A 72,089-nucleotide genomic window follows, 5' to 3' on the forward strand; every position below is an offset into this window, starting at 1 on the left:
CAAGGGGGGGACGTAGGCTGGTTTGTCCGAACCTTGATAACAAATATCGTGTGTGTCTCTCTCCTTATCTCATTTAATTTCTACACTTTAAATTCAGCATGTATATGCTTATTCATTTATGGTTACAACTAATTGCATGCACACATTTATTTTAAATAAGATACATGTGTATGTCTACACATATTGCTCATTCAGTTTTACATACACGATCATAATAAAAATGGGATATGATATGTGATGAATCAACATAAATGTTTAATTTAATCAAAATATTTTTAAAACCCAATTAACCCCCCTTTTGGGATCACACTGATTCCAACACAACACATAATTCACAATAATCCCTCCCCATCAATCTCGACAATGAATTTCTCAACAATCATATAATCAGTATATCACTGTGAAATTCACAATCTCTGCATTATTTTCAGCATTTCAAGAACTCAGTATTAAAACCACAAATTTTTTCATATAATACCATAACAAATCCCACGAGTTTAATTATGTAATATAAAACAAGCCATTCTCATGTCACACTTATTTGAGTGTTAAATCAAAATATAATCGGTATGGTTTGCTGAAAATAAAGGTATGATCACCTCCATAGTTTAATGCAACTCCAAATATATGTTTTACAAGAAAAAGGAGATGATCACCCTACTCACTTTAACTTTTCCTAAATATTTGTATAATAGCAAAAATCAACCACATACTCAAGTTTAATCGGTTCAATTTCTACAAAATACTGACATAATATATTCCCTTTATCTAATACCAAAGATAGGCTTACCACGTTCTTGAAACTGAGCCTACAGCTTTCGAGAGACAGAACCCGAGTTTTCGTAAACCTGGTTGAGGAGAGAGAGACAATCGGAGAGGAGAGAGAGAGAGGATCGGGAGTGGGAGTGGAGACTTGGGAGAGCTTAGTGGGGAGAGAGAGAGAGAGAGAGAGAGAGAGAGAGAGAGAGAGAGAGTTTTAAAAAACATGAGATCCTCCCCACTTAAAGACCCTCAACCACCCAAAACTGTTGACGGTTTTCCTAAAACGTCGATGATTTGATCTCATACCAAAACAATTCTTTCCGTTTTCTTACTTATAGGCTCTCGGTTGTCTGAAACAATCGACGGTTTCCTTGAGCTCCCTGAAACCGTCGATGGTTTGATCTTGTACAAAACCAAATTATTATTATTATTATTATTATTATTATTATTATTATTATTATTATTATTATTATTATTATTATTATTTCGAGGTCCTTACAACAGGAGTGAGAGGTTCACTACCATTGAGAAAGATACTTTAAAGCTATGGACGTGGGTTTGAGAAGCTTGTTCATCCCCAAGTAGCAAACACAAACCAAAAGAGCTTGACTATCATGGATGGACAACCACCACCAATACAAGTTCAATTACAGGTGTATACCAATGGGAACTAGCAGTTGGGGTTGGGACAAGGAAGGCCAAGTGCTTTTCCTTTCTTTACTGATTACCGGTGCATCCATTCTATGTTTAAAACTATCTTGATTTTGTTCGATGGCTTCACCTCTGAGGTCTTGCCTTAGAAGTAGTTTAGAATAAATCTGTTATATATAACTCACCTCAAAGAGCATTCAAATGGCTCTCTTAGTGTTGGTAAACTCATATCTAATATGGTTGAGTTTATTTTAGTCTATAGTCTTGCTAAAGACCTTATTATAGTATTAACAATGAATTAGGTCTTATCAATAAAGAACCTGCTTTGGTGCACAATATACTAACCTAATGTTTGATACGTTATAATGGAATAATAAGAGTGTAATGGAATGAAACTTTATGTTATAGAAAAGTAAAATTATAAAGATTAATTTTATTTTACTCCATTCAATTCTTGCTATTGACATCAGGTTTTGGAGGTCCTTTTTAGTTGCCAACATTTGAGTGAGCATTTACAAATCAAAAAAGTATAGACAATCAAATCATTGATGTTTTAACTTGTCCATTTATTTTAAAAGACACAATTGGTACTTTACTTTGGTTTTGAAAAGGAAAAATAAAGGAAAACGTTTTTGAAAAGATATCAGATTTGGGAGAACATTGGTGAATAAGGAAGGTAATACTTTAAATTCATTTTTATTAGAATTTAAATAATTAGTATCCTAAAACACCCATTCCATATATAGTGTAACAACCCAAATAATAATATTATTTGAATAATTAAGAGGAAGAAAATTTTCCAGGGGCCTCATCAACGAACACAGGGGATTCGTCGACGAAGGCATAAGAGGACCTTGTCGACGAAGACAAGATTCATCGATGAGAAGATACCGAGAGGGGTTTAGGCAGTCTGAATTTCATCGACGAGGAGGTAAGGTTCGTCAACGAAATTACTAAAGGACTCGTCGATGAGGTGACGTGTCTCGTCGACGAATCTGGCCCTATAAATAGTGAAAAACTCTTATTTTTATCTAATTTCAGTGCCCCTCTCTCTCTTGTCTCTCTCTCATACGGTCTCTCCCACTTCTCTCTTCGTTTTCGGGCCCGTTTCTTGCCGGATCGAAGATCTGAGGCTACCACGATGCTCCTAGAGAAGTTCTTTGCAAGTCTGCCATAGTTGATCGTTGGAAAAGTTGGTTTAGATTTCGTCTCAATCTCAGGGTAAGACATTTTATTCAATATTTGTCTTTCCCCAGTTATGAGAAATGTTGTAGGTAAGAAAATACTGATATTTCGTTTTGGAGGATTTTGTTTTCAAGATGTTGAGTTAGGAACCCTACGGTATAAAGCCAGAATTTTATAAGGGCTTTTTAAAGTTAAGGTAAGGGAAATATGCTATGCTAGGAATTGTTATAATGTTAATAGAGATTTTTCACATATGTATATACCATCTTATTACCTAGTTTTACAAAATATGAGTTTTAAATGCTTGTGTGCCCTGAGTGGATAATTTATGTGATGAAGAACGTATAAAGTTTTTACAGTGTATCATACTATACAGAATACACATACTATACAGAATACACAGATATAGACACTATATACAGTTTATATAGTTTTTCCAATATATGGAGTTATATAGAATATATAGATATAATTTTATATTCACAGAGATTATACAGAAAGGTATACATGCATATACAGCTTTTATACGAATAGTTTCATAAAACATATATATATATATATATATATATATATATATATATATATACATATACATGTATATAGTTTTACTCAGATCAGTATATATATTACAGCTTTATACAGAACAGTATATACAGTGTTTATAGTATGCCATATTTCCTATTACCATAACATACAGAGTATACAGACAGAGTATATAGACAGAGTATACAGACAGATATACAAAGATAGCATCAAGATGCTACAAATACAGTATACAGAGATTACAGTATTTACAGTACAGAAAGATAGCATTATGGTAATTTTGGAAACATGATGAAAACAGTAAAAGAGTATATATGTATATGTATATATATATATATATATATATATATATATATATATATATAGTATCAGATCCCTGAGGAAAGAATATAGACAGATACAGATAAAGAAAGAATATAGACAGATACAGATAAAGAATACAAAGCATGGCACCGTTGCTAGATATAGATAGAGTGCAACCACATATCTTAAATAGTATGTGGGTACCATCGACCGTGCTCGAAGATTATGCAGCTCCCCAGTTCACTGGGTGGAGGGGGCCGATTTGATGAGGTAGTAGCCAGTCCCGAGCTTAGGAGTGGATGCAGTTTGGCCGGGCTGAGGTAGTGTATAATGTATTGACTTATCTGGAGGGCCGACCAGATTAAGTCCCGCCTACGAGCCACACAACCCTATCATGAGGGGTCAAATTATGACATATAGAGTTCCAGGGATAAAACACAGTTACGTATATGTATACAGCTTTATAGTATATGATGAGTATAGTATGATATTTTCAGTATGAAAAGTAGAAAACATAGATGATACAGTTATACTTTGAATTGTGAAAAGTAAGATATGCTTTACAGATTTATTATTGTATTACAGTTCAGTTGTTATTTAAAAAGTATTCTTAACTTAGTTGTTACACACTAGTAATAGCATATTTCCACTTATTGAGCGTCGACTCACCCTATGACATTAACATTTTTCAGGTGAGCCAACTGGGTGAGCAGATCAAGCTCGCGGATAGAGAGTATATTGATTACCTTAGTTTAGAGGGTAAGTTTGTATAGGCTTTTGTATTTTGGGAGAGGTATTTTGGAGAGAGATGTATTATATAGCTATGGTATAGAAATACGGATTTCTAGTATTGTATGATGTGTATGGATGTATGGATTACGTTTTCACTGCATAGGTATAATTATATATTTAGATTCACCCCAGTGCCTTCTGAGGCTCGAGTTCCATAACAGGGGGTATCAGAACAGTTAATAATAGCTAAAAAAAAATGATAAGAATTTTGAGGATGTTACATATAGTTATCGTGCTTACCTTGTGTGTGTGCATGTATGTGTATATTTCCCCTTTTTAAAAGCAATTTTCCAAAAAATTTGATTGAAACATGACAAACATTTGAAAAACAATATTGCAAACAAGCCAGTTGACCACCCGCAGAGGCTGATCGACTGCACCTTTGTAACTCCTCTTTTATTCACACGTTTTAGAAAATTACCAACCCTTAATCCATTTGAATTTTTTTTTTTTTTTTTTGTAGAATTCATACAAAGATAGTCCTACTATTTGAGAAGCTCACGGTGGGTCGGTCAACCATACGGTCAAAGGTTAGGGGGGTGGTCGATCGGGAGCTCTGGTTCAGTCAATGCTCGGTCAACCGAGCATAGTTAATTTCTCCAATTTGACTTTATTTTGACCAAAAATTTCTCCTTAAGTTCAGATTTGATATGTTACATATATTTTCACATTAACATGATTCTTAAGGATCCTTGGTGAAGTAATATTATACAATTGAAGCACGTACCAAGATTTGACAAATTAAAAGTAGATTACTTCCTAGTCGTGCAGTTACTACAATCCCTAAACTTAGAGACTAACGAAGGATCAATTAGAGGATGATTTGACTTTGAATGCACTTTTCCTTAAGTCCTACAAGATTCTCTATCATGACTAACCAATCCATTTCTCTTGCCAAGCCTCTGGCACTTCTGAGTACACAAGTAAACCAAACATGCCTTTTTCTCATATAGGATAAGCAAACATTATACATGCGTGAAGGATTATGCTTATTTATTTTAGCTTTACTCATTGAGGCATTACTGTGGGTTTGATAAACAGAACATATACCCTTTTTAAAATATTTATTTCTTTTGAACCTCAAGGGTTTAGTATGATTATTCTTTCCACATTTTACTTTGGGTGAAGCTCTAGAATAATCACTTACTTCTATCCTTAAGCAAATAATTTTCAATATCTTTTTAATTTTTCTCTTATCAAAAATAGCATGATAATCTTTTAATCCTCTCAATTGTATGGCTATCCTTTTGTTTTGATTTTTCAGAAAAGCTTTATGATATGACATTCTAACTAGAGACTTATGAATTTTAAATGACTCCTTTTCTAGTTGTCCATACAATGATATGCTTTTATCATAAAACTCACTGCATGATTCAATATAAGATTTATCTCTATAATTATCATATGAATCTATGCATACAATATCATTATCAGAGACAATTGGTGATTCATCATAAGATATATCACATTTATTACATGAACCACTGCATGCTATGTCAATAGTAATATCACAAGGAATATCAAACGAATTAGCACAATAATTTTCACATGAAGCATTGCATGCAACAACAACAACATTTTCACAAGGAACCACAAATGATTCTTCACATGATATTTTGCAGTCATCAACATAAGAATCATCAATTGCATAACAAACTGAAATAGAAGGTGAATCATGTACCTCCTTGTTGATTACTAGCTTATGATTTGCCACTACCAGATCATCTGATCTTGGAGCTTCTAGAGTGGCAATCTCCTTGTCCTAAGTCTCTCCATATTTCTTTTCCAGCTCAACCCAGATTTCCTGTGCACTACTACATGTCATAATCTCATGAAGAATATCAGTATCTAAAGCACAATATAGCATGTCCATGGCATATGAATTTGCATGCATTGAATTAATGTCATTTTCTACAGGCATACAAATTCCATTTACAATCACCTGCCAGGCCCTCCAGTTCATTGATTTTATAAAAATGCTCATTCTAATTTTCCACGTGGTGTAATCGACACCACAAAACGTAGGAGGACTGAAAGATGACTGACCCTCACCAAATGGGAATACACCAATTTGAGCCATTGCGATCTTTTTGCAAAACTGTTTAAGTCTTGTGCAATGCGGCTCTGACACCAATTGTTAGAATTGGTGTATTCCCAAGAGGGGGGTGAATTGGAAATTTAAAATTTATCTCTTAGGTTAAATGAAATATCCGTATAATATAACCTAGGGTCTTTTTATGCAATTTCAAATGCGCCAATAATATAATAAGCGGAAATTTAAATCATGCGCATCATTCACACCATAACATACTAGTGCGATAAATGTAAAGTGCAGAAATATAAACAAGGCACACGATATGTTATCGGGGTTTGGCCAACTATGCCTACGTCCCCGCCTCTAGCTCACAAGCCCGATGATTCCACTAAAGGCTCACTTAATGGGTGGAGCAGCACCGATTAAAACCAGGTCAATTATCATAGGGCCGACCTCAACCTTTACAACCAGGTTAATTAGCAGAGCTGACCTCAACCTACACCTTAACAGGATGGTGCACTTAGCTTTCCTAACTGGGTCTAAGCCAATCCGAGACTATTTACCAACGCTAGTCTCTCTTTCCAGGCCCGTGCCTGAAAATACAACAGTATGTTCACAATCAATGAAATTGGTACAGTGATTATGCTTTCAAGTAAAGTAGATATGTACCCAGTTACACGCAATCACATACACCATCAATATGATATAATAAGTAAGTTCAATGTGGTCTAATATATCAACTCTTAAATATATTTGCTATCGATGTAATCGGTGCGTGAGAGTGCAAGCATAATGCTCTTTGTATCATAAGATGTTCAATCAACACGCTCAAACAAAGATGTCAATCAAGTCTCAAATATTTCAATCAGTAGGATATCTCAATCTAGTAAATATCAGATAATGTATATGCTTGGTTTGCAAAAGATGTTTAATCTTTGCTTTCTAGCAAATAATATATGAATCAATGAATATTGCAACAAAGATTTTTATCACATAAACAAATATCTTTTCAAAGGTATGTCAAGATAAATCACACAATATATTTGAAAATGTTTTGAAAAGATTTTGCAATCCAAAAGCAAATACAAACTTCACAAGATATTGCAATTAATATGCAATACTCAGAAGTTTAATGAAGTCTTCTTAGGAGAGACTTATTAACAAAGTCTCCTAAGAATACTTAGGTTTGGTTCTCTAGAAAAATTAAATCAAACAATCACAAACCAAGTGAGAGCAACCTTTTAGAGCAAACAATCACTCAAAACAAACTTACGAAGTGTTTTGGCAATAGTAGAAGGTAAGTATGAGTGAAAGGAGCTTAGAAATCAATAGTAGGAATTTTGAGATTTGAGAGAGAATTTTTAATCAAGATGGCTAATCAAGTTACTAATCATTCCAAATGAAGGGGTATTTATAGACATCCCCTAAATTATAATCATTAGAGACATGGTTGGAATTGTTAGAAAAGATTTAATGATATTTAATTATTTGAACCCTGTTTAGCCGAGTTAATCACGGTAAAAAAATAAGTCCAACCCAAGAGCACCGGTCGACCAGGACAAGTTTGGTTGACCCAAGTTCTTGGGGTTTGGTTGACCAGACTAAAAATGAACTAGGCTCCTCGGTCGATCGGACACGTAAGTCCGAAGGAGATTTTCAATATTTGCGAGGTTCGGTCGATCAGGCTAATTTTGAACTAAGCATGTCAGTTGACCAGACCGTTGAGTTCCCACACGTGGGAACTCGGTCGACTAGGTTGTTGGTATGCAAAAGAGTCTCGGTCGACTAGGAGGTCAAAATGTTGACTTCCTAGAAGGTTCGGTCGACTGGGGCTAAATGAACTACAGGAGTTTGGTCAACCAGGCTGTGGTCAACTAGTTGACCCAGTCCAGGTTTGGTCGACCAGGGGCAAAATGAACGTGAGGTTCTGGTCGACCGTGTGTGCATATTTTGTGCATTTCGGTCCTGTTTCATCCGACAAACACCCTATTCAAAAGTATAACATATACAAGTGAGTGTGTAAGGGTCCTTGGGTCCTTTCTAAGTCTTGTTTCAGTTATATTTCGGTTTGAACTTATGTATTAGATCATGCAAGTGATGTGTGTGTGATTATTTCAAACCAAAGACCCTAATTACTATTACAAACCCTTTGCATAAATGAAATATATTACGATACATAAAAATTAGGTCTTCAATAAAAATTTGGTCTTCAATCTTCACTCTCTCTATATGCATTATGATCTGTCAATTTAAGTTCATGTACATAACCTCAAACACCCATTAGATATATGAGTATTTGTCATTATCAAAACCAGGCGTGACCTATAAGGTCAATAGAAGAGTTACGCAGATGTTCACCGTCGAGAGTTGGAATTCAAGGTAGGGGGTAAGATATTCTTGAGGATCGCTTCGATGAAGGGAGTGATGAGGTTTGGGAAGAAGGGCAAGCTGAGCCCGCTGTTTATCGGACCATTTGAGTTACTAGAGCGAGTGGGTTTGGTAGCCTATAGAATTTCACTACCTCCGGCACTCTCTAGGATCCACGATGTGTTCCACTTATCTATGTTGAGAAGATATGTGTCGGATCCATCACATATGATTAGTTAAGAACCTTTGGATATTGGGGATGCTTTGGCATATGAAGAAATACCCGTTCAGATTCTAGACTAGAAAGTTCAAAAGCTGCATACCAAGGAGATACCATTAGTGAAAGTGTTATGGGGGAATCATGTGGTTGAGAAGGCTTCTTGGGAATTAGAGACGGAGATACGCTGGAAATGTCCACAACTGTTCTGATGATTAAAGATCGTCAGAACTACACAAATGCACAGGTAAATAGTAGTTTTGTTTGCAGGATCGGTCTAGGTAGGTAGGTGATGTTTTTGTTATTTAGAGTGATGATGTGGTTAGTCTCTAGGAGAGTTTGTGGTATTGTGAGCTCCCGATAAAGTGTATATGTAACCACGGTATTCTTCTACCATAAGTGAGAGTATGATATATATTGGGACGAGGCTACTATGTGGGTGGCCGCCGGCTCTTCCTAGAGTCAAGTGTGTGTTTGGTTTTATTGTTGAGTTAACGAGTGAGAGATTGCAAATTTCGAGGACGAAATTTTTGTAAGGAGGGGAGGTTGTAAGAACCCAATCCAAGAAATGTGGATTAAACAAATAAGAAAAAGGGAAGGAATCTAAAAAGGTGAAAACAGCAGGGCTCGTCGACGAGGTTCCTTCTCTCGTTGACGATGTTCCTTATATAGCTCGACGAAAAAATTCAGAGGTTTGTCGACGAGTAAATACCGAGAGATTTTTGGAATTCTAAAATCTCAGGCTTGTCGACGAGGCCACACCGTCGTCGACAAACACCCTTCTTCTGCTCGTCGACGAGCGCTCCACTTCGTCGATGAGTTTGGCTAGGTCAACTAAGTTATAAATATTGTTGACTCTATGAGTCCAATCTGGTTTTGATAATGGAAAATCACTTGGTATTTGATCTATGCATTGAGTTTGTGAACATGAACTATATTAAGCATGCACGGAAGAATAACGAGTCATGGAAGCCTTAAAGTAAAGCATACATATCTTGGCAAAATCCATGGAACTCAAAGAGTACGAGAATCAAGATGCAAGCGGCAAAGTTTAAGAACATCTTGGGATTGGGTACTTAGATCTCATGTATGTACATTTTCATATGATTTAATTTGAGGCTCAACATAACTTAGAATGACTTTAAGATTCATGCATTTCATGTATATCATTAAGGGACTTTCATGGACTTAGAAATACTTTTAAGATCATGGACAATATGTTTTATAAAAGACCCAAGAAGGAGAGCAAAGCATAATTTTAATTAGAAAATAAAATTTCAGAAAATGGGGACTTCGGTTGCCTGAACTCAACCTCAGTCGCCTGAAGAATTTCTTCAGGAACCTGAAGATTAAGTGCAGTTGCTTGAAGATTTAATGGAAAACACATAACCTAGCCGAGGCACTTCGGTCGCCTGAACTTAGGACTTCAGGAACCTGAACTTGCCACTTCAGGAGCCTGAACTATACCTTAGGCACCTGACCTTGTATTCCAAGTTAAATTTTCAAAGCTTTAAGGGACTTCGGTGGCCTGGGCTTCGACCTCAGTCGCCTGAACTTGCGGGAAGACTTAAAAATCTTATTTTTATTAGAAGGACTCGCGAGCTATTTCTTTGATCCAACGGTTGAGATCAATTCTAAGGGTAAGACACTATATATACTGAATATTTAAACCCTAGTAGGTTAGCCAAACACAAGAAGATCAACGTAAAGTGAAGAATACATCTTGTTGAAAAGAGAACTGAGAAACTTGAGCTGTTTGATATAAGATTGCTTGCATTCTAGCTTCTACACATCGTCTTTAGGCAAATCAACTCAAAAAATAAAAAAGGATCTCGATTATACATCCTGTGTTTCAACTTGGATTGAGGTTTGATTAATACATTTTTTTTAATCTCATATCAACATCCGTTTTGAATATCCTTAGAGAAGTTTGATGTTGAGTTTTTTGCATTCATATAAAGATTGTTTTTGACAAACTCAATACTTGAGAAAGTTTTTATTTGGGCATTGATTAAAGATTGTTCACTCAAGTGTGTTCTTAGTTTAAGGCTGATATTTTGAATACATCTAAACTATTTGATTATATATCCTTAGCAGTGCATAACAATATATATAGATATATTGAAGGATAGTTTCTAAAAATCAAATATTAAGTTTGTTGTTCTTTGGTATTTTCACCATATAGATATATAGATATATACTTTAAGTCAAATATTACCAAGATCACTTTGAGATTGAAATCTTGAGAAAAATATTGTTTTTAACAAAGTGTGTTTAAAATCTTTGCAATCTTCAAAGCTTTTTGATAAGTTCACATTAGTTATTCATGATTTTTCGTAAAGTGAACTAGAACCCTAATATGCTCCAAAGCGTTTAAATATATCATTTTTGGGAGATTTGATAAAAATGAATTTGTATGTTGAAGCATATGATATACAAACGATTGTATCGTTTCATACATTCTAAGCTTCAAGTTATATCATATGTTAATGTATTAGGAATTGAAATTGTACTCACGAGCTTTTGCTTGGAAGCATTTTTGAATGTTTTTACAGATTCCATTGTATTCACGGTTCGGTGTGTGAACCGTGGTTTGAGGAGAGAGTTGTATCTCTTGTAAACAGTTGATTGTAAGGGAAACTCCATCCCAATTTAAGGAGCAGGGATTTTAGTGAAATCTTTGAATGGTTGCTTAAGGCGAGGACGTAGGCCGAGTTGGCTGAACCTCGTAAAAGCTGCGTTTGTCTTCTCTCTTCCCTTTACTCTTTACTTTCAGCACTACATTTAAATTGGTCGTATTGCATGTGTAGGTTGAATAACATTGCACATAATTAATTGGGTAATAAGAACTCATTGGTAAATTGAATTTGTTTTTGTTATAAATCCCTTAGATTGGTTTGCTAAATATACAAGTAGGGATTAAGTAGTAAATAGATTCAAAGAATTTTAAAATACCCAATTCACCCCCCTCTTGGGATTACACCTAATTCAAAAAATATCTTATTCATTGCTTCATGGTTAAGAAACTCAAATTCTCTATCTCCTCTCTCTATAACTCGAACCACTTTCTCTCTCTCTCTCTAAGGTTTCGGGCCATCTGTTGCCCGAATCAATGATCCGATGTTCCTACGTGGATCGTGTAACGCCCCGTCCTGGGTCTGCCAGGGAGCTCTGCATCTCTCCTCCTCCACTTAGACCAGACCACTAGGGAGCTGGGGATCTTATCGGACTGATGACTGGCCCCACAGATCAACACGTGTCCTTTTCAGTGTGTTTTTGTCCTCACTCACACACTTCCTGAGAAAACTTCCCAGGTGGTCACCCATCCCAAGATTGCTCCAAGCCAAGCACGCTTAACTATGGAGTTCTTATGGGAAGACTCTCAAAAAGAAAGGTGCACCTTGTTGATATGGGTAGTAACATCTAATCTTTTAAGTCTTTCATCCATGAGATATCACAAATCAGGAGGAGAATCTCTACGTTTATAGCAGATCAGATTTGCATTCTGACGATTTTTGGGTTTTGTCCTGAAATCGAGGTAAGAGTTTGAATTCGTTTTCGGTTTGGTAGATCTATAGTGGTTGGAATTATATTGAAGTATTGTTCTTCGGTTTTTAGGTTTTGGGGATATCATGTCATTGTTTTGGACCAATTAAGTTCGTGTTTCGGTTTTCAGGATAAGATAAGGGGATTTTGTTTATATCAGTTATTTTTGAAATCTGTTTCGGTAAAACTGTGGTTTTTGATGATACATATGTTTTGGTTACTTATTTGGGAAAATCTATCAGGTAAAATTACGAGATTTTTGGGTTACGATTTTTGGGAAAATTAGGGTTATTGGGTTTTGTCTTAGTTTCTATTGGAAAATCACATATTTGAATAAATGGTAATATAGAGATGATCGTACCTGCATTTTATGTTAAACTATGTTCTCAGATTAATTATGATGTGATTATTTGTTACCCAAATAAGTGTGGCATGAGCTGGTATATTGAAATAAGTTGAGTTATGAAATCGTGAAATGAGATATAGGAACGGTGGTTCCAAAACTGTTCTTAGGAATCTGTAGAAAATTAATACTGGTTAAATACTGAGGGTTCTATGTGATCATTATTATTATGTGGTGAGCATCCGATTTAATTACCAATGAGCTGAGCATCCGGTTTAATTACTAACGAGCTGGGGCATCCAGTTCACTACCGATGGGCCAAGACATCCGGTTAGATTCCGATAGGTCTGAAATCCGGTTTTAATTTCGACAAGTCGCTCATCTGGGTCGTTACCGATGAGTTGGGACATCCAGTTTAATTCCGAGGTGGATATGTGTTGTGAAATATGCTATGTATTTGTGAATTCACTGTGTTGTGAATTATACTGGATCTGTATTGTGAAAATACTTGAATTGTGAAGTATTATGTTTTACTGTTGAAATAACACTCATATGTCCACACATTGATATAACCTGATTCTCTCTTACTGAGAGGTATTTCACCCTTATCATACAAATGTTTTTTAGGTCCTTTAAGTAGCCGACCCCAACATTCTAGCGTTTCAGGAGCATGGGTGTTGGTTAGCACTGTTTAGGTACTAGTGTAAGTACTGAACCGTGGCCGAGGTGTCATTTTGAGTTATGTAGATACTCGAGATTATGTTTTGTATTATGAGACTAGATCCTGATGTTGTATAGGCTCTGGTATGATGTTATGAATGTATTAGATTAAATTATACCGTTGCATATGTATATTGTGTATGTGATGATGTGTATATTGCATATGTATATTGTGTATGTGATGATGTATAAGGTATACGTGAATTCTACGAGGTTGGACCCATATATTGTATAGTATCATGAATGGTTGTATAATATAGTTACATGTTAGGTGGCGTCCCAATGTTAGGTTACTAAACCACACCTGATCCCATTTTTGTGTTCCGGGCATGACAATGGTTGCTTCCGGCGGGATGGTGCGAGCATAGATAAGCCTGAATGTTGTCCGAAGAGGAATAAAATTTGGTGACTGGTTTTCTTTCTGTGTTTTCGGAGTTACAATTTGTTTTAATGCCGAGAAAATGTGAGAACTGCAACGGGGAAGCGAGGGTTTAACAAATCCTTTAAACGGAACAAGCAGCTAGTCCAATCTCTGAAGCTCTTCGGTCAATTTCCGCAGAGTTCTATACTATGCGTCGCAGTTTTTTGCCTTTTTTGTTCTAATCTGTTTTTGGGGCCAGTTTCTCTATTCATGGAGCTTCTTAATGTCCGAATCCCCTCTAGCCCTCAAATTTTCTCGAATGTTTCTCTTCCCGCTCCCAGATTTTCCATAGCAGCTTCGAACAAAGAAAACCCGGTCTCGTTTAGCGTACACACCTCCCAATTCGCTCTCAAACGCTCATTTTGCACCTTTTTACCGCTCTCTAGACGCCGGTGTTTCCGCGTCTCGGCCCTGTTCGGCCGACCCTCGACTCGCCGAAACTCGCTGAGCAAAAAACTGGCTGAAAATGTTCAGTTGCGTGAGAGTCCTGTTCCTATCGATGCACAAACACCCAGTCGTAGTTTTGATGGCATTGAAGATTTCCAATCCAATTCGTATGATGATAGCGTGAAAGACAGTCTTGTTAATTCTGGGGTTGATGATAGTGCAGGTGATCCCAGTACCGTACAAGAATCAAAATCAAAACTTTCGAGTGTTAATGCTTGGTTTGATAAATTGGATAATTGGGTTAACCAGTATAAGAAAGATGTCGAGTTATGGGGTGTAGGGACTGGCCCTATTTTTACGGTTTTTCAAGATTCGGAGGGTAACAATGAAAGGGTTTCCATTAATGAGGATGAAATCTCGAGAAGGAGTGGGGCTTCTGCGGACTTGGCAGATTTGAATTTCAAAATTTCACAGGCAAAATCTCTAGCTAAGGAGACACTGATTGGGAACTATGCGTTTCCAAAGAATAGTTCTATAGTTAAGTTCATAGTTTCTGGTGAGAAACCAGCGTTTCTCAATGGAATTAGGAGTGTTGCTTTTCGACCTAATTTGTTTCCAAAGCTCTCGCGCATTGGGGTTCTGTTGTTGTGTGGCTCTCTCCTATTTTGGGCTGCAAAAAGAGTATTGTCGGTTGAGGAAGATGGGGTAGAGGTGACCGGGTTGGAGAAAGAAATGTTGAGGAGAAAGATAAAGGCAAGAAAGGAGAGGGAAATGTTGGAGAAGGGTAGTGTGGAAGTTGTCCAAGAATCTATGGAGCTGGCATCGTCAACCAGGAGGCCTCAGCTTGATAAGGCAGAACTTATGAATAGCATTTCAAAAACCAAGATATCAGAAGATAAATTGGCATTAAAAGATTCTTTTATTTATGAGACTATAAAATCTGTAGAGTTACAGAGTAAAATTCAGGAAATTCGAGAAATGGCCAGGTGTGCTCGGGAAATTCAGGCTGTAAATCCTTCCATAGTTGATGCAAATGAGAAAGAAAATCACACTGCAAATGATGTAATTCCCATTGAAATTGAAGGCATCAAGCAGACTGGAGAAAAGGGTATCGAAATTCCAATTAATATTTCAATTAGAGATTCAAAGGAAACAGGGGGTTCTAATGGAATTATGAAGCCTAAACTTTCAGAAGATCCAAAATCTGATGTTATTGGATTGTTCATTGAATCAGTTGACAATGTAGATGTGCGAATGCCTAGCCTAGAAATTCTGCATGTGATGAAAACCACTTCCCATGATCTAAAAGATGGCAAGACTTCTTTATGCACGTTGGATTCAATGAAAAAAGCTAATCAGCCCTCTAATACTAAGAATGGTCAATTGTGTCTGTCAGAGAAAAGTTATGTCAGAACAAAACCAAGGATCATACGGACAGTTAAGGAAGCTAGGGAGTACTTATCTGAAAAACAGGACAAAGGAGAGCATAACCAAGAACTCCGAGGTACAAATCTGCATGAAGGTGGTGCTGATTTAAGACTCCCTAGCCATGGAGAATTGAGTAGCAGCACCACTGCTGCAAATGCTTATGAACATTCCAATCTGGATAAAAGCGGATCTGTTTCAACCCAGATGAATAATTTGGAAGACGCAGAGGAAGGATATCATGTAGGTGCAGTTAAAACTTCCACTTGTGAAGTTAATGACAGTGATACAAAAGTAGGACTGTCTGTAAATAAGGAGAACTGGATGGAGAAAAATTTTCAAGAATTTGAGCCCATGGTGCAGAAGATAGGAACTGGCTTTAGAGATAATTACATGGCTGCAAAAGGGAGAGTGAACGAAGAGTTAAATGGAAGTTCTGATCTAACACAACTTGGCTCTGATGAAGATGATGGCGAACTCAAGTGGATGGAGGATGATGATCTTAGAAAGATTGTTTTTCAAGTCAGAGAAAATGAGTTGGCGGGAAGAGATCCCTTTTATTCTATGGATGCTCAAGACAAGCTTGCCTTTTTCAAAGGCCTTGAGAAGAAGGTTGAGAAAGAGAATGAAAAACTGATGAAAGTGCATGAATGGATCCATTCAAACATTGAAAATGTAGATTATGGTGCAGGTATTTAATTGGCATTGGAGATAGTTTTTTGTTTGTTTTCTTATCTTCTGGAAGTGGAAATGTTTTCAATTGAGTACAAGTAACATTTCTTAGTTGATGCACACTCAATACCCTTTATGCACCTTTATTTATGACAGTTCTATTTAATTCTGTTCCCTGGGTTTAAAATAGTCGCAGACATCTGTCTCAGAATGCTGCAAAGGCTACAATTCTACCAAAGTAACATGTATATGAATAATCTAAGCAGTGATGTTCATTGTCCTTTCTTTTCTCTGCAGATGGTATCAGCTTGTATGATCCACTGGAAAAAATCATACCTCGCTGGAAAGGTCCTCCTATTGACAAAGATCCTCAGTTCCTCAATGACTTTATGGAACAGAGAAAGGCATTTGCTGGTCATCTTGCCCGAATATCATACCCTATGAAGAAGGATGAGCAAAATTCCTTCCAAAAATCAGAAGAATCTCCATCCAATGAAAATGTTGCTACTTCCCCAGTTGCCTATAATCCAGAGCTGAATTTTCATGGTGGGATTTCAAAAAATTCAAAGACAATTATAGAAAGCAGCGACGGTTCTGTTAAAGCTGGCAAAAAATCAGGAAAGGAGTATTGGCAACACACAAAGAAATGGTCCCGTGGATTTTTGGAAGTTTATAATGCAGAGTCAGACCCAGAAGTTAAATCCATCATGAAGGATATGGGAAAGGATTTAGATCGATGGATCACTGAAAAAGAAATAGAGGAAGCCGCTGATCTGATGACCAAATTACCCAAGCGAAATAAAGAATTCATAGAAAAAAGAATCAACAAGCTCAAGAGAGAAATGGAACTGTTTGGACCACAAGCTGTGGTGAGCAAGTACCGTGAATATGCTGAAGAGAAGGAAGAAGACTACCTGTGGTGGTTAGATCTTCCCCACATACTGGTAGACGTGTGAATATTCTTTTTGTCTCATCTTTTATCTCTACCAGACTCATAGAATTACTGACTAAAAAGGAATCCTTTCATATTTCTTATAAATGATATTGATTTGATTGTGAGCTTTCTTAATGTTTTTATTCACACACTCACTTTTGCACATGCATACAGACACATAGTGCAAGAAAGAAAGTTAATTTCTAGAATATATATTACTAGTATTGTCCACTGAAAATCCTGGTATAACACTATAAGAAGATTTGCATGTATCCTATTTTGTTCAAGATAGCAATTTAAACATGCATCACCCCTGCAATTTTAAAGATGAATAATGAATTGTTCTTCTTCTTTCTGTTTTCCAGTGTATTGAACTATACAGAATTGAAAATGGGGAGCAGAAAATAGGATTTTATTCGTTGGAAATGGCTGCAGATCTGGAATTGAACCCAAAACAGTATCATGTGATTGCTTTTGAGGATCCTGGTGATTGCAAGAATTTTAGTTATATCATACAGGCTCATTTGGAGATGCTTGGAAATGGCCTTGCTTTTGTTATTGCGCGACCACCCAAGGTAACTAATCCTCTTTTTCTGCAACAAAATTGTAATTATTTTTTCCATTATAAGTAAAGAGTAAATTTCATGCGATAGGCAGAAAATATAATTGTCTGATTTCATTTTTCAAGCATGCATCACTTAACTTGTGGAGCTCATAGGCAATCTACGATGAGTTCTAGTTGAAGGATTATCAAGGAGAAAAAAGATGTATATTTCTGAATTTATTTTCTTGCTTTGCTTTAGCAGTTGAAAATAATACAATCTGTAGAGCCCCACTGGGCCACGGTGCCATTATAGAGTCTGTCATGTTACCTTGTGTGCTGAAAATATGCAAATGATACCTTTTCGATGACCTGTTTCAGCAACCTTGTAATTTTATTATTTTCCATTATTTTCCTATTTTCACATAATTTTGTAATAGTATTTTATTATACACTAGCAGATTCGAGGGTTTTGTTTATTAGGAAAGGGGCATCCTATTAGTATTTAGGTTTCCTAATTTTATTTGCATGATAATGCCTGTGAATATATTATTGTAAATTTGTAATAGTTGAATATTAAAATGAATTTGAGTTGTTAGAATTTATCCCTTTGTGTGAGAGAATTTTGGTCCCCCATCAATTGGTATTGGAGTGCCGAACAGCTGTTATTGCTGCCCTCCTAATGAGCATTGTTCCATCAATACAACTTAATCACCCTAGTTGCTGTTGAGGCATCCTTACCCTTTCCTCAGCATGTGCAATCTCCAATTATTCATCCTCAGGTAGCAGATATTAGAGCTGCTCACTGCAGGAACTGTATGAGTGCTTGGTCGTCCATCTTGACCCCACACCCTCATAACGAGCAGAGCTTCATTAAACAATTGAGATCTCTTGGTTTGCCACTGATTCCTGAATCGCCTACCGAGTTCACCTGCACTCGCGTTTGTTGACCAGCCACACTCCCTAGCCAGTCACATCCCTGTTTATTGTATGTGAGCAGTTGTGACTCCATCCAAAATCCAATGGAGGCACTAGGCCTAGGAAAGAAATAGTTTTGCAAAAATCATCCTTTTAAAGTACAAGTCATAAGCCAAAAGAGAAAAAAGATTGGTCAAAGACAAATATATATATATATGTGTGTGTGTCTGTGTCTGTGTATGTATGTATTGCTACATGTTCCATAATGCGACGGAAAGAAGATTTACATTCACCAGGCTCTTCATGTTAGGTTTTACATGCTTTATATACAACATTATGCTAGATGTCAAACCAGTCGTATTCCATGCTTCTTGGACCAAATATGTTTACCAAACAAAACACATGCTTTGTGTTTTCATGCTAACTTATAGTACATGCCTATAAAGGTGGGAAATCTTTTGGAAAATTCAGCAAGGCAGCTTTCCTTCAATGCTGAAATCATTAAGGAAATAGGTTGAGCAACCACAAGTTCATTAGACATCCTTAATCTACCCTCATTCATATAAGAACTTCATAACTTTAAGATGTGATTTTTATGTACATGCGTCTACACTATTGTCATGAACGTATTCCCTATTTTAGGTAATTTGTTTATCTAGAGTTACCATTTCAAACAATGCAGTAGCACATCATTTCCCTGTCATTTCAACATAGTAGTATGTCATGGGCCGACTATTTTCATCCCTTCGTGAAAGGCACTAGCTAAAACACTCTTGCTTAACTAACCAGTCTATCGTTTACCACAATTCATCCACAAAATACTTTCATTAGCATTCAACCAAATAGTAGCGGGAGTAGTAAGCAATTATGAAAGCAGTGGCAAGCAAGCAGTAAACATTGAAGTAACACAATTCATTAACAACACTTCCGTTGACATTGTGTGTTTAGCGAGGGAGGCAAGTAGGCTGAATACGTTGACAATGGCTAGTGAGTTTTACAAGACTGATGAACACTCACCCTCCCCTAAAGAGCTTTATATGCAAATATCATCCTGGCACTAGGAAACATCCAAGTGACCGAGGAGTCATTCTGCCGTCTCCTCTGCCGAACAGTACTTTGGTGCGGCTATGAACGTACCATACTTCGAAAACCTGTCTATAACCACAAGTATAAACCTTGCATCTCCCACTCTTGGCAGGTTGGTGATGAAGTCCAGTGAGACACTTTCCCACGATTTGGATGGTACTGGTAGGGGCTCCAGTAGCCTTGCACTCTTTTTCTGCTCCACTTTGTCTTGTTGGCCAGTGAGACAAGTCTGTGTACAATCAACCACATCATCACGCATGTGCGGCCAATAATACCTATGCTTCAGTAGTTCTGTCATTGGAGTCATTCTCCGCGAGTACCCCTCTGCCAACTTCCTGTAATAGTTGGTGAGGTCAAGATAGGAATGCAACTCCTTCACTGTCTTGGGGATCTTCCATTCTTGAATTGCCCTTACCTTCTCCATATCCCTCCGGATACGACCTTGCTCCATCACATGACTAAGGAATTTGTTGCTTCGTTGAGCGAAATATCACTTCTCTTTCTTCACATACAGACTGTTTCCCCTTAGCTCGTCAAACACCTTCCGTAGATGCTCTTCATGTTTCCTCTGAAACAGCATCGATGCTCCCAATGGTGCTTTGGAAGGGCGAACATATCCCGCTTCCAACTCATCAAGTTGTTTCCTCCGCTATGCTAGCTCTGGAGGCGCCATCTGATATGGCCTTGTTGCAGGTGGTTTTACTCTTGGCAACAACTCGATCCTATGCTCCATAGTCCGTCGTGAAGGTAAGTTATGAGGCATCTTATCCAGCATCATCTCCTTGTACTCATCTAACTCCATTTGGATGGTCGTAGACACTCGCTCTTGGCCTACTTCTTCATCTACCACCACTGTGGCTAGATATGTCTGCTCACCCTTTCTCAATCCCCTCTTGAGTTGCATGGCTAAAAGGGACTTCCCGTCGTCTCCTTTCGTTGCAACGACTTGCACCATGCATGGGTGATCTCCCATCAGGCATAGGGAACTAGTAGAAGGCATCAGCACTGCCTTTGTCCCCTTTAGGAATTCCATTCCCAAAATGACTGTAAAGTCATCCAATGGCACCGCTATGAAATTTGCATGACCTTCCCACTGTCCAAGCTTCACATTTACTTGCTTGGCTACTCCTAGAGTAGGTTGGGCTACATAATTAACTGCTTTCATGTATCCTGTATCCTTCTCCAAGGATAAGTTGAGTCTCCATGCTTTCAACTGCAAAACAAAATTATTAGTAGCCCTGGTATCCACCATAGCGTGGGTACTCTTCCCATTGATCCTCAAGTCCACAAACATCAGTCCCTTGGCTTGTGTAACTTTCGGTGCTTTCGCCTGCTTTTCCAATGCGCTCACCTGACGCATTGCACCCACCCTCGGGGTTTCCTCCTCTTCCCCATCGCTTTCCACCACTTGTCCCGAAGTGGAAGCTTGCAAGGCATTGAGTAATCCTTTGTGTGGGCACTCACTAACTCTATGAGGGCTTCGACACAAGAAATATGAAAATTTTCCCTTTCCATTTGGTTTGTTGAACCCTCGAGACGATGAAGCTTCCTTTGAAGTTGAGGCCTTACAGTCAGCTCCCCCACCCTTGGGTTTGCTTTTTTTGAAAGACTTTTCACGGTATTATCACTTGCGTGGTTAGTCAAGCATTCTACGGCAGCTTGCGCGGTAGACAGGTCTTGAACTCTTTGTCTATGAAGTTCAGTTCTTGCCCACAGTTTCAATCCTTCAAGAAAATAGATATCCTTTTCTGACATGTCCCAAATATCCAACATCAAAGCAGAAAATTGTTTCATGTATTCCCTGATTGACCCACTATGCTTGATGTCTCTTAGCTTTTTCCTAGCATTATACTCGACGTTCTCAGGAAAGAATTGGGCCTTGAGTTCTCTCTTCAAGTCTACCCAACTATCCACTACACAGCATCTAGTTTCAATTTCATTGTACTTGGTACGCCACCACAGTTTGGCATCACCAACCAAGTACATGGTTGCAGTATCCACTTTCACTTGTTCTGAGGTCGTCCTCACAACGCGAAAGTACTGCTCCATATCAAACAAGAAGTTTTCTAACTCCTTGGCATCACGGGCACCCCCATATGTCCTGGGTTCTGGTACCTTGGTCTTGCTAACTCCTGGAGTGTTGGAGTTTCCCATAGCAAGAACCATCAGATTCATCCTTGCATCCTAGTCAGCTATCTAAGACTGCAAAGTTTCCATGGTGTGGTGAAAGTCTTCTGACATCTCACCTATCCGACTTGCTTGATGTTTTTGTGATTCCATCACTTCATCAACAAGTCCCCTCAGTTGGGCCCTCTTGTTGGCTGTTCTCTCAGCCTGTGCTTCCAACATGCTGATTCTTTCAACATTGTTTGGTGTCATGGTCACTTACCAAAGCTTTCCAAATCCCACAATGAAGGTAATTGAATTCACGTAGCAAATAACCTTTGCTCTGATACTAGGTGTCACGGGCCGACTATTTTCACACCTTTGTGAAAGGGCCGTGCGTCGCTAGCTAAAGCTTTCTTGCTTAACTAGCCAGCCTATCGTTTACCACAATTCATCCACGAAACACTTTCATTAGCATTCAATTAAATAGCAGCGGAAGCAGTAAACAATTATGAAAGCAGTGGCAAGCAAGCTGTAAACATTGAAGCAACGCAATTCATTAACAACACCTCCATTGACATTGTGTGTTTAGCGAGGGATGCAAGCAGGCTCAACACGTTGACAATAGCTAGTGAGTTTTACAAGACTGATGAGTGAGTTTTACAAGACTGATGAACACTCACTCTCCCCTAAAGAGCTTTATATGCAAATATCATCCTGGCACTAGGAAACATCAAAGTGACCGAGGAGTCCTACTGCCTTATTTGGCATACAGAGAAACTTCTAGTAGAAAATAACCCTACACTAGTATTTACATGATGGAAACCCATCCCCAACGCACGAGACGAGTGGTCACAGGCAAGCATAATGCCCTGAACAAGCTAGGCTTGTGACAGTACCATGCAGTACCATCTCAAACAAATGTGAATTTCTAGCTTGGCTGGCCACAGAATAAAGCAAAAATACCTTTTGGAGGTTTAGGGCTCACCCAAGGGAGTCACAACCCCTACTTACTCAAATTTCATAATCTCACAAGCATAAACAAAACACAATGCTACAACATATCTAACCATTTCACTTAATAGGAATTGGTACACAAGTAGGTTGTGTCATAGCAACCAAACAACCATCTTCCTCACAGGTCAAAAGCTATACATATAAATTTCCTAACTACTTAAGAAAACATACAACAACAACAACAAGCCTTAAGTCCCACTAGGTGGGGTCGGCTATATGAATCCTTTTTTGCCAATTTACCCGATCAAGAGTTTTTTCCCCTACTAGATTAAGGGCTATTAAATCCTTTCTCACTACCTCATTCCAAGTTATTTTAGGCCTATGCCTTTCCCTTTTCATGCCAGAAATAATAACTAACTCACTTCTCCTCGGAGGTGCTCTACTAGGTCTGCGTTTTAAATGCCTAAACCATCTAAGCCACCCCTCATCTTGTTTTTAACCAGTGCTATACCTAAATTATTGTGTATATGCTCATTTCTTACTTTATCTTTTAATGTTAAACCATTCATCCACCTTAACAATTGCATTTCAATGACTTTTATCTTTTTTTACATGTTTCTTAGTTGCCTGAAATTCCGAACCATAAAGCATAGTTGAACTTATAGCCGTCTTATAAAACTTTCCTTTTAATTTTAAGGGTATTCTACGATCACACAACACACTTGGTGCACTTCATTTTACCCAACCTGTTAACTCTATGTACTACATCTTCTTCAATTTCCCCTTTAGTTTACATAATAGATCCAAGCTATCTAAACCAATAGTCTCTTGATAATCAAGTTTAATCTTCTCTCCGTTACTACTCCTTACATTTTGAAATTACATTTCATATATTTTGTCTTATTTCTATTTATCCTAAACTTATTAGACTCTAGTGTGGCTCTCCAAAGTTCTAGCTTAGGTTCTACTCTGCTCCTATTGTCATCAATCAACTCGATATCATTTGCAAACAAAATACACTGAGGGATCTCATTTTGGATATTCCTAGTAAGTTCAACAATTTTTAAAGGAAAAAATAAGGACTCAAAATAGAACCTTGATGTACACCAATTGTGATTGGAAAATCTCTAGGTTCCCCTCCTACAGTTCTAACGCTAGTTACTACTCTATCATACATATCCTTAATGACCTAAGTATATCTACTGCAAGCATCCTTCTTTTCTAAGACCCACCAAAGAACTTCCTTAGGGTACTCTATCATATGGTTTCTCTAGGTCAATAAAAATAATATGTAAGTACCTCTTCTTTTTTCTAAACTTTTCCATTAAAATTCTTAAAAGATAAATAGCTTTTGTTGTTGATCTCACAGGCATAAAATTAAATTGATTTTATGAAATCTTCATTTCTAGTCTTATTTAATGTTCAATTACCCTTTCCCATAATTTCATCGTATGACTCATAATCTTAATTTTATGATAGTTATTACAGTTATGAAAATTGCTTTGTTTTGTACAAAGGTACTAACGTACTTTTCCTCAATTCTTTTGGCATTTTATTGTTTTTATAGTAGTGTTGAATATATTAGTTAACCAAATTATTCCTTTATCCTCTAAACATTTCCAAACTTCAATTGTTATTTTATTTGGTCCTATAGATTTCCCACTTTTCATTTTTTTTATTGCCGTCTTAACTTTAAGGACTTTAATTTTTTCAAATAAATCTCCTAATTTTAGTCTTCCCTCATTTGTCACCAAGTTCAATATTTCATTTTGGTTTTCATTAAACGACTTATCAACGTATCTTTGTCACCTCTCTTTTATGTCTTCGTCTCTAATTAAGACATTATCATTCTTGTCTTTTATACATTTTACATCACCTAAACCTTTGCATTTTCTTTCTCTAGCTTTAACAAGTTTATAAATGTCTTTTGTTCTTCCTTTGTATCTAGTTTAGTATATAAAGTATAATAAGCCCTATATTCAGCTTCACTAATAGTCTTTAAGTCTTGTTTTTCATTTTTTATCGTTTCTTTATATCTTTCAAGATTTTCTATATTTCTACAACTTTGCTATATTTATATCAATTTAATTGTCTTAACGACTTTTTGTACTTCTTGATCCCACCACCAACTTTCTTTACTATCCGAGCATCTTCTTTTGGACGCACCTAAAACCTCTTTTGCTATCCTTACGATAGAATTAACCATTTTATTTCAAACATTATTTGCATTTACCTAACTCGTACCATCTAATCACATTCTTTAATCATTTTATCTTTGAAATTTACTATATTTTATCTCCCTTCAAGTTCCACCATCTAGTTCTCTTGTGTTGATTTATGTTGCTCCTTCTCTTCCATTTTTTAATATGTATATCTAATACGAAGACTATGTTGTGTAGCCAAATTTTCACCTGGATAACTTTACAATCCTTACGAGATAGACAATTCCTATTCCTAGTTAAGAAGAAATCTATTTGACTTCTGTGATACCCTCCCTTGAAAGTTATTAAGTGTTCTTCTCTTTTTATAAAACAATTATTCTATAAAACCAAATCGTAAGACTTGGCAAAATCTAAGATTGTATCACTAGCCTCATTTTTATCTCCATATCCATGGCCTCCATGTATTGTCTCATATCCTATATTATCCATTGGATTTCCAATGTGACCGTTGAAATCAACTCCTATGAATGTCTTTTTAGACGTTGGTATCCCTTGTAAAATACTATCCCTATCTTGCCAAAGTTGTCTTTTAAGATTTTCTCTTAAGCCTATTTAGGGAGCATACACACTAATGACGTTCACAATCTCCAGACCTAAAGCTGGCCTGATTTTAATGGTCCTATTCCCTATTCTTTTAACATCTATTACATTTTCTTTTAGGTCTTTGTCTAGAATAATTCCCACCACATTTTTATGTTTCTCTTTATTAGTGTACCAAAGTTTAAATCCTGATTTTCAATTTCTCTAACTTTCTCTCCTACCCATTTTGTTTATGGAAGGCATATTAAGTTAATTTTCCTTGTAGACATTATTTCAACCATTTCCATACTTTTGCACATAAGAGTCCCTCTATTTCAAGTTGCTAATCTAATCTTAGTTTCTTGTGCTAATTTATTAACCCTCTCCCTTCTATACTGACCTGGTCTATTCCCTCGACCTAGGTGAATTTGGTAAGAATTCATGATAATAAGATCTGACAGAGTTTTACGTTAGGTCATGAAAACCAAGGTAATACATGTGCTTCCATATGCATACCCACATTAATTGGCGAATAAACAAACTTACAAATCCTTTCCTATTCGGATCCAATTACATGCAAATTTCTACCTTTTTTTCTCAAGGAATTCCATTTTTACCAAAATATGAAATGTATAAATGAAGTTAAGGACATACCTTGATTATTAGATTTTCTAATTTGTTTTGATGCTCCTATGAATTTGTTGTATTTTTCCAGAATTTTCATGAATTTACTTGATTTTCTGAAAAATTCTCTCCCTTCCTCTATCTCTCTAGAACAAGGGTTTACAGCCATGGTAAAAGATATTGCCATGTTGTTTCTGGTATGGTTATTCCTAAAAGCAGTAATTGAGAGAAGTGGGCTCTTAATTATGCTGCTAAGAGTCTGCCAAGCTAGTGTAAAAAAATTATTGAAAAACCGAAACTAGAGCGAGACTGAACCATTTCACATTTTCGTTTGGTTTTCCAGTTAAAATTTTTAGTTTCAGTTTTTTATTTTTTTAAAACTGATTTTAAGTTTTGGTTCTGGTCTCGGTTAATGAACCAAAATTCTTAATATTACTTTTTTTGAAGTTTAAAATTTAAAATTATTTATTTAATTTAATTAATTTTAAAGAAATTTAACACAAATTAACTAACATGCCACGATTATTGAAAGCTCTTATGTGATGGGGGCATTTTATATACAATTAGGGGCAACCCTGTCATGTTTTATTAATGTGGGACAAGGACAACGAACAAAGGAAGGAGAACAGCTCTCCCATGTTTTTGTCCCACATAGGCTCCACTCAAATTTGGGGAGCCTTGTCCCTGTTATAAAACCCAGGCCTTGCATTGCATTCCCTCATTCATGGGCTGCAGCTAATCTAAGGTTGGCTGTGTGGCCCTCTTCTCTCCATGCCTATGTTTTGTTATTAATAACTGAGCTTGAGGTTTATTTTTAAAAAATATTATTATAATCTGTTAAGAACTGCAAACCTAACCAATAAACTTTGGGATTGGTTTGCAGTATTGAAAACCGAATGTTTTGGTTTGGTCATTGGTTTTGGGTAAAACTGATCTGATTAGAACTGGGTACAGCCCTACTGCAATGTGTCCAGTTCTGGCTTCAACTTGTCTAACTCTTCTGTTTTCCGCCAAGTGTCTGCTAGGTGTCCCTACCTTATCATCTTTTTGCAGTAGCCCATCACCGCCATTCTCATTGTTGAAGGAAGCCCCTATTGGCCTACTGTCAAACCCTTGATTACCTTGAAAATGCCAAGGCATGTGGTGTTGTCAACTCATGTGCCAAGGCAATAGCAGAAGATGGTCTATCATGGGTTATCTTGTGGGATTTGGTGGATTGACGTTCTATGTTTGCTAAGGAGGGAGCACATAGAAATAGAGATGTTTGAGAACATACAACATGGTTAGAGATGGACGTGGTTGAGGCCATGGTCTTTGACAAGTCTGTTATAGTGGTTGGTTTTGGTTGGTGTTGTCGGATACTCGCGTACAAGTCAAATGCCTCAATGTCAGATGGTGCTCATGCATATGTGGGTTATGTCATGGTTAAAGGGAAATTGTGGATAACACAAGGAATTGACACACAGGTTGTGTGCTTTCTCAATGAAAAGGCTGCTGTGTTGAGTCGTTGACATGTTGACCTGACAAGGTGGTTACTTGACAGTTTTCCTTGTTAGGGCTGACATGCATGCTTGTTTGAAGGATATCTCATGGTTTGACATATGGCAACGTTCCTAGCCACAAATATGTTGATTCAGTTAGTCATGCCTTGTTGGCAAATGCGGGTTGCATCTAGCACAATCCATGCAGTTAAGGTTTTCAATTGCTAACCCTAGACAATTGGGGGGGGTGGGGGTCAACTGCATATGATGACATGCGGCGTGGTGTGGGACATTAGAGGGAATTTGTGGATTGTGTTCCTACATATGTCTTTGTGCAATCCTTGTCTTGAATAAGAATAAAGGTTGGGAGTTGTTGCTCCTGTAAATTTCTTTGCCTGGTGTATGCCATACTCTTTTTACACACTTGCGGGATTAACCAACAAATTTGATTGTGTGTCATTTTCTTAACCTAGCGAGACTTGGTTCCATATATACAGTGTCAAGGAGAGGTGTGAGGAACTTAGACCTTGTGACACCTACCCTCCCCCACACAAACCACCTCAACCTCTATGATGCTCTCCTTCCCTTCTTGTTTCTCATGAGAGGCTGTACTATTTGAAGCATATCTCAGTTATGCTAACAAGGGTCCTACCCTTGAACCGGCTCTACTCCATACTTGAGTTGATTGGTCTGAATTGGTACATCTAAACCAAAATGGTCCGTAAAAAAATAAATAAAAAAAAGGTTGGTGTGATGACCAAGTAACAATTCACATGTTCTCAACACTTTGTTCTTTTTTTGAAGGACTAGAGAGACCAAACACTTGCTTCCTAATGCAGACTCATGCGGCAGCTACCGACAAGAATGTTGCAACCACATCAGCAAATTGTTAGTTGTGTTGGCCTGCCTTCTTGGGCTGAAGAAAGAGGACAAACTTGAGAATCCACATGGTGTTATTGGCTCAATGGTATTGAGCAAATTACTCCACTGAGCTAAGCAATCAATAAATATGTTTAATGCTCACAATAGGTTTAACTGTAATGATTTCTTTGTTTGAGAAAAGGAGAGGTATGACCCGTGTTTAGTGGGCCAGTATCATTGCTAGAGCTGTTACCATTTGTATTTGCGACATGATTAGAGGGCATAAGGGATGTGCCAAAATTGATATTTGAGGTCAAGCCTATGAAGCTTGGACATGGACATGGGTGTCCACATATGTTAAGACAAGTTGATACGCCAAATCTTAAAAATTCAAGACACAACATGGGAAGAGTGCGGGGATTAAAAAAAGCATATATATATATATTTACACACACACACACACACATATGGTTGTGTTAATAGCACGTTTTTTAATCCAAAAGTATGATCCTCTAAAAAATAGTAGTCAAACATCATTGAATTTGCATTATTTGTTTATGATGTTGATAAATATGTTCTGTGTGATTTTCGAACTCTTCATTAATAACTGCAAATTGTTTTTGGGTAACATGATTGATGCAAGTTACAAGTTTGCTTGATTTAGATAGTATATCTTTTTTGAAAATATACGAAATTTCTAAAATTTGATAATATTACAGCATGTCCCCTTAGATTTTTGTTATTTTCCTTAAAACAATACCCATTGTATCATGCAAGTGTCGGACACTTCAGATTTCCTGCGTTCGACATGTATCTAGAAATAAAAATAAGCATGACATGCTTGAGAAGTGCCTGACGCATGTTGGGGCCATCGGAGAATTGTAGGCTTTTAATTTGTGTTGGACACCGACATTTCCCCCTTGTTGAAGTGTTGGTGCTTTAGAGGCCTGAAGAATCCATGAATGAACTAAGAGGGTGAAAACTACAAAGATTATGCCTTCCACGGATGGTAAATCTGCTGAATTCAAGGCTGAAGATGTCAGTGAGATTGCTCATTCTTGCTAAATTTATCTCAAACGACTTAGCCCTTCGCATTCATATTTATTTTTTAGGCCTACATATATCGCTCAATAACAAGTTTGCTTGGGTTTTTCAAGTCTTCATCCTTCAAATGTTTTGGGTTTAAGGTCAAATGGTTATCAATTTGGGGTGAATGAAGCTGTGTGAACTTCAATGCCTGTAACTATAGTTCATTACGTTTGGCATTTTTAAGAGTTTTGGGCAGAACTTCATTTCTTTTTTCAGAACTTTCCTATTATTGCAGCATTTTCTAATAGATTTTAGTAAGTAATGATCGACTAGACTAGGGTTTCATTATTGGGAAAGTGATATTTTAATCGTATTTAGGTTTCCTGATTCTCAAACATACTAAACCTATAAATATATGATTGTAAGACTTGTTATTTAGACTTGAATTTTGAAATGAATCTGAGTTGTTATGGTTTGTCCCTTTGTGTGTGAGGACTTTGGTCCTGTGTCATGTATCCTTAATTTCATTTCACTGTTTAGGTATCATAGGGAACCAGCTTCTCTGGGTGTGAGGGGTAGGTGTATGCATGTGTGAAAAAACTTTGTTATTCCTCAGCTAAATGGTGATAATCTTCTGCAGGACGCTCTTCGGGAAGCCAAAGCAAATGGTTTCAATGTAACTGTCATTAGAAAAGGGGAGCTTCAGCTCAATGTGGACCAGACTCTGGAAGAGGTAGAGGAACAAATCACTGAGATTGGAAGCAAAATATACCATGATAAGATCATGCGTGAACGCTCCGTGGATATAAGCTCATTGATGAAAGGTGTATTTGGTGCAGGCCAGTCAACTAGGAGGTAATTTTTGCATATTGGTAAAGTAACTTTCAAAAGATTCAGCAATGGGAGATAATTTATTGTAGGGCACCATTCATGGATGATAAAAGTAGTGTAGTTGATTTAAATAATTATCACATTACATTCTCAAGCTAAATTCTCCTTACTTTCTGTGTCATTTTCTTTCAGGAAAAGGCTGAAACGCGTGTTGAAGAAGCCTACCAAGCATGAAAGATATTAATTTTGGGCATTCTCCAGGAAAGACAAATCGGTAGCAAATCTATATTAAGTCTTGTTCTTGTGCAAGATGTTACGATCTAAGAATTAACTGCATGAATGAGGACCTGAATCTCTCTTTGCAAAGTTTCTTTGCACTTGTCTGTCTGCACAGGTAAGAACGTGAATCGCTCTGCCCATGTATGTGGAGGATCAAGGATTAAGGATGCCAATACATGTTCAACAAATTAAGAATTAACATTACTTATATTAATTGTTAACATTAAATATATGCTTTCACCATATTGTATAAAGCTCAAAGCAGCAAACTTATTTATCAAATTTTCCATTTCAATTTATGCATAACAGTTCTGAGTAAATAATAAATCTTGCATGTTATTGTAGTTACTTGGATTTGATTTGGTGTAAATCCAGACTATCCAGTTCAAGTCAGCTATAGAATAGCTCATACATAACAGCTCTCATGTATGGGCTTGATGTAGAATATATGTCATACACTAAAAGGGGAAGCTCATTAATGACAAGATCTAGGCCCTCCGCATTTTATTTGCACAAGTTATTACTGGCGATGCAGCATCGCCATCCCTAGTTCTACTAGCTTTTTGGAGATATAAATACATGCAATAAATGGAAGATTAACTATTTAACTTTGATGTTCATACAGTTTAGATATATAGCCACCATTTTATATTTACTATAAAGGAAGAGGAAATGGTTTCTGATCGTCATTTTTCCTTCAACATATTCCAAAAAAGCCCCTCAATATGCTGGTGATTGTTTCCTATAAAAGTTCAAAGATGGATAAATAGGTATTTTTACATACTACAATAAATTGACGCACAATATTCACTCTTCCTTTTCAGTAGCTTGATTTTATCTCTTAATATATCTGTATAACAACAACAACAAAACCAAGCCTTAAGTCCCACTAAGTGGGGTTGGCTATATGAATTCTTTTTCGCCAATTTATGCAATTATGGACCATTTCTTTTGACAGATTCAGGGATATTAAATCCTTATTCACTATCTCCTCCCAAGTTATTTTAGGTCTACCCCCACCCTTTCTACTGCCTCTCACAGTAACTAACTCACTCTTCCTCACTGGCGCACTATGTGGCCTACGTTGCAAGTGTCCATACCATCTGAGTCGTCCCTCCCTTATCTTATCTTCTATAGGAGCTACACCTAACTTACCGCGAATATGTTCATTCCTTAATTTATCTTTCAATTTTATACTACTCATCCATCTAAGCATTCTCATCTTGACAACTTTTACTTTTTGGATATTCTGTTTTTTCGTTGCCCAACATTCTGATCCATATAGCATAGCTGGTCTTATATCTATCCTATAAAACTTCCCTTTTAATTTTTAAGGGTTTTCTATGATCATAGAGCACACTTGAAACACTTCTCCATTTTACCCAACCTTCTTTAACTCTATGCATGACATCATCTTCAATTTCTCCTTCAGCCTACATTAAAGATCCAAGGTATCGAAATCTACAAGTGTTATTTATTTCTTCATTATCAAGTTTAACTTTGTCTCCAATATTCCCCCTACTATTACTAAAATTACATTTCATATATTTTGTCTTATTTCTACTTATTCTAAAGCCTCTAGATTCCAAAGCTTCTCTCCATAATTCTAACTCAGCTTCTATTCCATCCCTAGTTTCATCAATTAATAAAATATCATCCGAAAACATACACCATGGAACCTCCTTTTGAATACTCTTAGTCAGTTGGTCCATCACTAATGCAAAAAGATAAGGGTTCAAAGTAGATCCTTGATGTACACCTATGGTGATTGGAAATTCTCTAGTTTCTTCATCTATAGTCCTTACACTAGTCATTACTCCATCGTATATATCCTTAATGACATCAGTATACCTACTACGTACACCATTTTTTCCTAAAATCCCCCATAGAACTTCCCTAGGTATCCTATCATAAGCTTTCTCTAGGTTAATAGATATCATATGCAAGTCCCTCTTCTTTTCCCTAAACTTTTCCATTAATCTTCTTAAAAGAAATATAACTTTTGTGGTAGATCTCCCAGGCATAAAACCAAATTGATTTTCTGAGACCTTCGTTTCTAACCTTAATCTTTGTCCAACTACCTTTTCCCATAGTTTCATCGTATGACTCATAAGTTTAATTTCATGATAATTATTACAATTTTGAATATCTCTTTTATTTTTGTATATAGGTATTAAAGTGCTTTTCCTCTATTCATTTGACATTTTCTTAGTTTTTATAATTGCATTAAATAAATTAGTTAACCATATAATTTCGTTATCACCTAAGCATTTCCAAGCTCCAATTGGGATGTTATTTGGTCCTATAGCTTTCCCATTTTTCATCTATTTTAGTGCAAACTTAACTTTGTTAACTTTAATTTTGCGAATGAATATCATATTTTTAGTCTTTTCCTCATTTGATAATTCTAAGTTTAAGCCTTCTATTTGGTTTTCATTAAACAACTTACTAAAGTAACTTCGCCATCTTTTTTTAATGTCTTCGTCCTTAACCAAGACAATATCATTCTCACTTTTTATACATTTTACATTTCCTAAGTCCTTACTCTTCCTTTCTCTAGCTTTAGCAAGTTTAAATATATCTCTTTCCCCCTCTTTTGTATCTAATCTATCATACAAACTATTAAATGATCTGTATTTAGCTTCACTAACGGTCTTTTTTGCATCTTTTCTCGCCTCCTTATACTTTTCAAAGTTATCTATGTTTCTACATATTTGCCATGTTTTATACTAAATTTTTTTTTTGTCTTTATGGCCTTTTGTACATCTTTATCCCACCACCAACTTTCTTTGCTATTCGAGAATCTTCCCCTTAATTCACCTAAAATCTCTTTTTCTATCTTTTTAATAGAGCTAGCTAATCTACTCTAAAGAGTGTTTGTATCTATCTCATCCTCTATAGTCCAATCCCCATCTTTGATCATTTTATCTTTGAATTTTATTATATTTTCTCCTTTTAGGTTCCACCACCTAGTTCTCTTACATTGGTTTATTATATCCTTTTTCTTCCATTTTTTAATACATATACCTAACACTAACACTATGTTGTGTGGTTAGGCTCTCACCTAGAATAACTTTACAATTCTTGCATGATAAACGATCTACCCTCTTAATTAAAAAAAAGAAGAAGCTATTAGACTTATATTTTGTCCACTTTTAAAGGTTATTAAGTGTTCTTCTCTCTTCTTAAAGCAAGAATTCATTATACTAAAATCATATGACATAACGAAGTCTAAGATCATCTCCCCAGGCTCATTTTTGTCTCCATATTCATATCCTCTATGTATCCTCTCATAATTTTTATGATCTCTTCCAACATGTCCATTCAGATCTCCTCCTATAAATATTTTCTCTATCCTTGGTATGCCTTGTATAATACTATCCATATTTGTATAACTGCCTAAAAAATATGAACTTGGGGACATGCCACGGCTAGTTATAATTTACAACTTTAGCCCTTGTGTGAAGCAGAATGGATGATTTCAGGTTAACGATATTCCATATTGGGATTTAATACTTGCAATACATGTAGGATCTCTCGCTCATTTTTGATTCTATGGAAGAGAAATATTAGAATCTCAGGTGAATTCTACTTGCATTTGAAGCTTCTCTGAAGTTGAACTTGGTAGAACACTTGGGAAAACTTCAGTTAAAATTTTGTGTTTGGGATGTGGATTAGGATCTTTCCCCTTGTTTTATTGGGGACTACAGGGCCAAAATTTAAGGATACAAGAATGTGGGAGCCTGTGATTGAAAATTTTGACAAGAAGCTAATTGGTTGGCGCATTGGAAAGGCCATATGCTCTCAAAAGGGGAAGATTCCGTTTGACTAAAAGTACTCTTTCCTATTTTCAAGTCTACTTCAAAATTTCCCATGTCTAGTTCTATTTCTAGAATGCTTGAAAGTGCGCCCATGGATGGATTTTTTTCCCTTGTTTTGTGTGGGAGTGGTGAGGAAGGAAGTCTTCGAGGACCATTGGGTTAGAATGGGGAATAGTGATCCTACCATATCAAAAAAGGGAGGTTTTGACAGTTTTGGACTTGCAGGTCATGAACAAAGCACTGGTTTGGGACTGTCTTTGGAGGGATATTTGGGAAAGCCCTAGCTAGAGGAAGACAGTAACTGTGACAAAGTATTGGGGAGCCTCAGTAGTTGGTTAGTGGCAGCTAATAGTCGTCTGCATTGAGTAGGGTGTTGGAAATTCATTATGAAGGGTAGGGAGGAGGCATTAGTGTATCTTTTGCAGTTGGTGATGGTACTCTCGTATTCATTTGGTGGGATGTTAGGAGTGAACCAGCCTTTTCAAAATCATTTTCCAGGACTTCTGGGCTGGCAAAAAAGAAAAACATGACAGTCATTGGCTGTTTGGTAAGGAAGGCTGATTGGACAGGGTGTGATCTGAGCTTTAAAAGGTATTTCAGAGTGGGAGAGGGAGGACTGTTTGAAGCTGATGAAGATTCTGCAAGATGGTGGAGTGAAATTACTCCTGTTTAAAAAGAAGGAAGAAAGAAGGGGGGGGGGGGGTTAGGAGCAGCTTATTTCCCATGGAGGGCAGTTTGGAAAACTGAAGTCCCTGCTAAAGTGGCTTTTTTACGTGGGAGGCTACATGGGAGAAAATCCTAACTGTGGAATGTGTTTTGTATTTCTTGATGTAAATGCTTGGGCTAATATTATAGCTAAGATAAATTTTTCCCCATTTAGTCAAATACTTGAATGTGTTATTTTACTTCATTCTATGTTTTTTTTTACATCTCCATCTATGTCAAGTTCCTATGAAAATTAAAAGATTGAGATTCAACCTAGTCAAAACTTGAATTTCAATCTTTGTTTTCAATATGAGGAGATGATGCAGCATTAAGGGAAGCAAAAAATAGTCCATGCAATATGTTATTTTCTGTTAAAGGGCTACATTGAGCTTCTTCAATAGGCTGGTTAAATAAAACATAGATAAAAGGTTATATCTATTTTTGAAGGACCAAAAAGCTCTCTCTCTTCTGTGAACTTTCACAAATAGCCTCAAGAAAGGACCGAAAGCTCTCTCTCTTCACTCTTTCAATTTGGACCATTGTGCATATGGTTGGTGTTATATGCTTTGCATTTCTTCTAATGTGGGCTGGTTAAAACAATAAAGCACGGCATTCATACATTAATTTGTTTAGTTTGATAATCTTTTTTTCTTTTATTTTCCAAAAAAATTGAATTTCAATTTTGTATTGATTATGTTGAGATATAAGTTAGAAGAGTTGCTAATGATGCAAGCACATGCTTAAAAAGGGGGGAAAAAAGTAATTCTTTTATTTTCCAGAAAAGATTGCCATTCCCAACTTTTTGTCTCGTAGTTTGGTTGCTATGCCTCAATCTCTCTAAATAGCTGGTGTTACCCATCTCTTTAAGCAGGCAAGTTTCCTCTTCCTCTTCCTCCTCCTCCTTTTTGGCATCTTCTTCTTTATGTTTTATTTCCTATATCAAATCCAATTTTAGCGGGCATTGCCTGAACCTTTGTTTCTTTGTTTCTCTGTTTCATTCTGTTTGATTAATTATATCATTTTGTTCATGCATGCCAAGTATTCAGCTATTATATTTTGGTACTTGAACTGATTTATAATATAGGAACAATGAAGGTACTTGAACTGATTTATAATATAGCAACAATGAAGTGGAAACAAGGTGATGCAGAATAGCACCAAAGAATTGCAGCAAGGGGAGAATTTGGGAGAAATAGGGGAAAGGAAGGACATACAAGAGAGGGGAAACAACAAACATGTTCAATTCAATTTATAATTCAACCATGGCTTTTACACCCTATTTATAAGAAAGCCTAAATTACAAGAATTACACATAAACCCGTAAAAAAAGATACATAAAATTACAACTAAACCTCTAAAATACACGCGTATTACAAAAAAAATCCCAACTACACATAAGCGTGCTACAACTTAAACTAAACACATAATAAACTACTGTTTAACTGAACATGTTTGAGTTTAGGACCCTAATCCAAATTTTCTGAATTAGTCCAACAAGGCTCCAATCATGGTGCGATTTCTTATCCTACATCAAATCTCCCTCTTGCTGGAAAAAATTCAGCCTCAAATTTTGTAATGTTGGAGGATTAGAAATAAGAAGTAATGAAATTGGACTCTTCGAGAACCAGTGGTTGAGTAGTGCAAGAAACCTTGTTCCTTCTGTAGTACCAAAGCTTGGGGAAGTTAGGCATTTTGAAGGGTTGACAACTAGAACTGGGAACTATTTCTCAAGCATGTGGGCCACACTGCTTGTTCAATGGTGATGAAATTTTGGGGGTACCTTTTGGGGGTTTCTGTTCTTATGGTGGTGGAGGTATCACAAGAAGGTTTCTGGAAAAGTGGGGTTTGAAAGACTGCAGCAGTGGCTGTACTTTCAAAGGAGAATTCCAGATGATTAACAGTGCAGACTGCAGGTGTCTTGCTTTGTGGAGTGCTTTGTATGCCTTTGTAGGATTCTTGTGATCTCTGAAGAGTAGTAATTATCAAGGAGTGACGGTGAAAATGGAGTCGGATCAAAGGCATTCTGGCTGCAAGGGGAATATAGAGGAGGAGGAGAAATATTGAATGAGGCCAAGTATTGGATGAGGATTCATGTGGAAGAAGAAAAGGTGGTTTGATATTTAATCTAATACCATAATGCAGAACATCATCAAAGAATAATTTGATGCAGCACAAGAAACTATACTTGGGTAGACCCTTGTTAGAGACTAATTAAAAAAAAAGTGGATTTGGGTCCTAAACTCAAATGTGATCACTGAATTTGTAGTTATATACTTTATTATGCATGTTTAGTTTAAGTTGTAGTAGGCGTATGTGTATTTGGGATTTGTTTGTAATATACGTGTGTTTTAGGGTTTATTTGTAATGTTATGTATCTTTAGGGGTTTAAGTGTAATTCTAATAATTTAGGCTTTCGTATAATTAAGGTGTGAAAGCCATGTGAAAGTTGGCTATTAGTGAAATTGAAATTTAACTGAACCTGTTAAAAGCTTGATATATATTGTTGACCCACAACCTAATAACTTAAGCTTTTAGGTAAAGTGGTAATCTAACATGGTATCAGAGCTAGTTACCAAGAGGTCTTGGGTTCTAGCCTTGTTGCCCGCGTTTATTCTATGGTGTTTACAAAAACTATTGTGTTCCCTATAATGGGTGTTATTTATCGTGTGTTTATCTCTCCAAGTGCTGTTGGGCTGCACGTGTGGGGGAGTGTTAAAAGCTTATCATATATTGTTGACCCACAACCTAATGGCTTAAGCTTTTAGGTAAAGTGGTAATCTAACAGAACCTGCATGTTGTTTTCCTCCTCTTTTATCTCCTTCCTTTATGTCTCCCTAATTTTGTCATTGCCATAATTCTTTGTTGCTATTCTGCATCATTTTGGTACAAAATCAAACCATGATCACCATACAGGCACTCTTCATTTGCAACTTCTCCAAACTTATGGTCATGCCACTAGTTTTCAAGCACTTCTTTTCTGAAAGATTTTCACTACAACACCATACAGAATACCATTGCCAGGGTCTCCTCATTGTTGGCGTGTGGGGTGCATGAGCTGCCAGTGAGGAGAGGCTCATTGAGTTGTAGAAGGTTAAGGGTATGAGTTTATTAGTGGTGGCAGTGTGTCAAAACAACTCTGGCAAAGTGAGACACTAAAGGAGTTGGCGGTTGGAAATCTTCAGGTGGTGTCTGGGTCCACCTTTCTCATCAAATGGAGATGAAATTTTGGTAAGGGGCCTTTTGGAAGTACTCTGCAAAGTATTCTGTGACACTCTTGTCTCCCTGATGTAATTTAAAATACTCCATGGATAGATCGTACATACGCATAATGTTATTGGAATATAAGAGCTTGACATAATCCCATCCAGATGCATGCACATTCGTGCAATCCGGAGTTCATTGAGTTTTTCACAATAGGTAGACATTCATTAATCTTCCTGAATCCATGCTGCTTTTCTTTTGTCATCACTGACCTTGATTGAAACAATTGTTTAGATTTGCCTAAGGTCTACACCTTTCAAATAGATCTTGACAGTCTTGGACCACTACACAATTTTTACCATCCAATTTCTTGGTTGTTATCTGCAGCAATGATGATGGAAATGTACTTTTGGGATTCATGGGCTCCATCCTAACACACAAACAAGATGAACAATGACCCAGGTCAACAGCCAGAACAACCACGAACAAGGTGAACAACTAAAACAACCATGAATGAGTCACAAACAAACTAGCATAACACTGCCACAGCATCGAGAGACTAACACACAAACCTAATGGTACCAAATGACCATTAACAAAGCACCATGTGTGAACAACCAAAAAAGATTGGATCTTTGAACAGAAGACATGACCCACAACTTGATATGATGGAGTGTGGAGGTATTCTAGGCATTCAGGAAGAAAAGTGAGCAAAAACAGTGGTTGACAAGCTCTCGTCTGTTGGCATGTGGCGTCAGAGCTGATGGTGGCTCCTTCAGTGATGAAATTTCACAGGGTTATACATTGACAGTGTCTGTGGCTATATATGGGATGGGTTTTGTAAAATTTGGAGGAGTTTTTTAGATTCTGAAATGGCAGTGACATCCTGGAATTTTTTCCGGCGACTGCTTTGTTTTCTGGCAAATCCTGGAATTACTTCTGGTCTCTGGTGGTGTAGATGATCTACCTAGAGTGGCAGGTTTTCATAGGATTTTGAGGTTTGGTGTTTGGTTTGATGGCAGCTACGCACTTCGGGTTTAGTCAGGTCTTGCTATGATACCATCTTGAATGGGTAAATTGGAAGACCTAATCACAATGATAGGTCCCTCCTATTTATAGTATACGCTAAATACATGGTAATGACCATACTACCCTTACAAATTCGCACTTACTAACATAGCAATAACATAGTAATAATGCTAAAATGACCAAAGTAACCGGTAATAGTTATTGCATATATGAAGTGACCCCCACATTTGTTGTTGCCTGAGGAATAATAATTTCATGAAAATGTACACATTAATGGGTGTATAGATGAGTCCTTAGCTGTATTCTATAAACAAACTGAATCTTAGCCATGGGGTAAAATATCATATAACACAAATTTATCCCCACCCAACAACTTTGCTGATGTGTCATGCCTTCTGCATCAGTGCAGCAACCATCTCTGCTAATCCATGTTCTAGGAAGGCCTGGAGCAATATGCCATGGTGAATAGCTATTCCATCATTTTTACCAAGGTAGATTAAAACACATGTAGATGACATAAAACATCCTTTGAATAAAATGAAAAGGAAAAAGGTTCTGATACAGCTAACATAATTTGAAGCTGCTTAATGACAACTGGGTGCTTGAAATCCGTGTTTCAAAGGACGTGCAGGGGGGGAGGGGTTGGATTTTGACTTGATGTTTAAATTAGTTTAATTCTTGAAATTTTAATTCCGCATGATAAGACTTAAGAGAAGGGTGGCTTTTTTAAGTGGTAGGATGGTTGTGTAATTCGTTGTTTCATGTCAGTTGCAGTATTTTCATAATTCGACATGCTTTCTATTTTACTGTGCACCATACGAAACTTGGCGGAATAAGAAGTCATGACTTTTTCATATTTGTTTGTCTTTTAATGTTTGTATTGAAATCTGACACCCTTTCTATTGTTTCTGTGGGATATTATTGGACATCCAATCTGAGCCTCTCTAGGCAGATGCATACAAGGAAAAACTGCTTTATTCAGTTAATACTGTTCTTTATTATCTTGACGTAAATGATTGGGCTAATTTTCTTACTAAGAGAACATATGCTCCTTTATTTACTTTATCCTATGTTTTTTGTGCACCAGGCTGCCGTAATCTTCATCAAGTTTCCTGCAAAAACTAAAAGATTGAGATTCAATGGTGTCGAAACTTGAGTTTTGAGTTCAATATGGTAATAAGATGCAAGCATAAATGGGAAGCAAAAAGTAGTCAGCTCAATGTCTTCTCTCTTTGATAGGCTACATCGAGCTTCTTCAGTAGGCTGGTTAAAGACAACATGGAGAAAAGATTATTTCTATTTTTGAGGGACCAAAAGCCCTCTCTCATTCAATTTAGGCAGTTGTGCATTATGATTGGTGCTATACGCTTGCATTTCTTCAATGTGGCTGTGGCTAGTTTAAAGTTAAAGCTCAGGTGTTCATACATTAATTCCTTTGCCTCGATAATATTTGTTTCTTTATTTTTCCAAAGAATTTTGATCTTTGTTTCTTTGTATTGATTATGTTGACTTATAAGTTAACTAAGTTGTTAACAGTGCAAGCACATGCTTTAAAAAATGGCAATTTTTTTTTCCAGAAAAATTGCCACTCACAGCTTTCGCTCTCTCTGTTTGGCTGCCATTCTTCTTTCTAAATGGTGTTCCCCCTCTCTTAAGTGGGCAAGTTTCCCCTCCTCTTTATTCTTCTTCTTAATGTTCTTATTTCCTCGAGTGCCAATTTTAGTAAGCATTGCCCAAATCCTTGTTTCTGTGTTTGTGTTTCATTCTGTTTGATTAATTATATCAATGTGTTCATGCATGCCAAGTACTCAGCTATTATATTTTTTGGTACTTGAACTGATTAATAATATCGGCATGTAGCAACAATAAAGCAGAAACAAGGAGGCATAAATATCCTTAATGAAACTGGGGCTTTGGGTTTGTAGGGAGGAAGATGCCAAAGGGCTGGAAAAGGGCAGGAAACCAGGACTGGCTGTCTTTATTTTTTCATCTTTATTTATTTATTTATTGTTTTTTCATTTTTAGTGCATTAATTTTTGTTTGGGCCATGCTTATATATGTCTAAGCAAATGGCAGTCCACATATGTGTTGTAGACAACTGCCAGCGATGGTTGTCTTTATTTTTTCTCAGTTCTTTTTTCATCTACTTTGGTTGCATTAATTTTTGTTAAACATGCACACAATTCTCTAGCATAGATTTTCTGGACATGATGGCAAACTAGGAGGCAACCTTACTGTTATTTAGGGTTTGGGGACCACATGTGGATATTTGTAGTGGGGGAAGATGCCAAATTAGCTAGATAAGAGTGGGATTCCAGAATTGAGTAGACTGCTGATCATGGTTGTCTTGATTTTTCAACTTTTTTTCATGCATTAATTTTTTCTGGGCCAACCATACGTTTAACGAATGTTAGTCCAGATTTGTATTGTAGATTGCCAGCATGGTTTTTTATTTTTATTTTTAGCTCTTTCTTTTCAATTATTTTCATTGTGTTATTTTGTTTGGACACACACACACAGTATTGTTTGTTTGGACATTATGAAAAATTAGAAAATAATCATGAATATTCTTTTGTTTATATATGTTTTTTCCATAAGGGAATTTTTGGGGTGGCTTTTATATTGGTCTGTGTGTTATTATTGATTTGGGTTAGAACTTGATTGATTTCTCAGCGATCATTAATTCACTTTAGATTATGGCTGTTGATTTTGATGTGGGAATGGTGGGATTGCACATTATAGTTTCTGCTCGGCAACATTTTCTAAATTTTTATAGGTTCCAAAAACAGAGATGTTACCAGATTTTTGGTAGCATTTAAAAATTATTATCTTACTTTTCTGAAAATCTTGTATATGATATAGAACCTGGTATGGATGCTCCTATTATAATATTAAATATATGTTGTATATATATGAAATATATAATAAATCACGTATATAATATAAAAAATAATAAAATAACAGAAGCTCAATGAAGCTTGCGATTAGTATTGTGAAACCTGAACTTGACTTGTCAAGCTACTTGAGTAGCTCAGACTCTTACTAAAACTTGAATAGGCGTTGCAAACAGGTTTAATTCACTTGACATCCCTACTACTGGACAGCCTTTGAAGGAGTGGAAATTTCATTAGAAAATTAAAATGGAAGTGGCTGAGTATTCTGCGCTGTTTTAACTGTTCCTTATTCCTATGTGAGACCCGAGTCATGAAAAAAACATGCATAATTATAGTCAGGAAAGAGCCAAATGATTGAAAAATAAAAGCATTCATGTAGCTGATTGCAGATAATTATAATTACAATACAAGGCGCTCAGGTGGGATTAACGAGCATTGATAAAAACGATCTTATGACATTGGTAGCATGTTCAGTTTGCAGGGGTAGCTATTGTGTTCTGGGCCGACTCCAAAGAAATAGCAGTTATTGCCTTTAGTTTGATTTTAAGAGTGGAATAGTAATTCCGGGGCAAGCTTCTATTTTGTCAAATCTGGAATGCTTATTCCGGAATCCCAAGAAGAAAGATGAGGATGCTTGTTCTGGCCTGGCTTGGAAAGTATAAGAACTTTGTAATCCACTCATACCCTTCTATCATTTCAAAATGTGCAGGGCACATATCCCATCGGCATTCTGATTGAGGATACAAATCCCTCCTCTCTGCGATCGGACGCAGTGCCTGATATCTCAATCTGTTCCTTAGGCTACTCTGCCACAATCTTGATCCCATTTAATGAGCGTTCTCTAGAAAGCCTTACCTCTCCAACTAGGCACTGTGTTTAAGATCTTAATCTCATTCCTTGGACCAGTCTGGCATCAAATCTTGCTATCAAACCTTGTTACTCTTCGTGAAAGTTCTGCATTGAGCATGATTCCAAGAAGCTTCCTAACTAGCAATTGAAGAGACTTCCTGGTTTCCGCTTGAGATTCCTCTCGCCTTTGGTATGTTCTTTGACTTTTACTGTTATTTTCACGTCTTTTCATCCAGATTAATTCATGGTATTTTACTATTTGGAACAATTAGTTTTTGGATTATTTTCTGGAAGTGTAAAACCTTGTCTACTGTTAATTTTTTTGTTTCTTTTGCGGACAGTGGGTAGCTTATTGATCTTCAAATGTTGTTAAAAAATTCAACACTTACCTAATTTCAGGGAAAGTTGGGAAAAATAAATTCTTAATTACTTTAGGTATTTTGCCTCTCAAGCAGCCACTCTTATAATATTTGTAAAACAAGTTATATTTTTCTAGTCTTCTGGTTCTGCAGCCCACTTAATTCAGAAAAATTATAACCATGCTTCCTGATATTGTCTAAAATTTCCATTAGTTGTCAAATTTTTTTCTTTTTACCACCTGTGAATTTGAATGATTGTCAGTTTTCATCTTACGAACTTCCATCATAATTCTCACAAATAATTTCAAATTTATCAAAATCTCAAAATTTTAGCAATATTTGTTGAAATTTTGACTATGAAACAAAACTTCCTTGGAATTGAAATCTGAGATTGAAATTTGTCTTAATAAATCTTCTTTTTTATTTTTAAAAAAGAGATTATTAAGAAAATTTTTTAAAAAGAGATTATTAAGAAATTTTTTAAAAAATAGATTATTAAGAAAAATTGAACAGCTTGAATTGCGAAGTGCTCTACAAAGGGCAGATTGTTGCTAGCTTTGTTTATTCAATAATTGTAAATTAAAAAGAAAAGCAAAAAGAAATAAGATAAAATAAAGAAGAAATGGCTAAAATCTAATTCAATGAACTGATGTAAACTTCTTACCTTCTCTTGTTTTGTCAAAAAGAAGGTAGAAGGAAAGGGGAGGAAGAGGAAGAAAAACTAAAAATGAAAAAAGAAAAGCTTCTGTTGAAGGGAGAAGAACTTTTTGTTAGTCTAAAAGAAAAGAAGAAGAAAAAGAAAGTTATATGCTCCCCAGTTTGGGAAAAAACAAAAAGATAGGTCTCTGGCTTGTTGATAATTAGAGAAAAGAAGAGGAAGAAATTAAAAAATTACGAAGATAATGTAAAATGCTACAAACCAGCAACTTTAAGCTCTCAGCTTGACTGTATAACTCTATTTATTGAAACTCTCTGTTGATCTCAAAGCCCTCAACTGACCTCTACTGTTGCTAGAAGAAGGCATGGTACCAGCCTGCTAATAGACAATTCAGGATTTGCCTATCAAGAAGTCTAAGCTCTCAGATAGCTTTCAATTTTGAAGGAAGAGAGCTTTCAAGAGATGCTAAGTTGCTCCCTTGACTTGGATCAAACAAATCCTAGGACATGCTCGTTATTTTGTCCTAATTTTGATGCATTTAGTCCAATTAGACCAAATTTTGTTGTCTATAGCAAAAATATAGTATTTGGGTCAATGAATATATATATATATATATATATATTAAAATCCTAAACATGAAAAATCCCTATTCCATTGCACAAGTATCATCAGTAGGATTGCAATCCTAAGATCCTAACAATCCAGATAGGATCCTACTTGATTCAGAGATTCTTCTTAGGATTCGGATCTATTAGGCAAGTATGGATCATAAAATTCAGGATCAAAATAGTCCCGGAACATGCTCATTATTTTACCCTAATTTTGATGCATTTTGGGCCAATTGAACCAAATTTTGTGTCTATTGCAAAAGCAAAGTTTTTTCTTTAAAATCCTAAACAGAAAATATCCATATTTCATTGCACACGTAGCGATCTCAACTAAGATCATGATCCTAAGATCGTAATGATCTAGATAGGATCCTACTTGATTAAGATTCTTCTTAGGATCTGATTGATTAGGTGAGTTTGGATTGTAGGATTTAGGATCACAAGATCTAGACTGGGATTTTGATAACCATGTTTAAAACTTGAACTTTTTTGCAAAATTGAACTTGGATATTGACTGGGAAGTCCATTGGACTTGCATAAAATTACATCAATATACATAATAACAAATATTTAACTAATTTGAGCATTTTGTGCAAGTTGCTTAAATATATTTTAACATGGTTATTGCAATTGCATCTTATGCACCACATAAATTCCATTTTATTTACAATACCTTAGTTTTAAATCTTGTATTATTATGCTTATTAACAATGTCTAAAAATCCATTAAAAAAATCCTATGCTGGTTCCCTTCATTTTTCCCCTCAAAAATCAAAATCAAAAGTGACATCATTTTTTTTTGTTTTGGGAGCTTTGAAATTTTAGTTGAAATCAAATTTTAAAATTGTACCTTGCTTACTATGGCAATTGAAAAAAAAAAAACCCTTACTGGTGGCACGTTTTTAGTTAGTCAAGGAAATTATACTGAAAGCTTTTGGACCTGTTTATCTTAGCATCAAATGAAGCATCAATAGCTAAACTTTTTGGGGGAGTTCTACTTGCAATTAAGCAAGGATATTGAGTGCCTGGTTTTGGGATGGTGGAAAATAAAAGTGAGTACCCACATGGTGTTTTGAAGAGTACTTCTATATAGTTGTAGCCATGGTAGCCATGAGGGCTTTCCCTGCCATTGATGGTTCTAAGAAGTGAGGCTTCTCTCGGTTTAGTGGCTCACTTTGGACGCAGGAAAAAGTTTGCTGATTTAACTACGGTTAGCACTTGTACAAATTGGACAACTATCTCTACAGACTGCAAAATATGCTCTATCTATTGTACTCTTTTTTTTAGATTTTCTATTGAAAATTTAGAATTTAGAGGTTTTAGGATAACTTGAAAGGAGATAATGAGTAAAGATTTAATATCCCTGAATATGTCAAAAGTAATGGTCCATGATCGCATAAATTGGCGGAAAATGATTCATATAGCCGACCCTACCTTGTGGGACTTGAGGCTTGGTTTTGTTGTTGTTGTAGGATAAGTAGGAGACAAAATATATGAGATATAATTTCAGTCATAGGAGGAGGGATATTGGAAAAAAAGTTAAACTTGATGGTCAAGAAATCAATAACATTAGTAGATTTTGATACCTTGGATCTACTAAGCAAGCTAAAAGAGAAATTAAAGTAGATGTAATGCATATAGTTAAAGTATGTTGGTTAAAATGGATAAATATTGAGCGTGCTGTATGATCATAGAACACCTTTAAAATTAAAAGGAAAGTTTTGTAGGCGATTGTATGACCAGTTGTACTATATGGGTCAGAATATTGGGTAACTATGAAACAACATATCTAAAAATTAGAAGTTGTCGAGATGAGAATGTTAAAGTAGATGGGTAGTATAATGTTAAAAGATAAGTTAAGGAATAAACATATTTGTAGTAAGTTAGGCATTACTCTCGTAGAAGATAAGATTATAAGATAAAAGGATGACTCATATAGTTTAGGCATTTGGAACGTAAGTCAAATGGTGCCTCAGTGAAGTCGTGAGTTAGTTACTGCAATGGGCAGTAGAAGGGGTTAAGATAAGTCAAATAATTTTTAGTGAGATAGTAAGGATTTAAATACCTTAAATTTGGTGGGGAAATTGCTCATGATTGTATAAATTGGCGAAAAAGGTTTCATGAAACCGATCCCCCCTAGTGGAACTTAAGGTTTGGTTTTTTATTGTTGTTGTGTTGTGCTCTCTATTATGTGTTTACAGATTTTTCACATAATTAATTTTGCAATATAAGTGAATTGATATTTGAATTTGTATTGGGAAATCTAATTTAGATCAAATCTAAGATATTAATGGATGGTTTGCAATGAAAAGCATCAGTGTTAATAAAAAACAATCCCATTGATGTTTATTTTTGACTCTTTATCCTTGGTTTTTTTTTTTTTTGCATCTTCATTGTTCCCAAAAAAAAAAAAAAGTGAAGAAAAAGAAAGATGAGGATCATCAGTGTTACATTGCAGGATGACAGTTACTAATTTTGGATAAGCTGGAGGTTTTACTTATTCCAGCGTAATTGAGGCAGAGCATTGACTTGTGGGTCAGCCGCCAGTTCAATCTCTTAGTCGGAACACCATGGTACTGCCCTCTGAGCACACCAATGATCTTGAAGGTAAGCCAGGATCAGGCTGTTTATTAGTGCTTAACATGGATGGTGCTTCTTTTCTTGTGAAGGTTTAAAACTTAATGCAATTATGAACCCTACATGGCACTGGAATAGTATCTTCTTTCAAAGGCTTTCACTCACTACATCTGGATGGTTCGTAAACAAAAAGGCACGGTTTGATTTGTAGTTAAAAACAGGTGTTGATGATGAATTCCTTTCATGATTTTGAGCTATAATACAAGGATACTGTAGCGGTGATGGAGTTGCAAAGAATTTCTCAGATGAGTTATTGCACTGATGTTTTTTAGGACAAAAAATAAAAATTATATACACAGAAAACATGTTCTTTGGAGCTTCATTGGCTGATTTTTAAAAAAACTTCTTTGAATGAAAAGGAATGTTTTACAACCAAGCAAGGTGGTTAGCTGGGAATTTAAATTATTATGGCATGAGGTGAAATTTGACTGATTTGTATTTAAGGGAAACATGCTGCTTTGTATATCCGAGAGACCCCTCAGCTTTTGAAAGTGCTTTGGAAAGAGCAGTCGAGTGAAGGAAGTCCTAGTTTGTAATAGTTAATTCTACTATTCTTGCTTCTGCCTTTTTTCATCTGTTCTTGAAGTTTTGTGCGTGTGATTAGGGTATGCATTCCCATTTTTTCTTGCCACTGGTTTTCCTCTTGATTTATTTTTCAATTGGGTTTTGGTTCCAAAGATGTTCCAATCTATTGCTTCCTCTCGTTTTTTTTTTTATTTTTTTTTTTTTTTTTTTTTTTTTGAAAATAAGGATATTCATTGCTGAGGATATCAACAACAGTTCAGTCCCTTTTTTCTCATTTGATGTTAATACTTTTGTTTATACTTTATGCAATCTAATGAAGTTCTCTTATATGGTTTTCCTAAATAAAAATTGTTCTTTCCCCAAGATTTCTAGTTTTTCATTTTCATTTTTTTCCTAAATCTTTTTAAAAATTACTTTTTAATGTTATTTGTGCATGGAGCTTTCAGATTAGATTATGGAAATGTTCGTGTTTATGGCACTCCAGGCGGACTAATATGGATCCCGCCCCAGAGTGATAAGAATGAGAGTAGTGAAGAGCAGGATGGAGGGATTTGACGGTGGCACAAAAACATGTGATAAATCTTGGCATTTCTCTTTTGATAGACTTTTTATTTCAAAATAATTTTCATTTTGTAAATCATCCTAGTATATATTTGTTATTTGTTTGAGAGCCTTTCAACTGTTTATTTCAATTGTATTGGGGATTGTATCTATATTAACTTTTTGGGTGAACTAATGAAGTTTAGCAAGTGTTTCGAATTGGACACTAAATTTTAATCTGGCACCGAATTTTACGCATTATTTTAATAACATTGAACGTAAAGTGATCCCAAAATCTTGAAACCGTGAATTATAAATGCTACAGGGCTTCACAATTAGAGAAAAAAAACTTACAATTTCATTGAAAACTGGAAAGGGTTTTGTACAGTTGTTCGCGAAAGAAGAAATTTGAGATTATAACAAAAAAACCCCCAATCACCTAATCAATCAGATATTTGAGATTATAACAAAAAACCCCCAATCACCTAACCAATCATCATCAGCAATGAAAACCGAGAACGGATCCATCACTCACTTCAATAACCACCGTACAAGTCGTTCGGCTCTCCACTCGATGCGTGAACACCTTCAAAACCCTAACCCTACCTCCCAACTTCATCCTCGATTCTACCTGAAGCGTCGGCTCCACCAGCCCTACCCCGCCACCAACGCCAACGTCGCCTACGCCCAACGCAGTCGCCCCCGGATTCACCGGCAGCGACTCGACGTTGAACGTTGCCACCATGTATTGCGTCTGGCCTGCCTCGATCCGGCCTGCGGGGATGGGCGTGAAGCCGAGCTCGGTGCCGGCGTAAAGGATCTCCAGCGAGCTGTCGTAGTGCATGAAGGCGTCGTGGTTAGGGTTCTTGACGGATACCTGCTGCGAGAATGTGAAGCTGGCGGAGCCGTTGGAGATGGCGAAAGCAGGGAACCTCACGGCGTCCACAGCGACCTTCGGGTCTCTGGGCTTGAAGACGGAGAAGTAGACGATGAGGATGACGGCCACAACGAAGAGTAAGAATATAGTGGCTACCACACATGATGCTAGGTTTGTGTGGGTAGACCTTCGTGGTGGTCTGTGCATAGTTACCTCAAAGTCTGTTTCTGCTTTTCTGTTTTTGTTTTCTTTGTTTTTTGTTTTTGTTTTGTTTTTTTTGGTTTTTGTTTTTGCTTTTTGTGCTTTTGTTTTTGTTTGTGTGTGTTTCCAAAGCAACAAGACGATTTGCTGTATTAAAAGGTGCGAGAAGAGAAGGGAGAGGGGAGGGGTTGTCTTGCTTTTGATACTGGGCACTGGGCAGGGCTGCCTCTGGGATACAATTATGCACTTAACAAAGGTATTTTAAAAAGCACCCAAGATGCTTTTATTTTATGCTAGGTGTTTTAAAGATAACTTTTGAGTAAAAATTACGTTTAGCATAATCTCTTAATTTTCAATTTGAAAATAACAACCCTAATTTTCAAAATAGCAATAGCGTTCCCCCCTCCCCATCAACGACATTAAAATCAGAATCAACCAGATTGGTAACCTTGGTTTCAGGTTAACTTCAGTGAAGAGCACATTTTGAATTCACTGTGCTATTGGTATGATCTCTCTCTCTCTCTCCAAATTGCAGAGAAGCATGTAGAGCTCCACAACTATTCCCTAAGCAAGTGGCTACAAGAACATTAATAAACGCTGCCATGTCTGGTAGGAGACTGCTAAAAAATAGCAAAACCAAGTACATCTTGTGCAAATCTTAGACCAGACATAAAAATACATATTATTTTCCGCCTTCAATACAAATTTAAAGTATCCATAATCCAGCAAATTATATGTTCAAGATTCATAACTTTTGTTCAGTATCTTGATACATTTCCAAACAACATATGAAAGAATTTGCAGTCACATGAAAATAAAGAAATTTCTTCTTGGCTTAAAATGTATGGATATAAGGTTGATCCATACATATCTATGTATGCCCAATAACAATAATATATATGCCACAAAAGAAATATATACCTACAATTTTTCTGCAATTTCATCAAGACGGCGATCCATAACACAGGATACAGATTCAAGAAACACTGCCTCACTGGTGCCTGGAAGGACGGAGTCATGAGCTTCTTGGACAATCTCCTCGATCATGGATTCTTTCGTCAATGTTTCTCTGCACATGATGCTTCCAATGGAGAAGGGGGTGAGCCCTCTCTCCACCCCTTTCTTTAGAAGCATGGTAGAGATGCGGAGGATGCGAGCACACTCGAGAGGCAAGTTCCACCCATAGAACTTCAGAATGGCAATGTCTTCTTCCGCATCCAGTGACTTGATGTAGTCAATGGTGTCAGGGGAGTAGGGCTGGCGAGCTTGTGGCCAGTAGAGCCAATCAAATGTGCAATCTTCAAACTGTGTGAAGTGAAAAAGACTAATTGAGCAACAAAAGGAATAAAAAATATGTAGAACTTGTTATGCTTAGTTGAAACATGTTTTATTACCAATCATTCTTAAATTATATACAGCAAACAACTGGAGTTCTATCCATAAGGTAGACAAAAATGATTTGCATATGGTTATTCAAATTTGGTTTTTCAGTTAATGTTCAGAGAGGGGCATCCATTACAATAAGAAAAGAAGGGCCTACTATATTTGCTATTATGTTCTGTATCTCTTATGTTACATTTTATGTATATATATATATAGATTTCTATGGAAAATTATGAACTAAAGAAACAAAAAAGAAAAAACAAGAACATAAAGAATTATAATCCAGTCAGGTCCGAACAAAATTACCATGTTTACATATTTATACTGCACCTTCCAGTGCCTGATAAGTGCATAATTGAATCACACTCAGAAACATACGGCTGACAAAAATGAATTATGAAAATGGCATGTCTAGTTAAAATTAATAAAAATATTACTAGATTGCACATGAATGGTTAAAAAATAATTCTGCAACAAGATTCAATCAGACACCTGCAAAGATGCTTACACTAGAAATAATGCATAGCGCCACAACTCGAGCAAACCTATTTCCATCCAGTCCATCCAATACCATAAATAATTTAAAAAGTATACACGCACATCTGTGCACCTTTACACACACACGCACGCACGCACACACAACCTCCACCCCTCAACACACACGCACAGAGGCAGTAGCATAACACAACGTCAAATCAAAATAGGCTTATTAGGTCGGAATAATCGGGCAGAAAAATGCTTGGACACAGTATCCAAAACCAAAAACAAAAGAAATATTGACAACATGCATAAAATTGCAGTCCGTGCATTAATTAAGCGTAGCTGAACTAAAATGGCACTTACAGTTTCGGGTAAGCAGTACCCATGATCAATAGGAATCAGTATTGTCCGGCCATCTTCTTCCGACTTGCGGAATAAAATATTCCCAGTATGCCTATCAGCATTTGCCAACCTTATGTCCAACACAGAGATTTTATGAACCTCCGACACTGGGAAAGCCCCAGGACCCAAGTCCTCACAACTTCCATCATTTTCCATGAACATCTGCAAGGACCCAATCTTGATGGTTACATTCCCTGGGTGGTTAAATCCTTTATGCAGGCACTTTACCATAGTTGTAGGAGGAACCCCAGCAAAACCCTTCTCCATGCTGCAAAATGAACGGTGGCCACCCATTGGATGATCCAATATGTAAGCTGCAACTTCCCTAAATGCTCCCTCTCCAACTTTGGTACCCTTCTTTAAGCCTTCGCCATATTGTGACAGGGGTAGTCCTCGAGGGTTGTTCATGGCCATTGGCTCTTCATCCATTGGCTTAAAAACAGAGATGTACTTGTCCCCAAATGAATTTGGCATGAAATATGCACCTCCTGTGCCCTCTGAGGATCTGATTGGATAGTTTCCCTTACTCAACCCATCAAATGTTGAGTTGATCAAATCCATAATCACAGAAGGTAAATCAATCTTGGGATTAACAACAACTGGCTCCAAATGGAAACTTCTATCTGGTGGCTTTATTGGCACAAGAAGAACTTTCTGTGTACAAGTCTGGCTTCCAGCATCTCTAACTGTTTCATCATTTTCATTTTTCCCTTCACTCAATTGTGATGCCACAATGGACAGTTCGAGATTTTTCTCAACATGCTTAGGGCGAACTTTAGCAGGTTTCCGAACTAGCAAGTGTATAACGGCATCACTGTGTTTGGAGATATCGTCAATAAGTCTCTGGTCTTCGAGCTGCTCACCATTACATATGACTTCCTGATCCTCATCAACTAAACCTTTCCCCTTCTTAGCAATCTGCTGTTTGACATACCCAACATCTCGAGACCGTTCAACATGGAAAGTAAATTCTTTTCCACAGGCAGTCTTCACACTGATGACCTGAAGATCAGATAGCCGGAGAACCAAATGCAGAACATTCCCATCAGTGACCCCATACTCCCGAACAAGACAGTTGTTCCGGGCTAGTTCTCTCCCTCCACAAACCAACTTCTGATTCCTCACCACAGACCCTATACAGGTTTGAATCCTAAGTTTCACAGACTCAATTGAATCCGACTCCAAAACACGCATTGGAATCACAGAACCCGACAAAGCCAGATAAATCAGGATGGACTCGCTAGATATACTGCGTGCCTGGCTATGGAAATAATCGGGAGGAAGTATAGACTCATTGGGAACCGGACTAATAGCAACACCCGAAGACATTTTTTTTTGCAGGAAACAAAAAAACAAATTAAGTTCAGGCTATGAATCAACGAGAAAGGCTTAGATCTTCTAACCCTCTAGAAATGCACCCATAGTTCTAACAATCTCTCCCATCTGACTACGTCTCAGATGCTTATAAATTATAATAAACTAACTTCTGTACAAAAAACAAAGAAATACTTGAAAAGGCCCAATAATTTCGAACCCTAGAAATTCATCTCCGGCCCTTTAAACGAGAAACAAACCACGGTCAAAGCACCATGCAACTGATCAATTATTTCCCAATCAAACCAGAGCTTGCTGCTACACAAACCCCGGCGATCAAATCAGCACAGAAACCCTAAAAAAGTCAATACAGAAGCAATCAAAATCAAGACATCCCAAAGGAAAAAGATGAAAACTTGAAGGTCAAGGCAGACGCTTCAGAAATTTAGGGGAAAACCCACAAATTTCAAACAACTGGGAAGGTTTCTGCAGTCGATATTTGCGAACTTATGAAGACTGCATGTATGGAGATTAAACAATCAAACAAAGAAGAAAAAAAGGATTCTTACCAGGAGCAAGAATCGAAGAAATCGGTATAGCGTAGCTAAGCTTAAATTGAAGAGCAAATATAGCAAATGAGTGGATTAGCTTTCAAATTCGCGTGAATGGGCCGTTCAAATCGACGATTTTGTGCAAAAGAATGGCCGGAGAAGGGCACATTGGAGACGAAGACCAGAAAAGAATGACGCGTGTCGTCGTTGGCTATATATAGCAAGCTACGCGTTAGACTTTGGAAGGATAGAAGTCAATAGACCCTGGGGGTTTTGCCGAGAATTTTCCGATTTTAATATTATTTTAATTAAAATTATTTAAAATTATTTAGATAGAACTTTATTCCCATGTGTTCCACAAAAGGTTAGATGGACTAGCATTTTTAGAATAAAAGATACCGTATCATCCAAAGTTTTTTAATCTAGACATAAAAGCAAAGGTGACATGCGGCCATTGTAGCATTTTTTGTTAAAAAAATACCGAATGAAATAACGTTTTTTTGTATACACATGCAAGAGAGAAGCACATGTGATGTCACCATTAAAAGACGCTATACTAAGTAGTGTTTTCAACCAAAAAAAAAAAATTATTCCATCTAACATTTTTTGCATGCCTCGCGCATAGCCGCCCCCTATTGCGATGTACTATTAAACCTAAATTGGGGTTATCTGCTAAGAATTACGGTATAACAGTCTATGAAAGTCTCCACAATTGACTTAATTTTACCAAAGATGATGAGAATGTAAATTCCCAACCATTTATGCACTCGTTTGAAAATATCCCGAACAACTAATCATAGGTTTTCTCTTCCTTAGAACAATAGGATCATTATGCTCATTACTAAACTTGTTGAAGAAATGAAATATAAGCAAAATATATCTTTTTTATCGGAGGTTGAATCGATCATCAGAAGAAGAATTAGGCCAAAAATTAGGATGCATTCTAGGAAAATCAATTTTTTATCAAAGATAAGTTAAAGGGGGTATTTATGCACACTGTGTCCTTTATATGGACATTAGAGGCTAAGTTCCCACGAGAAATAAAAAAAGCTTAGGAATATGACAATTCTGAAACTTGAGAGAAACAATAAGAAAGAATACGCCAAGCCAATCACACGCACAAGACAATATTACGTGGTTCGGCAATTTTGCCTACGTCCACGGAGTTGCAGGGATTTCAATATTATCAGGAAGAAAGCACAGAGAGTGTGGCGATACAATCTCTGTTTGTTCTCTCTCGCGGAAACACCCAAAAACCTAATACCGAAACACCTTTAAGTGCGCCTAGGGTTCTGTTCCGAATGGGCTCCAAAAATTTTCCTCGGGGGCATTGCCCCCAGACCCCCACAAGTACGGCGGCCCAAGCCGCAGCGCTCATGGACTAAGCCTTAGGATAGAAATCTCTAATTAAATAGAGGTCGAGTCGTCATCCAAATCAAAACATAACTAGGCTCCACAAAAGCCCAACAAAAGCTGCCAAATTGGCCTATTTCTTGCGTGTACCAATAGAATTGGAATGAATTGAAGAATGTGATGCTTTCTATCGGCCCTCGGTTTACGACATTATAGTAAAGTTGGAGTGATCAAAGGAGACCGGACAACGGCTCGGAATTGCTACGTAATGGCGTTGAAAGGTAAGACTGATTCACGAGAGACCTTAACCATCAAAGATATGGAGGTAAAGGGATAATATATGTAGATTAGCACCTTAGACAAAGAACTTATGAGCATCCCAATAAATGATGATTAGGAGAGGTGCGTCCAGATTGGAAGCCGCTTATCAAAGGTCTTAAAAGCAGAGCTAAGTCAATTACTAAACAAGTATACAAACGTCTTTTCCTGGTCGGCTGATGATATGCCAGGGATTGGCCCTGCAATCATGGAGCACAGATTACAGGTGGACCCAAACCATAGGCCTGTGAAATAGAAGAAGAGGAGCTTCGCCTTGGAGCGGGTCAAGGTAATAGACAAAGAGGTAACAAAACTAAAAAAATCTAATTTTGTTAGGGAATCCAGAGTGACTCGGCATTGTGGTCTTAGTGAAGAAGCCAAACGAAAAGTGGCGGACCTGCATCGACTTCATAGATTTGAACAAGTCGTGCCTGAATGATAGCTTCCCCCTTCCTAAGATCAGCTAACTGGTACACTCTACGTCTGGACATGAGCTCTTAAGCTTCATGGATGCATATTCTAGATATAACCAGATTCGTATGCATCCTGAAGACGAGGAAAAGACGTCCTTCATCACAGAAAGAGGGCTCTACTGCTACAGAGTGATGTCATTCTGATTTAAGAATGTAGGCACAACGTACTAGAGGTTGGTGAATAGAATATTTAAAGATTTACTGGGGAAAACCATGGAGGCATACGTGGATGACATGCTTGTGAAGAGCTTAAAGGCGGAAGAACATTGCAAGGATTTAAAAGGCGCATTTGAGCTGCTGCACAGGTAGAAAATAAGGTTAAATCCTGCTAGGTGCATGTTTGGTGTATCTGTAGGAAAATTCCTAGAGTTCATGGTGACACACAGGGGATTAGAAGTCAACCTTGACAAAATACGGGCGCTGCTGAAGATGAAAACCCCCCCGAATGAAAAAGGAGGTCCAAGTCTCGACAGGAAGGATTGCTTCACTAGTATATTTATCTCTTGTTTGGGAGATAAGAGCTTACCATTCTTTAAGGTATTGCAGAAGAGGGGAGGATTTGAATAGAGATAGGAACAATGTAAGGCCTTCGAACAACTTAAGCATTACCTTGGTTCCCTACCATTGTTGACAAAGGCGAAAACAGGAGAGGACATGTACTTGTACGTGACCTCTACTCCACATGCGGTCAGTGCAATCCTAGTTAGAGAAGAGGGAAGGCAATACAAGCCCATCTATTACACGAGCAAAGTGTTAAGTGGGGCAGAAATCAGCTACGCAATAGTGGAAAAGGTAGTCTTTTCTGTTAATTTTTGAGTCTGATCCCTGTTTTGATACCGATAAAGCACATGTTTCTTATGTGTGTATTTAGCATGTGAACAGATCCATTTATTTAACACACATATAAGGAAACAACGATGGAAGCTTATAGGATTTAAAGACTATACGATCAAGCGCATTCCATGAAGTCAGAAGAGCAAAAAGATGAAGAAGACGTTTATCTATTGTAATTGCATTTAATTTCTATATATTTGGTCTATAATAATGCATGCATCTGCATGGTGTGTTTGAATGCTCAAAACGACCGTACATAGACCCTAGGGACCAGCACATCTCACCAAAAATCTTTTTCTAAATAGACTAAAATCATACAAAGTTTTTGGAATAACTTTAGGGTTAAAATCAAGGCCAAACGAAGTTTACAAAAACTTCGGTCGACTGACACCAGATTTTTTGGGTGTCCTCAAATGACCTAGACTGACCTTAGGAGTCCCCATACTACACAAAAATATGCCCTATCTTCTTAAATTTAATCATCATATGAATAGGGTTTATATACAAAGGGATTGAGACCGAAATGCACTAAATGTGTACATCCGGTCGACCAAACTTGTTAGCGCAAAAGTTCCCGGTCGACCGAACTCACTTAGTTCAAATGCACCCGGTCGACCGAACCTCCTAGGAGTCAACTTTTTTACCATCTAGTCAACCAAACCCAAAATGTACTCCAATGCTCTAATCGACCGAGGCTCCTCGGGAGATGTCCCAACGCCATGGTCAACCAAACTATCCAATTCAAATCTTCCCGGTCGACCGAATCTTGCAAAACTAAAAAATCACCTTCAAACTTATATGTCCGGTCAACCGAACAGGCAGTTCATTTTTGGCTCGGTCGACCGAACCCCAAGTACTTGGATCGACCGAACTTGTCCTGGACAACTAGTGCTCTCGGGTTGGAATATTTTTTAAGTGCTAAAATGTCATTAAAATTTAATTAAACTTTTCCAAAATACCGAGTATGTCCCTTAACTGTCAGATTTGTTGAAAATTTATAAATACCCCCTTCATAACTCAGATTAACAACTTTGATTAACCCAAATCTTCTCTCTAATTTATTGTTACTCAAAGTTCCCCTAAAAAGGTTTTTGTTGTTTAAATTTTGTTGTTTAAATCATTCTTTTGGGGCAAAATATTTTAAACAAATCTCTTTAACTCTCTTTCACTTATTTTATCTCAAAATTATTTTTAAAGAGAGTATTTTATTTTGGGCATATTATTTGTTTTTACATGCGTATACTCTCACTTGTTATTTACTTTTTGAAAATCAATCTTTGAGAGTATTGATTGCATTTCTCCCGGTTATTTCTTTAATAAATATTCTTGGGAGAAAAATTACTTATTGCACAAATTCTTTTTAGCTTAAAATTCCTAATTTCTCCAAATATTATTTATTTGCAAAAATATTTATAGGTCAACAATAATACTCATTTTTCATATACATTTCATTTGTGCAAATTTTATTTAGATAAGCACTTGTTACTCTACTGAGCTCAAATCATATCATAAGAGAGTGTATACATCTTAGAGTTTTAATGTGTACATTTCTGCTTGTATTTTTCGGAAGCATTTTCATGTACAAAAATTGTTTTAATGTAACGGTTGGTTCAGCCCGTGAATTGAACTGGGGAGTCTCAGCTCCATAAATGAGACCGGTTCGGTTTAGCCCGGAATTGAACTGGGGAGTCTTAGCCCCGTATATGAGACTAGTTCGGCTCAGCCTAATAATTGAGTTAGGGTTTTCCTCGCCCCATAAGGAGAGGATGTAAAAGGCTTTTGCTTCACCCGGTTAAGTGAGCAGGTATAGTGGAATCCTTGAAGGGTATGCCCAAGGCGGGGATGTAGGCTGGTTTGGCTGAACCTCGATAACAAATCTAGTGTCGCTTTCTCTATCTTATTTAAATTCCTACACTTTAATTTCAGCATGTGTATGAATGCTTATTTAATGTCAAAATTATTCTTATGCACACATTTGATTTAAATTAGATACTGCACACGTGTATGTTTGCTTTTATCGTTAAACTCGCTTTACATACACGTATATAAGTTGAATGAGATATGAACTATGGTGAATCGGCGAAACGTTTTAAATTAGTCGAAAAGTTTTAAATATTCAATTCACCCCCCCCCCCCATCTCTTGGGATCACACCAATTCCAACAATTGGTATCAGAGCCTGGTTGCAATAAGCTTAACCGCTATTTGTATAAAAATTCCAACAACTCATTTTTTTGGTGTATACTTGTTTTGAGGATTATTCCTTTGCAAATCCTCCATGGTTTTATTGCATAGATTTTACTGTGTTAAATTCGAAAATGCTTTTGTAAAATCAAATGATTGGAGGATTTGGAAAGTGTTTGTCATGCTTATCATATCCCATTGAAAATGTTTTCAAATTGCAAATTTCCAAAAATTTGGAAATGAATTGAATTTGCATGACATGTGTTTTAATGCATATCATCTGTGTGTCATGCATACTTTTTTCTGTGCCTTAGTCACTAATGCTTTTGTAAGTTTATTCTCTTGAGTGCTAAGGTCCTTTGGGAAACATAAGAGGTATAAGAAACTGAAAGAAAGATGAACACCACTCCGAGCTTAAATGTCTAAGAAAGAGTAAGTGAAAAGGTATATATTTTTCTCCTTCTACTTTATTTGATGATTGATTCACATGTTGTTTGTTTTATGCTTATTTTTACTATGTGAATCTTGTGATGATTGCATACCATCTTATGAGGTGTACTTTCAAAGAACTCTTTTTATACTCATAAGATTTTAGGATAAAATATTTAAGAGGTTATAATGTTTTGAACGCTTAAATAGTGTTCTGTGCTTAAATTCTAAATTTTAATATACATTATCATCATACTACAAACCTTAGGAAGATAAAGCCAATAGGAGAATTTTAGTGAAATATCCAATCCATTTGGCCTTAGGTATATACATCATTATCATTGGATGTTACTTGATAATATTGGCTATAGCATGCTTATATAGAACTATCAATTCTTTATTCAAATGTCATAAGCATGTTTAAATAAAATCTCATTCAAATGGACAAATTGATTTTAAAATGTGATTGTATTCGTAATGCTATATATATCTGCTATAATTTCAAAAATCTTAAATATAACATGTTTTGTCCTTCACACAGATTGAGGTTTAGGGAATCTATCATAGTATTATATATCATGCTACCCTAAACTCATCATAGAGCTTAAACACTTAATCATATTCAAACACATTCATAAGCTCATTTTCCCATTTGAAAATATCAATTATGCTAGATACTTAATTGAATATAAAACCTTTTAGCTGCATAACTGAGGGGGAGCAGAAAATTTAAAAATCCATCCAATAAACATCTTAAATTAGTGCTTATACTATTTGGATGACTTTTGTTGAGCTAAATGCAAATATCCATTTGTGCTAAATGAATACACTCTATGATGGCCGGATATTGTTTAAATTTGTTCTGATGTGAGCTGAATGCCTTTGTCCATTCTTATTTAAATGACTATAGTTTCTCATGAATGAATTATTTGTTTTAAATAAATGCTTATATTCATCTTTTGATTTAAGTTCAATTATATTTGATGGATAACTTATTTGTATTGAATGTTACTATCCTTCGATTGCCTAATGATTATATCTTCGTATGGATAGTTTATATTTTATTTGACATATTGATTAAACTACCTGAATGCATGCTTAGTTTAGAATGTCTCCTACATAGCGGATGCAGTTGATGATAATTGCATACTGGTAGTGGAAATAGGTTCTTGCATGCTTAAACTGGTTTATTATTTGTTAATTGCGTGAATCTATCAGGTTTTAGGTACATGGAAAAATTGGAAATGTTCAATTTACAGACGAAATGCAGCCAAAATTTTGGTAGAATTTTTCCCAAAAATGAAACCATGTATTAGGATAGATAATTTAATGCATGCTAAAATATTTTTGAAATGATGAGTAAATCATAAAAGAATTTTATTTTCCATCCTTAGTTATAGGTGCATGATGAACTGCCCGTTGGTGCATGTTGAATTTTTAAATGATATATGCTAAACCGAAAAACATGCACAATATTCATACTTGTTTCCTAGGATGCTAGATAACCAAATAGGTTGTACATATATAAATCTAAACCGCTATATAAATTGAAGACATGTACACATTATGTTGTCCTATGAGAGATTAGTTCATGGACACCATTTGGTCCAATTCTTGGGTTATGCACTTTCATTCTGAACCCAAATGGTAAAGCATCATCCTTGTAATCAATCGTCACATGTTTTGATGATGGTCCATAAACTATGAAAAATTGCATGACTTAGGGGCAATTTTTCATTTCACACACACTCATTGTGAATTTTGAGTTGTGTCATTCTTTTAATCCCCTATTGCATTACCTTTGAGTATAGTCTTGATTGACTATCGTGTTGTTAAAATAAAATGTAATATGTCATGTTAGTATGTGCTAAATGCTTATATTTGCTGCATGCTGAAATCTTTTGAAATCATGAATTTTTGAGGAATGCTCTTAAATGACTATCATCCTGAACTTAATGCAAGTATGTATGCATGCAAATATACAGGGGGAGTTTAAGTCCCACTTTTAAGAAAAATGAACTTAATACCTTTAATCTCTTGCATACTAAGTAATATTTAGAAGGATGAACATGTGTTGAGTGTGCTTAAATGAAATCCATCCTTGAATGTCAATGCACTTTTGTATGCTTGAAACTATACCGAGGAGGTTAAGCCTCATCCTTGAAAAAGGATAAGAATCACCTGACCCATGGACTCGCATTATTTCTATTATTTCTACTTTTTGAGTCCGAAACTTTTCTCAATACCTTGAACATCATATCCTGTCTTGATAGAATATCCTTGATATGGATTGTTCCGGGTACATATGAACACCATGCTTGACTTACTGTTTGACTTTAGCGCATGTGTGTTTAGGGACATTTTACTGTTGAAATTTATTCGTCCAACACTTATCCAGTAAAATCTGAAATTAATACTTATATTTTTTGGACTTTTAATGAATTTTCACAAATTATATTAGTATAAGTAGTTAAAAGAATCTAAGCACGTATTCAAATTGATAAGGGGAGCACCTAGAAATTATTTTTCTCTCTTGTTGTGCTCACAACATTTCTAGCTTAGATTTGGTTTTTGAAGTCATTGTCGTTTGTGCTTAATTGTAATGTCTTCATTGAATTTAGTAAACGAAAATATTTTGCTTGCCACAATGTTTTAGGTTTTGCCATATGATCCTCATTCTTAAATTTATTTAATATCCTTGGATCTATATGGTTGCATTTTTCTGGCCATACTATGGATTCCACTTAAATGACAAACCAGGAAAATAATCTTTGATTGAGTTTTAAATTAAAGTTTCTTTTTCAGCAAGTATAAGCCCCCAGTATTTATTGAAAATTTTAAGGGGATATATTTTATACATACATACATACATATATATATATATATATATATATAAATTTTCAAAAGCAAGAATTGAAATTATATAAAATACATCTTGGTTCTTACTTGTGTGCTTAAATGCTTTCATGACTTAATCTTGTGTCATGAAATTTTATTTTTAAAAGGGTGCTACATAACTAGTTCATTGACTTACATGAAATGCATGTGAACCAGTAAGATCATATTTGTGCGCAAACCTTATTTTTGGTATCATATGTCGTGTGTCTTTAATTCAAATCTTCTACGGGTCTTATGATATGTTTCAATTGCAGTGGTTTGTGTATATTTCTGGTCTAGCCATGTTTTACATGTCATTTTAATCTTTTATATGACCAGTTAAACTGTTGTGTGTGCCTTATTGCTACAATATTTTTTTAAAACAGTTATAAATTTTTTATGTCCAACTGCTATATCACATAAGGGGAGAGTTTGTCAAAAATGGGGAGTTCTCTTTGCTAAATTTGTTTTAAATGATCAATCCTTTCTACTTCCTTTTGCTGATGACAAAAGGGGGAGAATATTTTTGAGCAAAATGTTTATGACCATAGGGGTAAATATCTTAAGGGGCAAAAACATAGGGAAAATTGTCTGAGCATGTGCTTTAATGCCAAAATTAAATGTATAATCATTTGTATTGTCTTCTGTCTTAATATGCTTGAACTTTACTGTGTATATTTTCAATTATGCATATTCTTGAGGGGAGCCTTTTCAGGCTATACCCATTTTGCTCTGGTGAGTTTGTCATCATAAAAAAGGGGGAGATTGTTGAATTTTTGAGTCTGATCCCTATTTTGATGCTGACAAAGCACATGTTTCTTATGTATGTATTTAGCATGTGAACATGTCCATTTATTTAACACACACATAACAAAACAGTGATGGAAGCTTGTAGGACTTAAAGATTATACGATTAAGCGCATTCCATGAAGTCAGAAGAGCAAAAAGATGAAGAAGACATTTATCTAGTTGTAATTGCATTTAATTTCTATATCTTTGGTCTGTAATAATTGTTGACCCTATGGGTCATGCCTTGTTTTGATTATGACAAATATTTTGGTATTTAATGTCTATCTAGTTTGTGTGCAGGTTTATATTAGTAAACCAATTGATGGTACATGAAGACTTGAAGACTAAAGACCTTAAAGACTTATTGTAATTTATATTTTGTGTAATTTGGGTCTGTAATAGTAACTAGGTGTATCGATCTGTAATAATCTGTGTATGTCATGCATGTAGGTATTTGTAAGCTCTCAAAATGACCGTAGATTGACCATAGGGATTGAATGACTTTAGGGTACCCTTCGGTCGACCGACGCCAGGTTTTTGGGCGTACTTGAAAAGACCCTAGGTTCCTACACATTATGCACAAAGTCCCCATAATCACTTACATTATTAAGGGAAAGAATTGAAACAAAATTGGACAAAATATGGTAAGTATGTGAGAGGTCGAGCAACCAAACCTCAGGAGTTCAAAACTCCTCGGCCACCCAAATTGTAAGAAAGTCAACAGTTTGACCAGGCTTCGGGCGACCGAACCTAAAATGACCTTATTGTCTTAGGGCGCCCAAACCCTTAAAAGGTTACTTTTCACCAACTCGGGCTACCGAACCTTCATATTCAAATCAAACCTCGGGCGACCAAATTGGTCATTTCGGTTAACCGAACTTAGCACCAGGCACTCGAACCTACGAACGAATGTTTCTGACTTTTATTTGGGCTACCGAACCATCACTCGGGCTACCAAACTGTTCTTAAATGATTTTTTAAATTAGTCTGTTCATGCAACTAAACCATAATTCAGCCACCCGAACCTCACTGGGTTAAAATTATTTTAACCGAGGTAAATATGGGTTAATAAGGGTTAATTGTGTTTAAACAATTTGAAACTTTTCTAAGAATATCCAATAGGTCCCAAACGGTTATATTTTTTACCTAACCTATAAATATGGGTTCATTTGTGTCACACCTCGAACTTGAAAATGGGACCCAGGGGTGAAAATGTAATCTAACATGTCCTTGTATCATACAAATCATCCAAAGATACAGTACAAAGGATGAGGGTCCGACCTCATGGGGTTCCTAGGTATCCTAAACACATCCAAACACAACTATATACGCAGCGAAAAAAGTCATTCTATATATATATATATAGTACCATACTAGAGTTTATACAAGAGCAGACAAAAGGCTCAATTAGAACGTACAAAGGGGTGCCAAAATACATCTCAAAATGGCAACCTACCAAAATACAGTCCTAGCCCTTACCCAAGTGCTAACTGCAGTACAACGGCCACTACGCTCCCTACAAAAGGACGCTAGTTCCGGTTACTCGAAGAATCTGTAAAAATGTACGTACAGTAGGGGTGAGACACCTCTCAGTAAGGAAGAACACAGGTTATATCGGTGAGTGGCATTTGAGTGTTATCACGATGCAACATACACACAGTTAAATGCAGTCCAGTACTAGTTTACATAATGCATACACGCACACACACACATGATCAGCAATCCCGGTGTCATCACACCTATCGGCCCGAAGCCAGCCCTCGACATACGGCGTTGGCCCACAGCCAACTCGCGTAACACGGCGCCACTAGCACATGGTCAGTCCCCGGCTGCCATGGCATTGTACCTGCACTAATTGGTAGATCCACACCCTTCGGCCTGATCTGCCGGAATAGGCTCACGCCTTCGGATATAGAGTCAGACCTCTGCCAATCTATGGCTAGCGATTTCATATGCCATCGGATATAAAGTTGGACACTCTCAGTACTTGGAACAATTTCAAAATCGCGTTCCTACTAGCATTTCAATATATCACACACACATGCATGCCAAACAAACCACACCCATTTGGTAATCTAAAATCATGGTTTTTCAAACATATACAGTTTAAAACAAGTCAAGGCACGACCATCCCTATAACACAGTATAAATCAACATATACGTTCGGTTTTCAACAAAACCAGGGATGCAACCCGTCGCCCCCCTTTTTCTAAAAATTGTAATCATGAAAAACTCATAATTTTCCCCATTAGATTCCTCCAAATGAGTAGCCAAATGCACACAGGACCGTGAACCACAGTTCTACCAAGTCTAATTTCAAAAATAACTGAACATAATTCCCCTTACCTTTTCCCCGAATAGCAAATCCCGAACTCTAAGGCCCCTAAACAGCGAACCGAGTTCCAAAACCTACAAATCACAGTACAGAATGTACTCACAAGACTGCTCCCTACAAAACTACTAGATCAAAATTAAAAACTGAGCCTTACCTCGATTTTACGCCAAAACTCGAAAATCTCCGAAACGGGATTTCGATCCGTAAAACTTGTAGAGAATCCTTTCATGATCCTCATGGTAACTTCAGATTCACGATTCCAGCAACAAACAGCGAAGAAATCTAGAGAGATAGAGAGTAGGGAGAGTTCTAGAGAGAGAGAGAGAGAGATATTTGAGTTTTCTTAGTTGAGAAGTAAAGAGAATTCTATTTATGGCCCCTTTGACTTGGGCGTCTTCGTCAACAAGATGGTGTCCTCAACGACGAGGCTCTATAGTCTTCTCGTCGACGAGACTGTGGATTCGTCGACGAATCCTGATATCACCGGTTTCCAAAAACTCCTCAGCTTCTCCTCATCAACGAGCCTCTGAACTTCGTTGACGAGAGATGTGTGGCCTTCGTCGACGAATTCTGACTTCGTCGATGAAGCTTGTTAAATCCCCAATTTGCCCCTCTCTTTATTTATTTAAACCTATATATCACGGTTCGGGTTCTTACAATCTCCCCTCCTTACAAAAATTTCATCCTCGAAATTTGTCATCTCTCATTCAAAAACTCATACAACTGAATACATACACGCAATTCTAGAAAGAACATTCGCGACTACTACAACGCAGCCCCATCATACACATACACATATATATCCTCACTTATGGTTGGGGAATACCGTGGTTCATATACAACCGTCTCAGGAGTTCACAATACACATACTCCCGACGAGCGATACGCAGAAATACCTTACCCCCCACCTCGAACTTTAAATCACGGCGGCGAACATTTGCATAACTCTTTTGCCGACTCTGAGCCGATTTAATCCTCTCTCGAATCAAACCCACCTTCTCAAATGCCTGCTGCACAAGTTTAGGTCCTAACACCTGACGTTCACCAACCTCATCCAAACACAAGGGAGATTGACACCTCCAACCATACAAAGCTTCGAATGGTGCCATCCTGATACTAGCCTGGAAGTTGTTATTGTAAGCGAACTCTACTAGTAGCATAAATTGTATTCAGTTACCACCAAAGTCTAACACACAAGCTCGCAACATATTTTCCAAGATCTGTATCTTCCTCTCCAACTTTCCATCTGTTTGGGGGTGGAACGCTATACTGAAAGTAAGTTTCGTCCCCAGTGCCTCCCGCAAGCTTATCCGGAATCGAGAAGTAAACCTCGGATCTCGATATGACATAATGGACACCGGTATCTCGTGCATTCTCACAATCTCATGCACATACAACTCTGCTAGCTTACTCAAAGGATAGTCGACCTTCATCGGTATAAAATAAGCAGATTTCGTCAACCTGTCCATAATTTCCCAAATAGCATTCTGCCTGTGAAGTGCTGGCAGCAATTCAGTCACAAAGTCCATGGAAATATGCTCCCATTTCCACACCGGAATAGGCAAAGGCTGCAATGGCCCTACCGGCCTCTGATGTTCAGCTTTCACCTACTGACATGCCAGACACTGCTTCATGAACTGAGCAATCTGCCTCTTCATACCAGACTAGTAGAAGGTCTCGCGGAAGTCCCGATACACCTTTGTGCTACCAGGATGTACCGTATACAAAGAACGATGCGCTTTCTCAAGAATCATCCTTCTGATTTCGTCGTTGTTCGGAACACATATCCTGGTCCCAGATCTCAGCACACCTCCCTCAGAGATGTTAAACTCTGTAGCTAGTCCCTGTTGTGCCTTTTTCATAATCTCAGCTAACTCTGCATCATTAGCCTGCACGACTTTTATACGTCCAACCAAAGTTGGCTGGATCACCAAACTAGCAATGAAAACCTGATGATCACCATACACCAACTCTATACTCGAGCTCTCCAAATCTCTTTTGATGTGATATTAAGTTACTACCGTAGATACAGTCACAGGTCCTGACTTTCGACTCAACGCATCGGCTACCACATTAACCTTCACCGGATGATAACTGATCGTGCAATCGTAGTCCTTGATCAACTCTAGCCACCACCTCTGCCTCATATTCAGCTCCTTCTGTGTGAAAAAGTACGTGAGGCTTTTGTGGTCAATAAAGATCTCGCATTGCATACCATACAAGTAGTGTCGCCAAATCTTCTCTGCATATACAACATCAACCAGCTCCAGATCATGCGTAGAATAATTCTTCTCATATTCTTTCAGTTGCCGAGAAGCATATGCTACTGCCTTACCCCGTTGCATAAGCACACATCCCAGACCTTTCAGAGACGCGTCGCTACAAATCACAAACCCACCATCCCCCGAAGGAATGGTCAAAACCGGAGCAGTAACCAGCCGGTGCTTCAACTCCTGAAAGCACTGCTCGCAATCATTGGTCCACTCAAACTGTACTCCCTTCCTAGTCAATCGAGTCAGAGGTTCAGACAATTTAGAGAACCCCTCCACAAACCAACGATAATAACCCCCCAGTCCTAGAAAACTCCGAACCTCCTGCATATTCTTAGGCCTTACCCAGTCAACCACAACTTTAATCTTACTAGGATCAACTGATATACCCTCACCAGTCACCACATGGCCTAAGAACGCAATCTGACTCAACTAGAATTCACACTTCTTTAGTTTAGCATACAGCTTCTTCTCCCGCAGAATCTGTAATACTAACCTCAAATGGTCCTCATGCCCTTACGAACTCCTCGAGTACACCAGAATGTCATCAATGAATACCACCACGAATCAATCCAGGTACTCATGGAAAATCCTGTTCATCAAATCCATGAACACTATTGGAGCATTTGTCAACCCAAACGACATGACCAAGAACTCGTAGTGGCCGTATTTGGTTCGGAAAGCCGTCTTCGCTACATCCTCAGATCTAACCCTCACCTGATGATATCCTGACTGCAAGTCGATCTTCAAAAAGACCCGCGTCCCCTGCAACTGGTCAAAGAGATCATCTATACGAGGTAAAGGATAGCGATTCTTCATGGTTACCTTATTAATCTCATGGTAATCAATGCACATCCGCATCAACCCGTCTTTCTTCTCCACAAACAATACTGGAGCTCCCCAGGGTGAAACACTAGGTCGAATGAAACCCCTGTCCAGTAATTCCTGAAACTGCTCCTTCAACTCTCGAAGTTCAGCTGGAGCCATCTAGTATGGAACTTTAGAGATCGGTGCCTTACCAGATAGCAACTCTATAACAAAGTCCACCTCACGATCCGAAAGTAAACCAAGTAAATCATCTGGAAACACATCTGGGAACTCGCTGACTACCTAAATATCCTTGAGTCTCAACTCATCCCATGGAGGTTCCTTCACACAAGCTAGGTACCCCTGACACCCGTCCAAGAGTAGCCTCCTCACCTGAAATGCTGATAGAATCTGTGGCGCTGGACGCACACATGATCCCTCGAATTCATACTCCTGCTCCCCAAGAGGTCTGAAAACTACCACCTTCCTGCGACAGTCGATCACAGCATAACTAGAGAATAACCAATCCATCCCCAGAATAACATCGAACCCCGACATGTCGTATACAACAAGATTCGCCGGTAGAAGCTTCCCCTGAATTACCACTGGATAGTCTACCAACATCTTCCTACAGAAAGACACACTCCTAGATGGCGTAGTAACAGATAATACCTCGTTCATGACTTGGGTCTCAACCGCAGACCATCCAACAAAATTCGCAGATATAAAAGAATGGGTTGCACCCGAATCAAACAAAACAGAAGCCTTATTTGAAAGCAATAATAAGGTATATGTCACTACGTTTCCTGCATGCTTAGCGTCCGCTGGAGTAAAAGAGTATACTCTGGTCGGAGCTGTATTCGTCTAAACGGTTTCCCGAGGTATTTGATCGCTCCCTCGGTTCACACTAGATGCAAGCACATCTCACTTTGGTGCACGACAATCACGAAACATGTGGCCTGGCTGGCCATAGTTGTAGTAGTTACCCCCAAATGACCGGCACTCACCCTTGTGCCATTTGTGGCATCTAATACAACGTCCACTAATCTGGCTCATCTGAGAATCCTGGCGCTTGGTATTCTGTTGGTAACCCGAGCCCTTACTCCTCTTCTTCCACGATCCCTAATGAGATCCTGTATGAGAACCAGAAAGTACTGTTCTCTTCCTCGATTCCTGATCCACCTCATCCTCTCAGATACCGGTCTCAATCACCGTGGCTTTATCTACCAACATAGAGAACTCACAGATCTGAAACATACCCACTAGTCTACGGATATCCTTCCTCAGGCCCTTCTCGAACCTCCAAGTCTTCTCGTACTCGCTCGAGATTAAACACGACGCAAACCGGGACAACTCTATGTACCGAGTTGCATACCCCTACACCGTCATACTTCCCTGAGTCAAAGCAAAAAACTCATCCACCTTGGCATCACGTACAGAAGCCGAGAAGTATCTGTTGAAGAACACCTCCTTGAAACGGCTCCACGTCATCTCCTCTAGACCAGCTCTCTACGTCTCCCGCAGATTCACTACAGTCCACCATCGACCCGCCTCCCTAGATAGCTAGAAAGTGGCATAAAGGACTCGCTGCCTATCCGTGCAGTGCAGGACCTCTAAGATCCTCTCAGTTTTCTCTATCCAATCCTATACTATCATTGGGTCAGGTCCTCCAAAGAACGTCGAAGGATGCATGCGTGTGAACCTCTCAATAGTGCACCCTGCAGTAGTAGGAGAGCGCTCGCATCTCTTCACACTCCACCCGATCTCCCATAACACCTGCCTCATCAAACCTCGAGGCAGAGAAGGAGACTTATCACTCGCAGTCTCCTCGGAGCCACTTCCCAGGTCATTATCCTTGGGCTTCATTCTACATCACAATAGGAATCTATCAGCATCCCTACAACACGTACAGTTAACACAATGATCTACACTAATCGTGTTAACTACTCCCTGCCAGGTCTAGGTCTATCCTATCACACCGACACGAAAGTCATCAATGATCTGCCATAGTTTTACTATAATCGTCATCCTAGGAAAAACTCGGAATACCATCGACAAATCTCGGTTTAGCAACCAAACAACCTTCAACCAACTCTACCTATATCCAACATCCTATACTCTGGTATGTACTCACAGCTAAGCCTAACCAAGTCTACAAGACCTAACAACCTGGCTAGCTCTGATACCAAGCTGTCACGCCTCGAACCCGAAAATGGGACCCGGGATGAAAATGTAATCTAACCTGTCCCTGTATCATATAAATTATCCAAAGATACAGTATAAAGGATGAGGGTCCGACCCTGTGGGGTTCTCAGGCACCCTAAACACATCCAAACACAACCATATACGCAGCGGAAAAGGTTATTCTATATATATACAATACCATACCAGAGTCTATACAAGAGCAGACACAAGGCTCAATCAAAACGTACAAAGGGGTGCCTAAATACATCTCAAAATGGCAACCCACCAAAATATAGTCCTAGCACTTACCTAAGCGCTAACGGCACACCGGCCACTACGTTCCCTACACTAGGACGCTAGTTCTGGTTACTCGAAGTACCTGTAAAAATGTACGTACAGTAGGGATGAGACACCTCTCAGTAAGGAAGAACACAAGTTATATCGGTGTGTGGCATTTGAGTGTTATCATGATGCAACATACACGCAGTTAAATGCAGTCCAGTACTAGTTTACACAGTGCATACATGCACACACACACATGATCAGCAATCTCGGTGTTGTCACACCCATCGGCCCGAAGCCGGCCCTCGACATACGGCGTTGGCCCACAGCTAACCCGCATAACACGGCTCCACCAACACATGGTCAGTCCTCGGCTGCCATGGCATCGTACCGGCGCTAACTGGTGGATCCACACCCTTTGGCCTGATCTGCCGGAATAGGCTTATGCCCTCGGATATAGAACCGGACCTCTGCCAATCTATGGCCAGCGATTTCATATGCCCTCGGATATAGAGCCGGATACTCTCAGTACCTGGAACAATTTCGGAACCGCGTTCCTACTAGCATTTCAACATATCACACACACATGCGTGCTAATATGACCAAACAAACCACACCCATTTGGTAATCTAAAATCATGGTTTTCCAAACATATACAGTTTAAAACAAGTCAAGGCACGGTCATCCCTATAACATAGTATAAATCAACATATACGTTTGGTTTTCAACAAAACTAGGGATGCAGCATGTCGCCCCCCATTTTCCCAAAACTATAATCATGAAAAACCCATAGTTTTCCCTGTTAAATTCCCCTAAATGAGTAGCCAAACGCACACAAGACCGTGAACCACAGTTCTACCAAGTCCGATTTCAAAAATAACCGATATAAACATAATTCCCCTTACCTTTTCCCTAAATAACAAATCCCAAACTCTAAGGCCCCTAAACAGTGAACTGAGTTCTAAAACCTACAAATCACAGTATAGAATGTACTCATAAGATTGTTCCCTACAAAACTACCAGATCATAATTGAAAATCGAGCCTTACCTCGATTTTACGCCAAAACTCGAAAATCTCCAAAATGGGATTCCAATCCGTAAAACTTGTAGAGAATCCTTTCACGATCCTCGTGGTAACTTCAGATTCACGATTCTAGCGACAAAC

At 37.3% G+C, this 72,089-nt stretch overlaps 3 protein-coding genes across 8 annotated transcripts; 2 read left to right on the forward strand and 1 right to left on the reverse strand.

Moving 5' to 3' along the window:
• Positions 1-13,715: 13,715 nt before the first annotated feature.
• On the forward strand, positions 13,716-41,119 carry LOC131165362 (uncharacterized). 4 transcript variants are annotated; one of them, XR_009139553.1, is made up of 7 exons: positions 13,722-16,388; positions 16,667-17,313; positions 17,669-17,878; positions 30,288-30,502; positions 30,671-30,872; positions 36,063-36,154; positions 40,601-41,119. XR_009139553.1 is itself a non-coding variant. In XM_058123084.1 (6 exons), the coding sequence occupies exons 1-5, from the start codon at positions 14,096-14,098 to the stop codon at positions 30,720-30,722; spliced, it is 3,417 nt and encodes a 1,138-aa protein (XP_057979067.1). In that variant the 5' UTR covers positions 13,716-14,095; the 3' UTR covers positions 30,723-30,752; positions 40,601-41,119. The 4 variants fall into 4 exon arrangements, 1 of the variants encoding a protein (XP_057979067.1); XM_058123084.1 differs by lacking the exon at positions 36,063-36,154 and having other exon boundaries at positions 13,716-16,388; positions 30,671-30,752; XR_009139552.1 differs by lacking the exon at positions 36,063-36,154.
• Positions 41,120-42,897: 1,778 nt separating this feature from the next.
• Positions 42,898-50,001, forward strand: LOC131165365 (uncharacterized). 2 transcript variants are annotated; one of them, XR_009139555.1, is made up of 3 exons: positions 42,898-43,446; positions 47,339-47,487; positions 48,489-50,001. XR_009139555.1 is itself a non-coding variant. In XM_058123087.1 (2 exons), the coding sequence occupies exon 2, from the start codon at positions 49,088-49,090 to the stop codon at positions 49,598-49,600; it is 513 nt and encodes a 170-aa protein (XP_057979070.1). In that variant the 5' UTR covers positions 47,297-47,487; positions 48,489-49,087; the 3' UTR covers positions 49,601-50,001. The 2 variants fall into 2 exon arrangements, 1 of the variants encoding a protein (XP_057979070.1); XM_058123087.1 differs by lacking the exon at positions 42,898-43,446 and having other exon boundaries at positions 47,297-47,487.
• Positions 50,002-50,318: 317 nt separating this feature from the next.
• Positions 50,319-54,056, reverse strand: LOC131165364 (phosphatidylinositol 4-kinase gamma 4-like). Of its 2 annotated transcripts, XM_058123086.1 has the most exons (3): positions 53,809-54,056; positions 51,887-53,594; positions 50,319-50,965 (listed from the first exon to the last, which is right to left on the reverse strand). In XM_058123086.1, exons 2-3 carry the CDS (start codon positions 53,252-53,254, stop codon positions 50,582-50,584), a joined length of 1,752 nt encoding a protein of 583 aa, XP_057979069.1. In that variant the 5' UTR covers positions 53,255-53,594; positions 53,809-54,056; the 3' UTR covers positions 50,319-50,581. The 2 variants fall into 2 exon arrangements, with proteins under 2 accessions (XP_057979069.1, XP_057979068.1); XM_058123085.1 differs by having other exon boundaries at positions 51,887-54,054.
• Positions 54,057-72,089: the final 18,033 nt, after the last annotated feature.

The sequence above is a fragment of the Malania oleifera genome, chromosome 10 (genome assembly GCF_029873635.1).
Source record: "Malania oleifera isolate guangnan ecotype guangnan chromosome 10, ASM2987363v1, whole genome shotgun sequence".
NCBI lineage: Eukaryota > Viridiplantae > Streptophyta > Magnoliopsida > Santalales > Ximeniaceae > Malania > Malania oleifera.

Bases quoted from the DNA above. Each gene is read 5' to 3' on its own strand.
- LOC131165365 (XM_058123087.1), top strand. From the start codon at position 49,088: ATGAAAACCGAGAACGGATCCATCACTCACTTCAATAACCACCGTACA.
- LOC131165362 (XM_058123084.1), top strand. From the start codon at position 14,096: ATGGAGCTTCTTAATGTCCGAATCCCCTCTAGCCCTCAAATTTTCTCG. The intron at 16,389-16,666 runs GTATTTAATTGG...TTTTCTCTGCAG, and splicing joins AAATGTAGATTATGGTGCAG to ATGGTATCAGCTTGTATGAT. The intron at 17,314-17,668 runs GTAGACGTGTGA...TCTGTTTTCCAG, and splicing joins TAGATCTTCCCCACATACTG to TGTATTGAACTATACAGAAT.
- LOC131165364 (XM_058123086.1), bottom strand. From the start codon at position 53,254: ATGTCTTCGGGTGTTGCTATTAGTCCGGTTCCCAATGAGTCTATACTT. The intron at 50,966-51,886 runs GTAAGTGCCATT...CACTTCACACAG, and splicing joins GGTACTGCTTACCCGAAACT to TTTGAAGATTGCACATTTGA.